This window comes from Salarias fasciatus, chromosome 8 (assembly GCF_902148845.1).
Source record: "Salarias fasciatus chromosome 8, fSalaFa1.1, whole genome shotgun sequence".
NCBI lineage: Eukaryota > Metazoa > Chordata > Actinopteri > Blenniiformes > Blenniidae > Salarias > Salarias fasciatus.
In genome coordinates this window covers 21,103,362-21,175,227 of record NC_043752.1, presented here as the reverse complement: position 1 = coordinate 21,175,227, position 71,866 = coordinate 21,103,362, and the positions used below count along the sequence as shown (strand labels likewise).

Below are 71,866 nucleotides of genomic sequence, written 5' to 3'. Positions count from 1 at the left end.
ACAATGTTCTATCATGATGTGACGCACGCCGTAAAGCAGTCCTCACATGTGGAGTGTTTCAGTGAGCAGGGTTCCTACCACCCTCCTCACAGCTGCTCAGTCCAAGTGAAGCAACGCTGACGCCCTCAGGCTGACAGAGGGTCATTCAGCTGCTGTAAGTCGATGTATCATCACAAAAGATATTAAAATGTTTTATTAAGGTTGAAAAGTTCCTTAGTGTCGGTTTAAAGAACGCTGAGTGTTCTGAGAGGGTTTGAGCACTTTTCAAACTGCAGACCCCAGCAGACGCCCCGGGCCAGCCCCGGCCGGCGGCGGTCTGGAGCTGCCACAGACCATCGAGCTGGACTCCGGCGGGTCGCACTCGGCTGCCTGCTCCTCTCTGGCTGGTCTGTGGTCTGATAGGATCGATTGGCCGTTTGGAGCCAGGGGACTCCAAAGAGACAGACATAATTACAAGAAGATAAGGCAATCTACTGCAATTAAGCACTTCTCCCCTGGCAGCAGCGGCCACGGACCATCTCTCATCCTAAGCAAGAAATAAATTACTTCAGCCCGCCCGCCGCCATCGCAGTCGCTGAAATATAGGAACAATTAAAGGGGAATTAATTGTAATTCATGCAACCAATATCAATAAGGGGGCATATTTTCACCGCGCTGAAAAGAACGATTCCACGAAATTAATTTTAAATCGCAGTCTCTCTGATCAACACAATAAATCAGTTTTTTTTTCACAAAGAACTGAAAACAGACGAGCTGAGAGGGTTTGCCAGAAATTCTCTAAGGTTCCAGAGTCTTTATAGGCTTTGTGCCGAGTGTTTCCACGACGATCAGTACGTTTCCAGGCAGTTTCAAACAGGAGGACAGGAAGCTGGAATATAAAGAATATAAAACACACAAGACGGGTCTGAGAGGGGTTTTCTGGGAAAGTGTAACGGTCAGTTCTGTTCTACAGCAGAGGTTGAATCATGTGGCTCCAGGTTGTAAACCGACCCGTTTTTCTTCTGGTCGGCACAAACACACCTGAGAACTGGAACTGATCAGTGATTTCATTATGGGGCTGCAGGGGAAGTTTGCTAACATTAGCATCGATATGTAACGTCCGTTTACATGTCTTCACATACAGTCAGACTTACCATCAGACTACAGCATGCTGAACACATGGCACAATCTGTATCTTTTCTGTTCTTTTTGTATTAAAAGAGAAGTTATCATCATTATTTACATTTCATCATGCTGTCAGGTTGCTGTTCAGCCCGGCTGAGGCCAGATGAGTGTGCATGTGGCCTGTGCACTAAAATCAGTTGACATAGAGACTGGGTCAGAATTAAAAGTGACAGCAATGAGGATCAGAAGCATCCCCACTGATTCATGGAGCAGAATGAGAAGCAGGCTGTGGAATTATCCATCAGCCAACTGCAGCATCATCACTTCTCACATTTGCCTTGTTTATTTCTGAATTTACAATTTCAGCCAATTTCACACCAGATTACCACGATGTCGAGCCTCCACTCTCCTCCCAGTGGACCATTCTGATCACTTCTCCCTGCTCTCTCACACGTTGAAGAGGCAAACTTTGAAGGCAGTTTGTTTCTCCACTCAGAGCTCCCTCGGTTGCTCACTTCTTTATGAGTGTTGAAAACAACGGAGGACTTTTCTGGGGGAATTCTTCAGGAAGCATACGGTCAGCCTGCAGGTAATTAGCTGAGGGATGAAGAGGAGCCGGCGGTCTGGAAGCTGCTGTTGTGCTGTTCAGTGTTGAAAGCGAGAGCCTTCAGGGAGAGAGGCGCTTCGTTCTGCTCCTTCATTTCTGCTCCCGCTCAGAAATCAGGGCTATTCCCCGGTCGCCCCGCTCACTTTTCAAATCCTCCTCCAGCATCAGCAGCATGCGGGTTCCTCTGCTGCTGTGACATTTCTTCAGCGTCACAAAGGAAACGGATACAAAACATGTGCATGTCTTTTCACTGTCTTCTGCAGGAGCTTTGCTCTGCAGCTTGCTGAGTATCAGAACAGAACAGATCGAACCGCAGAGTGACAGTTCCAATCGGATCCTGTGAGGCTCTGCTTTTTAAAGGAACTCATGTGGAGTTTGCATCTTCTTCTTGTTCTCCTCCAGATTTTATTGATTTAATTATTTTAGCATCACTTGACTGAATGTAAATATATTGATTAAAACCTTTTTCCTCTTCTATTCCACTTTTCGTACCATAAAACAGTTTCCTCACTTGTTGTGAAGTGAGTGAACGTCTCAGCGGTTTGACTCTGAAGAGTCCGGGAGTCGGCCCCGCCGGCCCACCACAGCACCGATCCCTGGATCACTTACTGCTGACAGGCCCAACCTGACACCCTGCGTCTGGCCCGGGGAGGCCCCGCGGCGCCCCTCCACCCCGGGGGAGCCAGCGAGGGGCTCTCAGCCGACTGAAGCCTCAAAGTCACTGATGGACCAGGTTCACTGAGCGGGGACAGAGAGGAGCGTCGACCAGTCTGCTGAAACGCCGGAATGACTGACAGACCGGCTCAGCGGCGACAGGCCGGCCTCCAGACCACAGGGCCTCATCGTCTGACTCAACGTCGGGCTGTCGTCTCCAGATCTGCAGGAAAATTGAAACTGTGATCCAGTGTTTCAGTTTCGCTTATGAAAACCTGTTTATCCATATGATCTGTGAACGCTCCCACACACTCACCTGTGGACAACCAGATGTTTGAACCTGGACAAGCTGGGGGGGGGGTCAACTCTGTACACACACACACACACACACACACACACACACACACACACACACACACACACACACACACACACACACAGTTCAGATCTGTTTAGTCTCTCTGTGTGTGAATTAGTGAAACAGAGAGTGGCGGACAGAAGCAGTGGAGAGGAGCAGGTACAGAGGGATGAAGAGAGTGAGCTGCCCAAGTGGAGGAACACACACACACACACACACACACACACACACACACACACACACACACACACACACACAGCAGGACAGTTTAGCCTGCAGCTGAAAGTATTTCTTGGAATAATTCATGAGTGTGTGGTTGGGGATAATGTGACAGAACGCTGGCTGTCTCAGTGTGTCACACTCTCTTATTCCACTGATCCACACTCAGATCTGATTAAGGTCCTCTCAGTAACATCATACTTCCCGGGATCCTGCAGCGAGGAGTGTGTGAGCCGCCGGAGGAGGAGACAGCTGCTGTACTCCACAGGTCGGCTGTGTGCGGGGTTAATGCGATGCTGGGCGGGTGTGATTGGGTTTGTGCGTCGACGGCAGCTGTTTGGAGAGGTTCCCTCTGACCTCTGACTGGATCTGTCTCAGCAGCTGATTAGGATCGATGGGTTATAACGGCTCATTGGGGATGTTGTGTCTGGATGCAGGATCTTCACCAGACCCGTTCAATTACACCACAGCATGTTCCTGTTTCAGAGCAAATCACTTAGGAAAAAGTTTCGGTAACACTTTACTTGAAGCACCCGTATAACACATTATAAGTAGTTATAAACACTCATAAATGATCACAATGCTTTATAACCCACTATACAGCATGGGATTAGGGTTAGGGTTAGGGTTAGGTCCTGATGTTATAAAGCATTGTGATCATTTATGAGTGTTTATAACTATAGTTATACAGTGCTATAATGTACTCATAATGTGTTATACAGAGGTGCTTCAGGTAAAGTGTTACCAAAGTTTCTATTCAATTTAGTTATTTTTACAAAACCTGAAAAAGTTGATATTTACTAAGAAAATCATTTTCAAAGTCCTCCACAATGATACTGATGTGCTCTTTTTACACTGTACAAAGTGTGAATATTCAGGTCACCTTTGACCCTCTGTCTGATATTAAGTCTGTCAGAAACACAGCATGAGGGGCGGAGTCCAGAGTCCAGACCCGAGTGGAGATTCAGAATGCAAGAAACTTTATTCATCCCCATTCAGGGAAACTCAGTTGAGAGCAGTGTGTGGCCGTGAACACAGCTCATGAACATAACTCCAGTGTTTTATTTTGTTTCTAAATGTGAAACTCCTCCTCTAAGATGACTTCTTCTACCAGTGGTTCTCACGGTGAAGATCTGCATCCAAGGAGGTCTTTTTGTTTTTATTCCATTTCTTTAAAGGGACTTAAGGCAAGATTTGTGAAAAACTACACATGCATTTCCAGTTTATTCAATGCTAATGGGCCGTGAAGCATTAAACACCTAAAATAACAGGCCGATCCGCGTATCTGTCTGTTGCCTTATCCAGGCTGTGTGCCAAATAATTTGTTGCTGTTCGGGTCCGAATTTCCCGCGCAATCGTGGGGATGTGACGTAAATTGACGCTGTATGCGCGTTGCCGACAGCTCTGGAACAGGAAGAACATGGCCGCCGTGGACACGGACTAAACACTGCAGGCAGGGTTTCCGCCAGACCTTTTCAGTCCGGGCGCCCCGCCCACACTAAAGTGTGAAGCGCCCGGACAACGGAGAGGAGAAACAAAAACAACTATCCTACGGTCGAACACTGGCAGCTGCGGTAGCTGCAGATGACCCCCCGCCCACCCCCGAGCCGACGGCTCATTACCCACGGCACCACACGACCCCCCCACCCCCCCCCCCCACCCCCCCACCCCAAAAAAAAAAACAAAAAAAAAACACGCTCCCCACATCCAAAACTTTTTCCTGCAGGGATACAAATGGATTCAGCAGCCATCAAACGACCTGCATCCACTCAAAGCCCACAGAAAAGTGCCGCCACCAAGAAAAAAAGACTTTATCAGCGTTATCTGGTGAGTCCATAAAAAAAGAAATGTCTGAAGCCGGTGCGCGCTCCCGTTCCGCCGTCGCTGGTGGCTGCAGTTAGCCACAGCGCCTATCACGGCAGCACTGAGGTACATTTTGTAAAGTTGCCTTAAGTCCCTTTAAACTTGAGCCCAAAATAGTCGATCTTCAAATCAGTGACTCGTAGATCTGCTACGGTCACTGTGCAAACCCACACTGCTGCTGCCATGTTCTGAATGTGGGTCCCTGGTGCTCCCTGTCCTGCCGGTGGTCTGGGTTTGCTCTCTTTGACCTGCACTGTAAAAAAAATTCCGCAGAATTTACGGTAAAATACTGGCAGCTGTGGTTGCCAGAAATTCCCCGTAAAAATTACGGTAACCAAGTAGATGACTAGTGACTGTAAATTTTGCAGTATAAAACTGTTATTTGTTTATGTGGCAAAGCGGGGAATTTAAATATTATATAGGTGTTGCCAGACAACGCCACCTGGGGAATTTCACCCCAGGAAATAAACTAAACTGTTAAAAAAAAAGAAGGCTACACAGGTTCGCCGGATGATAAAAAGGAGTACAGAGGTTCCAGGTGAAAATAATTTATTCTATTCCTCGTTAAGTTCAGTTACATTCGTTCAAGTTATTGTTTCAAACAAAAACCCTTAATTGACAGGAGCGCGCGCATCCTTCCGGTCCAAAGTCCCATGCGTGTTTGGGCTGGCCCACACCAACACGCCACCGTGCGGAGGACACGACACGGAATAACATTTAACATGGCAGCAGCTCCAGGATGGACAAACACAAGGACAAAGAACAAGGACAAAGACAGCCGTGGTGTGTCTGCGCTGGAAACAGGGCTCGAACAGGGCAGAACCGCTTCCGACTTCCGTTAGCGGGACAAATGCTCAGACCAGCACCGGACCATCGGGACCCATGCGCCCGATCTACAACTGCTGCGGCATGCGCTTGACGCGCTCCCCCCGGAGCCCTCGCGACACTGCTCTCACGAACCACCACTACCAGCCAGCACCAACCCGGAAGTGCAAGAACCAGAGGGCGACACAGACGTGGGAGGGGTTTTTATAGTGCCCCCAGCCAATAGGCTGAGACCAACCACAAACACACCCATCCTGCCACATTTACAATAATCTCCTGTCAAAATTACAGTCTATCTCAGTAATAAACACAACGCTTCAAAAATTAATTGAATTTGTTCATTTCCCAAGCCACTTTGTCCTTTTCAGGGTCATAGGGAGCTGGAGCTAATCCCAGCTACTTCAGGGCCACTGCACAGTTCACCAGTTTGTGGCAGGGCTGACACACATTCACTGGGGGCAATTAACCTGGCATGCATGGTTTTGGACTGCAGGAGGAAGCCAGAACACCCAGAGGGAGCCCACACACACAGGGAGAACATGCAAACTCCACAGAGGACCATAAGACCCTACCAGTATTTGAACCTGTAACCTTCTGGCTGTGAGGCAAGAGCATTAACCACTGCTCCACCGTGTTCTAGGATTTGCTCATGAATTGTATGTGCTCAACTTGTGCTCCAAACAGTCAATCGATAACATTAAATAACAACAGCTGATATTATGTCATTGTGAAATATTGTTTTTCTTTAAATCAGCAATATATGGACCACATGTTGAACATGTTTTTTTCTGTACATCAGTGGTCGTCAATGAGATTTGGCTTCGGGCCACTGTTTGGGCACTTGGAACGCAGGCCGGAGGTGGGGGTATGCGCACGGACTTGACTGGGTGCGTGTACGGTCGCAGGCCCTGTGTGCGTGCGTGCATGCTTGCTTGCGTGCACCCGTTGCAATCCAGTCGTGGGCCGGATTGGGCGGTTTGGCCCACGGGCCGCCATTTGACTATCACTGGTGCATAGCATGATGAATGATTAAGGGTTTTCTCCTGTAAGTTTAAACGTACACATCTGTGGAATCCATGATTTATCCTGAATAATACTGCAGATTATAGACTTATTATCCATTTTTGTCTTCATGATATTTCCTCATAAATTTTATAATTCTTTGAAAAGATCACAGTAAAATTGTCTGTCTTTTATATATGGGAAAATTACAGTTATGCACTGTATCTTGATTTACAGAAATTCAGTGTATTTACGACGGAGATACACAATTTTGGAATTGACGGTGCTTTGCTGTTGCTGTTTGACAGTTTTTTACTGTATTTTTTACAAACTTTTTTTACAGTGTGCTGTTGGCCTGGAGTGATGGAGGCAGAGCTCGGACCTCAGAGTACTGACCTGTGACAGGAAGTGACAATTCATCATTTTAATATAGTTTTTACATCCAGTGAATAATCCACACATTGAGTCCGGAGATCAGAAGAGACTCATGTCAGTTTATTTTCATTGTTTAATTCAGGATGAATGATGCTCTTTGTGTTCAGCTCCTCAGCTGGGTCCTGGACAGACCACCAAACCAGAGGAGGTGCTGGATCCTTTACAGTGAAGTTATCGGAACGTGTAACAGAAATGAAAGGAAGGGTGTGTTCTGTTAATCACGTATAAACTCTGTGGTTTCCGTTATTTGAGGAGACTCTGGAGGGACTATAAAGCTATCTGCTTGTACTCAGAGTAATGTGATTTCATTCTGTGGGAGGCTTGGCCCTGATGGAGGTGTACAGTAATATCCCTGCAGAGGAATGCAGGAGGAGGCTGCTGTTAGCAGCTGACTTCCCGTTTGTGTCATTTTTCCTATGTTTTCATGGTGCAGTGCAGCCTGGTGAGCCCTGTGGATAAAACCTCTGGACAGAAGAGTCCTGCCTCCATGTGAGCCCGTATCCTGTCATGTCGTCTATTTCAAATTCACAAAATATATAGGAGGTGCTACAGCTGGCTGCAACATAAGAGGAGAAAGAAAGAGATGTCTGCTGGAGGATGGAGAGAGAGACAGAGTGAGAGAAGGATCCTGGCCTTCAGCAGATTCTGCCTCTTATTGATCAGCGACACAGCATTGGATGAAACACAGGAGTAATGATGAATTCATATTTACCTGATCACTGCGTCCTCTGAGCTGCTGGACATTATGAACGACATCAGTCATGATGGTGGATGAAGCAGCAGGAAACGGTCCTGGCTCTCTGAAACATTTGTCATTGGTCCAACAGTAAATGTGAGTACATCGTCCCGTTTAAATACAACAAAGAACTTAAAGCTTAAAGCTACTGCTGTTCCTACAGTGTCCACTAGGGGCTGCATGGAGCAGCACACCAGCACTTCTTACAGATGTTTCACCAGTGCTTCTGGATGCGTTTCCTTTTCGCTGTTGAGAAAATTCCATCTGTGGAAGGAGAGATGGTCTAGAAGGGTTCAGGACACCAGCAGCTGCTTCTTGAACCTCTTCACGGTCTCAGAGTCTCAGAGTCTCAGGGTCTCACGGTCTCACGGTCTCAGAGTCTCACGGTCTCAGGGTCTCAGGGTCTCAGAGTCTCACGGTCTCACGGTCTCAGAGTCTCACGGTCTCAGAGTCTCAGGGTCTCAGAGTCTCACGGTCTCAGGGTCTCAGGGTCTCACGGTCTCAGGGTCTCAGGGTCTCAGAGTCTCAGGGTCTCAGGGTCTCAGGGTCTCAGAGTCTCAGGGTCTCAGGGTCTCAGGGTCTCAGAGTCTCAGGGTCTCAGGGTCTCAGAGTCTCAGGGTCTCAGGGTCTCAGAGTCTCAGGGTCTCAGGGTCTCAGAGTCTCAGGGTCTCAGGGTCTCAGAGTCTCAGGGTCTCAGGGTCTCAGGGTCTCAGGGTCTCAGGGTCTCAGGGTCTCAGAGTCTCAGGGTCTCAGGGTCTCAGGGTCTCAGGGTCTCAGGGTCTCAGGGTCTCAGGGTCTCAGAGTCTCAGAGTCTCAGGGTCTCAGGGTCTCAGGGTCTCAGAGTCTCAGGGTCTCAGGGTCTCAGGGTCTCAGAGTCTCAGGGTCTCAGGGTCTCAGGGTCTCAGAGTCTCAGGGTCTCAGGGTCTCAGGGTCTCAGGGTCTCAGGGTCTCAGGGTCTCAGGGTCTCAGAGTCTCAGGGTCTCAGGGTCTCAGGGTCTCAGGGTCTCAGGGTCTCAGGGTCTCAGAGTCTCAGGGTCTCAGGGTCTCAGGGTCTCAGGGTCTCAGAGTCTCAGGGTCTCAGGGTCTCAGAGTCTCAGGGTCTCAGAGTCTCAGGGTCTCAGAGTCTCAGGGTCTCAGGGTCTCACGGTCTCAGAGTCTCAGGGTCTCAGGGTCTCAGGGTCTCAGGGTCTCAGGGTCTCAGGGTCTCAGGGTCTCAGGGTCTCAGAGTCTCAGGGTCTCAGGGTCTCAGGGTCTCACGGTCTCAGAGTCTCAGGGTCTCAGGGTCTCAGGGTCTCAGGGTCTCAGGGTCTCAGGGTCTCAGGGTCTCAGGGTCTCAGGGTCTCAGGGTCTCAGAGTCTCAGGGTCTCAGGGTCTCAGGGTCTCAGGGTCTCAGGGTCTCAGGGTCTCAGAGTCTCAGGGTCTCAGGGTCTCAGGGTCTCAGGGTCTCAGAGTCTCAGGGTCTCAGGGTCTCAGAGTCTCAGGGTCTCAGAGTCTCAGGGTCTCAGAGTCTCAGGGTCTCAGGGTGGGGCCTCTGCAGAAGACAAGGAAGACCCGTTTCTTTATGGACTCACTGAACTGAACTGTGGCTACTGTGGGCCGTAACCATGGCAACACTACAAAAACAGGAACAATACAACAGACGTCAAATCAACAGAACTGCTCCTTCATTCATTCATTCATTCATCGACTGCACATTCAGGCCTCATGTTCTTGTCCCAGCTTTCCCTTGGTGGGCGTGGTGAAATGGGGGTAGGATAAAGCAGCAGTGCTGACAGCATTCGACAGACTGATCGCTCTGCACACATGCTCTGATCATCTGACGGACCCCCCACTGACATTTTCTTCTTGTTCCACCCCGTTATGTCTCAGCTAAGATTCATGTTCAGGTCGTCACCGCCTCGTTATCATGAACGTCACAGAGTCATTTCATTTCATCACTGTTGACAAAAGCCACCCCTCTGGGGTCACGGGTTCAACAAGGACACACTGACGCTCGCAGGGCTTCATGGGCCAAGGCTCAGGAAGACACCATTACTGAGGAAAAGACAGCTGAAGGAATGCCTGATCGAGGCCTGGTGGAAACACAGCTCATCTGTGGCCAGATGACACAAAAGTAGAGCTTCTTAGCACATCCCAGCAGTGTTTTCAGAGACAGTGCAACGCAGCCTTCAAGGAAAAGAACACCCTACCAGCAGCTAAGTATGGAGGAGGAAGCATCATGCTGGAGGACTGCTTTGTGAGGCTGGTGCTGGAGGCCTCGACCATATCACAGGACTCATGAAATCAGATATTTTGGAGTGAGAAGTCTTACCCAATGTAAGGAAACCTGGTCTGAGTCAAAGATCATGGCTCTTCCAGGAAAACAAAGACCCAAAGCACATGATTTAAAATGACCCGCAAAGAATCCTTTTCTCAATCCCACTGAATGTTTTCATCTGGTCCAAAGGGTGTGTCGAATAACTTTTGACCTCCAGTTAAAAGATTGTGATGATAAATTTGGTACATTTCCACTTATTTCTGAAGAAGTTGTACATGATGGTGTGCAGGGCTGTAGAGTAAAGCTCATGGTGTGAGCTGCTGTGATATTCTCAGATGGAACGGGCTGCTGGAGGCTGCTGGAGGCTGATGGAGGCTGCTGGAGGCTGCTGGAGGCTGGTGGAGGCTGCTGGAGGCTGCTGGAGGCTGCTGGAGGCTGATGGAGGCTGCTGGAGGCTGCTGGAGGCTGCTGGAGGCTGCTGGAGGCTGGTGGAGGCTGCTGGAGGCTGGTGGAGGCTGCTGGAGACTGATGGAGGCTGCTGGAGGCTGATGGAGGCTGCTGGAGGCTGCTGGAGGCTGATGGAGGCTGCTGGAGGCTGCTGGAGGCTGCTGGAGGCTGCTGGAGGCTGATGGAGGCTGCTGGAGGCTGATGGAGGCTGATGGAGGCTGCTGGAGGCTGCTGGAGGCTGATGGAGGCTGGTGGAGGCTGCTGGAGGCTGATGGAGGCTGCTGGAGGCTGATGGAGGCTGATGGAGGCTGATGGATGCTGCTGGAGGCTGATGGAGGCTGATGGAGGCTGATGGAGGCTGCTGGAGGCTGCTGGAGGCTGCTGGAGGCTGATGGAGGCTGATGGAGGCTGCTGGAGGCTGCTGGAGGCTGATGGAGGCTGCTGGAGGCTGATGGAGGCTGCTGGAGGCTGATGGAGGCTGATGGAGGCTGATGGAGGCTGATGGAGGCTGATGGAGGCTGCAGGAGACTGATGAATCTCCACTGTAGAACTACTCATCAACTTGTTGATTCCAACATGGTGACCTACTAAATGGATTTTTCCATGAAGTTTCGAGCATGATGAGAACGTGACGAGGCCTCGGTGAGTCTTTCCATCCGTTTCATCAGGCTCTGTGGTGTTTTTCAGCTCTGATTGTCCTTGGGTCATGTCTCTCAGCCTCACAGGGAGATTAGAGCTTTTCTGTCAACACGCTTGTTCGACCTGAATTCCATGCTGACAGCGTTGCAGAGAAGACACTGGTTGTGGGCAGAGCAGCTCTTTGCACAGAGGATCTGAATAATGTGCTTCATCGTCTTCAGGTCGACACTCCTGGAGTCTGACGGTTCACTCAGAGGTCGCGGATCATCACTCCACCTCTCAGCTCATTTCCACCCACCTTCTGAGTCTGGGGGCTCATAGCTCTTCAACACTTCTCAGTGTTTCCCTGGTGTGTTTTTGCACGGTGTATGATGAATATGATCAAAGGAATTGTAAGGCTGTTCTTGAACATAAAACGGTGTAGATGGTGACATTCCTCTTGTTTTTCATTGCTCAGGAAGCTAAACTGTTATCACCCATCAAGAACAAGTTATTTTGCACATTACAAAGCACTCAGAGACAGACAGGAGGCTGAACAGACAGCGCTGCAGCTTGTTTTCATATAAAAATGTCCCAGTTACTGCTCCTATATCTTCCATCACACAGCCAAATGATCCCCTGACTTTAAGCAGCACAGCCACCGAGCGGCGGCATTCCTTCCTCGCAGCTGTTTAATGGACTCGCTGACTGCGCATCGCCACATGTGAGGCCGCTCACAGAACGCTCTGCTCGCTTTATTGGATGAGCAGGCTGTTTGGCATGCAGGATCTGGCAGTCCAAGCTGTTGCTGATCCAGAGCGGCCGTGAGGAGGTGCTGGACGCGCCGGTGTGGACGTTTGACCTTGTTCATGAGGTACATGTCAGTACAAACCAGCTCCATCTGGACCAGCTTCAGAGCTGATGGCCTGCATTCTGTTCCTGGTTTGGTCCTGATCCACACGAAGGGACGGGAAAGTCATCAATCATGTGCTTAATCAATCAGTCCATTTACACGTAAATGACATCAGGAAGTGTGTGTACAAGAAACTGGCAGCTTCGCAGAAGACAACTGACTTCACTCATTGGCGAAGACTTCACCTCTGAGCCCAACTCAGACTCGTCCTGCTCCACACGCTCAGCTCTCTCCTGGAGGTGTCTCTGTGGCAGAGATCCTCATGCACAGCAGGCCATGCTGTGAAAACCCCAAAGAGGACAATCTACCCTTCCTCTTGGAGACACTGCAAAAACACCCAGAGACACTCAAACATGTCCCAGTAGCTTTTTAAGTAAAGGAAATATTCCTCCTCTGACTGACGTGAAAGTTTTCTTTGATGAAGACATAAAAAAATATATCATAACAGGCCTCAGTTAAAAGAAAAGGAGAGGTGGCTCAGTGCTCCAAAATATGTGTCTCAAAAACAGAAATCGTGTCTAAAAATCTTGATGAACAAAAAAGAAAGAAAGAAAGAAAAAAGGTATTCTTCTGGGTTTTTAGTTCTTGGTAAAAAAAAAGAAAAAGTTCAGTTGCACTTTCTTTTTTATTTGGGGTTTATGTAAAAATAAAAATAGAAAGAAAACGAGAGGCAGCATGTTTGTCGGTCTCTTCCTGCAGTCTTTTTCATGATGTATATTTTAAGATCATTAACACCATGAAAAGAAGAGGATTTATCTGCAGTTCATCTGTAAAAGTTAATTTATGTTTCTACATTTTCTGACTGACGCTCAGAGCGGGACGGAGGACAGGATGATGGGAAAGTGCTCTCTGGGACTTCATCTGTAAATTAAACTGGAAAAAAATATGGGGAAAACAAGATTGGTCGTTTGTGTCCGGGGCGGGATGCTATTGGAGGCGGAGCAGCGCACGCGCCTGGGGGAAGTAGTGACGTCACACGCCGATCTGAGGAACTCACCTGTCGGAGGAGCGACACGTGGAGCCGGGGGGATCTGCCCCAGAGGGATTATAACTGTGTTGCGCTACTGGGATCCACTGGATTACTCAGTTACTTCTCCACGGATCTGCCGGGCTGGACAGGGGACGCAGCGGGGACCAGAGGACTGAGGACTGAGGACCAGAGGACTGAGGACCAGAGGACTGAGGACTGAGGACCAGAGGACTGAGGACCAGAGGACTGAGGACTGAGGGTCGATCTCCGGCTGTGAGTAATTAACGCCGCCGGCCACTCAGTCGGTCTCCTGCGGAGACGCGGCTCGAACTTTGGGGAACTTTGGGGGAAGTTTGGTCATTGAGAAGCAGTTTGTGTTTATTCCGGCGGTTTTGGTTGGGGTCGTTGGGAGGAGCGCTCGAGCGTCGAGTGGCTTGTCTCCTGTTGGGGGTTGTGATTAGAATAAGTGCCGTTCTTTGACACAGTGCTGCGGTTCTAGTCAGTCCATTAATCGCCCCTGCTGATTGGTGCTTATCCGTAAAGCGCAGGGGCAGTATCTCTTTGGAAGAGACAGGCTTGGTACAGAGTGGTGGCCCGTGCGGGGAACCGCGCACCTACCGGGCTGGTGCGGGGCTTAAACGGTGCTCGGGGCGCATCTTATGTGCCTGATCCCAGAGCGCTGCTGTATACAGCGCTTTGTGTTTAGGGTTTTTTGTTTTTCCTTTTTACGCACGCGCATCACAAGCGCACATTAGCGAGCAGGAGCAGGTACAGCTCACTCCCTTTTCTCTTCCAAGTAAACAACATAATACACGGGCTGGTGCCTGACACACACTCTCCAGGGGCGTTCCTAAAGCACGGAGGCCGCACAGCGGAGGGCTGCAGCAGGCAGGGGTCGGTCCGGAGTCCCGGTCCGGAGTCCCGGTCCGGAGTCCCGGCCCGGAGTCCCGGCCCGGGAGAGTGTGGAGACGCTGCAGGGAGGGAACAGGTGGTAGGAGAGACGAGCAATGGCGGGAAGAGCTGAAACGGTGTGAAGCCAGAAGCCGTCTGTCCGGGAAGCCCACCAGGTCCTCCACACCTGCCGCTCCCACGACCTCCGGACACCTGCTGATACTGCAGCCACAGTTCCACCTGTGGTTCCCTCCAGCCCACCCCACCCCACCCCACCCCACCCAGCTGTAAGCAGATTCCCCAGGTGGAGTCGAGGAGTTCTGCTGTCGATCTGAACCTTCATGTGGCTGAGTCCAGTCGCAGGGCTCCCCAGTCAGTCAGTCCCCTCCTGGGCGCTCAGCAGTACCTTCTTCATGGTATTACAGTCATCTCAGCGCTGCAGGCGACCCGCCCACGAGAGCGTCCTGTTTTTGGGTTAAAGACAATGTGGCATCTCAATAATGCCTCCCCAAAAGAATGCCATACTGAAAGAGTTGGGACACAAATCATGTGGACAGAAATGAACCAAAAACTAAACTAATTCATTGACATTCATTTAAAGTTAAATACTCATCACAAATCCCAAAAACCTGTCAAATAGAAATGTAACATTGATTAAAAGCAATTAACACTTATTAAGCTGCTTTCACAAAGCAGGTTAAAGGTCAACGACATTGCCTAACCCAGTGAACCCAGCGGTTCTGGGAGGTTGAACACCTCCCTCATCAGAAAGGGTCTGAGCTGTGTGTTTCAGCATTTACAGTATGAGCAGAGGGACATCCTCCCCTTTTACAGTCCCCACATAAAGACACCCCGTCTCCATGGAGACGGAGTCGGACACTGGCCAAACATTCCACCTTGGGAGCCGTTCTAAAAAAGTTGTGTTTTCAGAGCCTCTGAGCACTGCAAAGTACTTACAAGTGTGTGTGTGAGAAAATTTAGCATTTTAGTTTCAGATTTTTATGGCGATGAACCAAATTTTGGTGGCACACACACAAACGCACGCGCGCACACGCACGCACGCACACACACACACACACGCACACACACACAGCTGTGTACTGGCTGCCACAGAGCGGGTCGATGGGACAAAGACGTGTTGTTGGGAGTGTGACGAGGAGCTGGATGCTGGACCATCTGCGGCGGGCCGGGCTCAGCAGGAGGACGGGGAAATGAGGTCAGCCCGGCGTTTGAAGCTGGCAGGCTGCAGGCAGACGAGGCACCATGCCGGGACTGGAAGCTCACATGAAAGGCAATCAACCAAAATAGCCAAATATTGTTATGAGGGTGTGGATGTGTGCTGCTCAGTCTGGGGGCCGGGAAACGGAGCCAGAATGAGTCACTTTGTCTCTGCTGTGGAGGAAACCTGTCGGTGTGATTCCCAGTGTTGGAGTCTGTGAAGGAACAGCAGCTTCACCTCAGCTGACTGCTCACATGACAGCCCGTCGTTTTTATGTTTTCCTTACAGAAAAGTTTCAGCTTACATGGCAACATTCTGAAAACAGCATCTGGTTACACGTCAGTGACAGAAACACTGAGAAGCATGTAGCTTTCATGTTGGTCCTCCAGTGGGTGCTGGTTTTTTTTTTCTGGAATGAATACATTCACTATGCGGAGAACAACACACTCTAAACATTAGCAATGGGAGAACATGGAGAGCAATACACTCCAACGGTCCAGAAGGGGCGGCGACCCTTACAGCCTATTGGTTATTTCACTTGTGAACAATTCACATTAAAGATCTGATCTGGATCTCAGCTGTAAAACAGTCTCACACGTTGAACCATCAAAACATGAAATTAAAATTATAGATCAACTAAGTCTCAGTTCACTTCGTTAACGTTCAGATATTGAACAAAACAAAGTAAATCCAACATCAGACGCTGTGCAGTGACAGCGATCAGTTGGCAGCGAAGCGGAGAGGATTACAAGAGGCTATGCTCGTGCTACTTCAGCACCACGGACAGCGCCATGGATTCATCATTTACCAGCACCTGCTGATGAGCCACCACCACGACGACCAATCGGCCAGTTCAGCACCATGGACAGCGCCAAAGCCTTCTCCAGTAACCTGCTCAGAGCTGGGTCAGATAAACCAGCAGGGTGGAAACGGAGGACAGAAGGTCCATGAATTCAGCGGTGATGGATGACATGCAGTCTTAATAGCCTGAATAATCGAGTCACACATGATTAACGGAGACGGGACAACAAGCAGCATGTGTGACCTGTTGTTAATGTGGTAACCAAGCAGACACGGCGGTCCACATCAGACCGCTATGAAAACCCAAGGGACAGAGAGCCAGCGTGTTCCCTGTGTTGATAATGGAACGAGTTACTGAAGTTGTATTCGTTCACCGGTGGGGAGTTTCACTCCAGTCCAGAAAAAGTGCCAATAAAACTGTATCCAAACCAGCAAAATATCCACTGCAGCCAACACAAAACGTCCACAGTCCATAAAAAACAGTTTGAACATGCTGATCTCCAACGTATTTCTGGACTGTGTACAGTACCGTGGCCTCATGTCTCAGAGCATCAGCTTCCTCTACTGCACCCCCACAGTCCTGCCAGCAGATTCAGGGTTCAGGACCAGAAGTAAGACTGAGCAGAATTTCTGCTGTCTACATGGAGACAGGAACAGAGACTTTCCAGAAACGGTAAATGGACTAAACTTATCTCGCACTGTTCCTCTGAATTAACAGACACCAAAGCACTTTACACTGCACGATCACATTCACCCATTCACACTCACATTCACACACCAGTGGAGGCGGCCGCCATGCAAGGCGCTCAGTCCGTCCACTGGGGACAATTTAGGGTTCAGTGTCTTGCCCAAGGACACTTTGTCATGCAGGCAGGGGGAGACAGGAATCAAACTAACAACCTCCCGATTATAAGACGGCCGCTCTCCCCACTGAACCACAGCCACTTACACTGTTGTTTAGGTTATTTCAGTAAGTTCCACTTTTCTGAACAGTTGGAACAGTGTCATCCAGTCCTGGAGAAAACAGCCCTGTGTTTGAGTATCGGTTTGCTCGTGGTCACCGGTCACTTTGTCAGCAGCGGTTCTGACTGTCTTTGGGAACGAGGAGGGCACTGCATCGTGTCCGGCAGCGTGGCTCCCTGGTCCACCCTCAGAAGGCAGCAGGCGGGGGGAGAGCTGCCGTGGGAATCCACTGAAATGTTCCCAAAACTAACCGGGTGTACGATCACAGCCAGCGCTCATTCACATGCACACAAACCAAAACTGCCAGGGACTTCCACAGCGTAGTAAAACATCTGCAGTCTGCAATTACAATCTGTGTGTGTGTGTGTGTGTGTGTGTGTGTGTGTGTGTGTGTGTGTCTTGCCCTCCGTCTCTTGCTTCCCTCCGGTGTACATGACAGCAACAACGAGGACAAGCTGTTTCCCCCCTGATAAATATTCCCACACAGCAGCTCTGACAGGCTGGCTGCAGCCGCAAGACGGACAAGGTGTGTGTGTGTGTGTGTGTGTGTGTGTGTGTGTGTGAGAAAGACATGAACAGGCTGGCGTCATTTCACTTGGAACAAACTCTTCTTTCCAACCTCTCTCTCTCTCTCTCTCTCTCTCTCTCTCTCTCTCTCTCTCTCTCTCTCTCTCTCTCTCTCTCTCTCTCTCTCTCTCCCCCTCTCTTCGTCATCCTCCTCCTCCTCTGGTGTGCATCCAAACAGAGAACACGCTGAGATATTTTTAGGGTATCAGATGAGGGAGAAGGAGCTTCTCTTTCACCGGACACAGGGGATTATGTTATATTTATTTATTTTTATCACCTTTCATCCCTCTCTTTTTATTCTTCTGCTTTTCTCATAACAGTTCTATTTTTAGTCATCCCTATTATGCATTTCCACAGAGTTACCTGTTCTCGTCCTCCCTAATTGGTGGCATTACTCTTCAACTCGCTAATTCTCCTTCGGGAGTAGATTCCTTCTCTCCAAATGAATCGGTCTCGTTTTTGGGAACTGATGGGGTTCAAGGCTCATGGTGACACATCAGCTGTGGGATTCAAACCTGCTAACTCCTGGTCCGCGTTCTGGTCCCCGTTCTGCCAGAGCGGCTGAATGCAGCAGTGTGAAACAGGAAGGAGCAGAGCTGTCATCAATATGCTGTTTGTCTCTTCATCAGATCAATTATTAAGGACGCTCACCATGAACGTCAGACGCTAGGAAACAGAGGGCTGATTTGAGGACTTTTACAGGAAAAGAATTAAATAGAATTAAACTGAAGGAGGAATGGGACATGACTTAAAATAAAACTCAAATTATTTACAAGTAACTCAGAAAATATTGAGATCAGTAATAATTCTCATTTTCAGAATCCTGCTCAAAGTGAAGACAATGAATCAAACGGGGAGAAAAAAAACTATGAAGCAGTGAGTTATTAATGTAGGACTGTGTTCACATGAGAGTCCAGAGGAAACTCAGCTCTCCAGAAATAATGTTCTTTTTTACAGAAACGGCAGAAATGCTGAAAACAATTAGCAGGCCAGGTTGTCTGTAATGAAACATACACACACACACACACACACACACACACACACACACGCTGCAGAGAACAACACACTCTAAACATTAACACTATAGAACTCAGACATCCATCTGGACAGAACACCAGGTTGGATTGTGGTTACGGTGACTGTCGGCTCCAGGATCTGGACTGGAAGCAGGACTGGGCGTCACCACACTCTGGAGGAACATTGTCCTGCTTGTCCGTCCACAGCTGTGCAGTGTGTGTGCTGCAGCAGTGTTTTGAGCCAGAGTGTTTTCAGTGGCTCTGACCACGGCTGTCTTTATTCTCCTCTTGAAACCGTTCATCAGCGGGGCCTAATGCATGCATTCCTTCACATTCACTCAGCTGTTATTTCAATGTTGTAATTCCATGAAGGTTTCATCTGTGGATGGAGAGCAGTCCTCCAGCGGGTCCTCTTGTCTCTCATGTCTCGCATTATGAAGCAGTCTCTACACATCTCATCGGCTCTGCCCACCTGGGCATCCCAGTCTCAAATAAAGGCAGCAGCAGGAGGAGATTCAATCTCTTCCTGCTGCTAAGATTAAAATCTGTTCGGACAGTAAAAGGCTTCAATCATACCATATTGCACGCCCCAGCTGCCGAACAGGACAAGGGGAAAAGAAAAGAAAAAAAGTTTAACTGTTTAACTCCCGTTTTGACCACTGTCTTAACTCATCCATAAAACTTCCTAAAAACAACGATTTATCATCCATTCAGCTTCTCTCCTCTTAGCTACCTTTGTCAGGGTTCTGTACTCCTGAAAGGATTGGTTCCAGTATCTTTTGACGCCTCCTTGGAGCTTTCTTTTGACAGCGTTCGACTCTTTTTCATCCCGTTTCGCGGCGGCCGTGGTGGGGCTCTGCTGCCCCTGCAGCAGGTGTAGCGATTCGCTCCCACTGCAGGTAACGAGTGGATTTCCTCCACACGCCGCTTCCAATATGCAAGGGAGTGGAGGAAGATTCTAAAAACTGACATTTACAGCTGAAATCCTCATGGTTAACACGCAGCCTGCTATCCACAGCCGTCCTTCACTTCTTCTTCTGAGCAGGACAACCATACAGACTCAGACGGTTAACCAGTCATTAATTCATCAAACTCACACAGAAAATCAGAAAACAGAAAAGCTGCCGTTATTGTGAACATCACCTACATTACCCACAATGCCTTGTGTCCATTTGCACTGCTGCAGCTTTAGTTGTTTAAAGAAAAAAACATTTTTTAATTTAATGTCGTTTTGAATATTTTCCCTTTAAAGAAAGTGATCAAGGTTTAGGTTGCTACTGCTGCAATAGTACGGATTATTCAGTGGGAATACATGCTGTGGCTCTGGAAGAGCAATTGCTGACTGCACAAAAATAAAATAGAATGAACTGTTGAGCTTGGTTTGTGCAGCCAGTGCAGATCGTTGCAGTCCAGGTCCTGATGCGGGCCTCAGACGGGTCCCTCAGCTCCTCACACGGTCAGGACCAGGAGCTGCACTGCTGGTTAAAGGTGAGAATAGCCTGGACTTGTTTGGGCCGCTGTCGGGCCATCTTGCCACAAAAGTGTGTTTTTCATTGAAACTCTGGGTGTTGAGGGGTTAATTAGAAGCAGGAGGAGCAGAGCCAGCGCTCCGGGCAGCCATCGCCCCCGCCGGCGTCACATGACTCCTCTGCTGCTTCTGAAACATGGAGACATGCTTCAGCATTACAGTCCAAAGTGTGGTCTTCTGATTGGCTGACTGCAGACCAACCAGAAGACACGCTTCCACCGCCTTACAGCAGATAAAACTCTTCTGGGGCCAGAAGCCTGAAGACGACAGCTTATTTCAGCTGCTCCTTATATTAGGGTCCATTTATGAAGCTCCAGAACAGAATTTAAAGTCTTCGGCTCTTCATTCTTGCTCTCGTTTTAGCAACTTTGTCTTTATTTATTTAACTGAACTATGTTTAGTGGCTGCAGATTGTTTTTTTTTTTTTTTTGCTTTAGGTTTTTTTTATTTTTAGTCATTTTTATCAGTTTTCAATTATATACTGTACTTTACTGATGTGTGTGTGTGTGTGTGTGTGTGTGTGTGTGTGTGTGTGTGTGTGTGTGTGTGTGTGTGTGTGTGTGTGTGTCAGAAGCCTCACTGTTGTTTTCCCTCTGGACCAGATGCTGACGGTGTGACAGAGCCTCACAGACAGACGGATCCCATCAGCCACAGTAAGACTCTGTTCCTGTTCTGTACTGGAGGTACTAGGGGTACTGGAGGTACTGAAGTTACTGGAGTTACTGGAGGTACTGGAGGTACTGAAGTTACTGGAGGTACTAGGGGTACTGGAGGTACTGAAGTTACTGGAGTTACTGGAGGTACTGGAGGTACTGAAGTTACTGGAGGTACTAGGGGTACTGGAGGTACTGAAGTTACTGGAGTTACTGGAGGTACTGGAGTTACTGGAGGTACTAGGGGTACTGGAGGTACTGAAGTTACTGGAGGTACTAGGGGTACTGGAGGTACTGAAGTTACTGGAGTTACTGGAGGTACTGGAGTTACTGGAGGTACTAGGGGTACTGGAGGTACTGGATTGGTTTTATTTCTGTTAAAGAGGAAATGAAGAGCTGCTAGTTGTTCCTGTGCTCACACGGAGCAGGTCGGTGTTGGATCAGGGTGTTTTGGTCTGCCGGACTGAGATCCGGGTCTGTGGAGCTCTGAGGACTCCAGAACTCATTGTCATGAGAAACCAGTTTGATCTGGTTTGATCTCGATAAGCTGCTGTGTTTCCTGCTGGAAGCCTCCAGGGACGGGCATCCTCAGGTAGACTGTGGAGCTTCACTCTGCTCAGTTGATACTAAGACCAGACCGGAACAGACCTGGGGTGGTCTGCTGCTGGTTCAGACCACCATCATCATGTTGAACGCTGCTGCCTGGGATGATGGGCTCTGAAGTTCTCCCAGTCTGATTTCATAATTTTTCCAAGCCGACCTTCCAGTGGCAGCTTCCTTTTCCCTGGTGAACATTTAGCGTGTCCTCCGCCACGGTTTGCTTTAAAATTGCGATAGAGAAAAGATTACATGTGGGGGAGAATGTAGCTGATACCAGCTGATAGCCTGATGCCTTTAAGAAGGAGCTCACCCAGAACCAGCGGTTCAGGCGTTTATTGATCCATTCTCAGGTCAAACTGCTGTGATTTTGTTAGTGAAGGTCTGTTCTGCTGTACTGAAACCCTGAACGGCTGGAAGGTTTAGAGAAGGCCTCTTTAAGTTCACCTGGAGAGGTTTGATGCAGTTTAAGTTCATCTTAAGATTTCACCTGAAAGTGCCTTGTTGTTGTGAGGAGTCCGTCATACTGCCCGTCTAGAAATATTTCCCAATACAGTCTCAACATAAAGTCCTGTGGAGCCGGCTGGGGACTGACAGCTGATTTACTGCTGCTTCACAAACAACACAGTTCAGCTCAGCTCAGCTTTATTTCTGAAGTCTCAATTACAACACAGTCTTTTCACTTTTACATAGAAAACCCAGCAGATCCACATGAGCAGCATGAAAAACAGGAAAGACTCCCGTTGAACAGGAAGAACCCTGCAGAACCAGGCTCCGAGGAGAACCCTGCAGAACCAGGCTCAGAGGAGAACCCTGCAGAACCAGGCTCAGAGGAGGAGAACCCTGCAGAACCAGGCTCCGAGGAGAACCCTGCAGAACCAGGCTCAGAGGAGAACCCTGCAGAACCAGGCTCAGAGGAGGAGAACCCTGCAGAACCAGACTGAGAGGAGAACCCTGCAGAACCAGGCTGAGAGGAGGAGAACCCTGCAGAACCAGACTCAGAGGAGGAGAACCCTGCAGAACCAGGCTGAGAGGAGGAGAACCCTGCAGAACCAGACTGAGAGGAGGAGAACCCTGCAGAACCAGGCTCAGAGGAGGAGAACCCTGCAGAACCAGGCTGAGAGGAGGAGAACCCTGCAGAACCAGAGTCAGAGGTTGAGAACCCTGCAGAACCAGGCTCAGAGGAGGAGAACCCTGCAGAACCAGGCTCAGAGGAGGAGAACCCTGCAGAACCAGGCTCAGAGGAGGAGAACCCTGCAGAACCAGGCTCAGAGGTTGAGAACCCTGCAGAACCAGGCTCAGAGGAGGAGAACCCTGCAGAACCAGGCTCAGAGGAGGAGAACCCTGCAGAACCAGAGTCAGAGGTTGAGAACCCTGCAGAACCAGGCTGAGAGGAGGAGGCTTTCTGCTATCCTGGTTGGGGTGAGGGGACACAGAGAGGAGGAGACAGGACAGACATACATTTCTTGTCTCGACATACAACTCAGGACTCGCTGTGAGTTCGCCTGTTGGTGGACACTCCTCCCAGTGACGTCCTCCTTGGATCCGTTTTTTAATGTTGATCTTCAGGGACTTTTGGTTGGTGAACAGGTTTCATACATGTGTTCACGATATCACAGAGGTGTAATTCCTTCATGGATCAGGACCAGATGGGAGAGCCGAGGCCAAACCGGCAGTGTTCGAGCTAAATGTCCACTGCTGGAGCGGAGACCGGTGAAGACCCCGGCCGGGTTCGTGGGTCACGCAGCGATGCATGCTGGGCTGATAGTGAGGTTTCTGTTGGGTCACCATGTCTGCCTCCGTCAGCTGTCTTCTCCTCGACCAGCTGAGACAGCTCCATGAATAGAGATGGCCTCACCTCGTCCCGTCGGCTCCGTCCAGCAGGCCGACGGCTGCTTGGCTGTAATTGCTGAAAGTGAGACTGACAACACGGGATGGAGAGAAAGAGGAAGCAGAACCAGCAACAGCTTCTGAATGACTGGAGGGAAAAGTTGTGAAAACTCCGAGAGGAAGTGACTTCATGTGTACTAGCTTGGTGGGACGGAGACAGTGGACAGCAGGAAACGGTGCGGTACTTCCTGTCTGGAGACGGTGGAGACCAGTGTTGGGCAAATTACTTCAAAAAAGGAATTAGTTATAGTTCCTAGTTACTTCTTCAAAAAAGAGACTGAGTAAAAATATCTGAGCGGGTGCTGCCAGTTCGGTTCATGACTTTGTTGTGGACTGCATCTGGAAGCGCTCTGTGCTGCTGATGTGCTGTCAGCAGAATTCTTCCAGCATGGCCGTTCTTCAGTGGAAACATCTTGAGGAATCGTGTTGAAGGACGTGACGAGTGTTGACCAGCGCCTCAACCTCTGTGGTCACACACAGGCTTTCACGTCTCTCTGCTTTTGTTTCATGACACAAGACTCAAGAAAGAAAAGAGAAATATTTTCCACCGGCAAACATTTTCAGTTTTGTCTTAATGTGTTGAAATCATGAAGTATTCAACTCCTGTGTTTTATGAAAAAACATCAAAGTCACACTGTTGTGACTTTTTTTTGACTTATGTTATTTTGCTCTATTTTTGTCTGAGAAAATCAGCAGTGGTGTGAAAGGTTGACATTCCTAGATATTTCATGATTTGTAGCTAAAAACATAAAGCATCAGCTGAATCAATTCCTGCTGTATTTCCTGTTCAGGTCTGTCGTTACTGTTTTATTTGTGGAACAGTGGCGCTCCGCTGGACGTGTGAATTGTCCTTATCAGCACAAAGCAGTTTTTCAACATTTTGCCACATTTTATCACAAGAAGGAGAATCTCGACAAATCAAACAGGCATCAGAGGAGCTGACCACCGCAGAAGCTCCGCGACTCAGCAGCAGTTTCAGAAACTCATAAAAGTCTGTTTAATCCTGTATTCAGAGAAACGTGAAGCAGCCAGATGAAGGGTTAATGCAGCTTACACCTGAGAAAACGGCCATCGGTCAGCGTTCAGCAAATTCTGGGAGAGAATGATTGTGACTCCACAAAAATGAATCATATTCATTCCTGATCCAGTCATTCGGGAGTGGTGCTTCCAACTCGTCCTAAATTCCTGTTATCTCTCATGTTATTGTATCTCAGGCTCTCAGGGACTTTTCTAAACAGCCTCGGCTCCAAACCTCATTAACAGAAACTGCACCCACAACATTTGGTGCTTGTGCAATAACTTGTAAACACATTAAAAATTAAATTTCACCTACAGGCTTTGAAGCCGGATGTGCATTTTAATTCACAGGCCTCCCATTTTCTATTGGCTGTCCCTGGAAAAAAGGCCCTGAAACCCAGATCTGAATATGTTCAATAAAAGCCGGAGTGGAAATGAGTGTGCTGCTGGAACTCAGTGAAGGGAGGACTTCCAGGGCTTTAAGTCTGGCTGGCTGAGGAGTTTCTCAGGATTTCCAGACGACACTGATGTGTTGTGCTGAGACACAGACAGCAGGTTAAACAGGCTGATGACAGAATGATGTGACAGCAGGACAGGAACAAGGCCTGTGGAAAACAGAACCAGTGAAAAACTGATAGGTGGAAATAGATGCCCATTCATGTATTTTTCCTGGAGGTGAGCAACTAATATAAGTGGCCTCAAATAATTCTGACAGTAACGTTTCTTTGTTTTTTAACAATCCATCATGAAGCCTGTTCAGATGGACTCAGAACACCGAGGGTTCAGATGCAGGCGCAACGACCGGCAGCAGCCACTGGGAGGAGCAAGTGACACCATCACATCAGTCACGTCACAGCAGGAGGGAGGAGACAAAGACCTGCAGACCCCCATGAGGCCCAGAGTCTCTGTAGACCTGCAGACCCCCATGAGGCCCAGAGTCTCTGTAGACCTGCAGACCCCCATGAGGCCCAGAGTCTCTGTAGACCTGCAGACCCCCATGAGGCCCAGAGTCTCTGTAGACCTCCAGACTGCCATGAGGCCCAGGGTCTCTGTAGACCTCTAGACCGCCATGAGGCCCAGATTCTCTGTAGACCTCCAGACCACCATGGGGCCCAGATTCTCTGTAGACCTCCAGACCACCATGAGGCCCAGGGTCTCTGTAGGGTTTTGAGATGCTGCAGAGGCAACTGAATGCCTCCTTCCACAGGGGACATCCACGCCTGTCACATGTGGCACGAATGAATGAATGAATGGAGGGATGAATGAATGGAGGGATGGAGGGATGAATGAATGGAGGGATGAATGAATGGAGGGATGGAGGGATGAATGAATGTGCTGTGAGAACAAGCGTGATTCATTTCTTGTCTCGGTACTGTATCTAAATGCTGAAATGAGACCGTTTCAGGTGGAAATGCAGAGTGGCTGGTAGATTTCAGAACTCAGACACCACCCTGGTCCACACTTGTGTTTCTGCATCACAGTAACTCTGAAGATGGTTTCTGTGTGCCAGACAGGACGGTCTCTTCTCTGTTCCTGATCTAGTTTGAACCTTCTGGATGGAGAGAGGTGGAAACAAAGACCGGCCCATCCAGAGGATAAATCTCTGCTCAGACTGCAGGGTTTTCACTGAACTCTTGAAGTGAGTCTTTGGTTTGCTGTTTTCAGGTCCATTCAGGTCCTTTAGCTCCTCTTAGTCCTCTTCTGGTCTGCAGACCACATGTTTGACCCCGTTTGCTTCACCTGAAGCCGAGTCCTCATGTTCTTCCCCGCGTCCTCGTCTGGATGTCTTCACTGCGGTCGGCTCTGAGGGGTTTAATACGTCCTCGGTGTGCTCAGGGTAAAGTGCTGAGTCGCCGGCTCATCTTCCTGTTTGTCATTTACTCTGAGATTTCTGTTTGCCTCCAACGTTTGAACAGCAAACTCCATCTCCCTTCAAAGCGGAGCTCCCCTCGCTCATCTGCATGTTTGAGCTTCCTCCCTGCTGAGCGCCGGACCGGCAGCTCCATCGTCGCCTCGCTCTCCCTCCTTGGTCTTTGTAAATTGTGCAGTTAAAGCGATATCAGCGTTTTAATGTTGACACAGTGGGACGGAGCCGGCGGTGGCGGCTCGTGTCCTTCCACAGCAACGCTCGCTTCTGAAAGACAACATCACACTTCTATTCCTCGCTCGTCGCACCGTGCAGCGGCAGGCAGAGGAACCCAGTGGCGGCTCCGAGGGGGGCCATCTGGCTCTGACCGGGAGCAGTGACGCCACTCCATGATGAACTTCATCCACTCATCAGGGCCGCTCCCCACGCTCCCCTCTTCCTTTAGCCTCAGGAACACCAGGGAAGCTGGTTTCTGGCTGCGTTTCGCGGCTCTCAGCCAGTTCTGACTGTTGGTAAGACTGTAGCTCAGAGTGGCTGTGATGCCGGTGCTGCCTCCACGTTCAGTACCACTCAAACGCTCGTCTGGCTCTCCAGGTTCAGACCTGTTCACTGTGGTCTGAACCGGATCCTCTGGGAGACCCGTTTTGGTCCACAGGCCATATGTCTTACACCCCAAAACCTGTAATGTTTATTAATATAATATTTATTGAGAATTTGACTTTATTTATAGGTTGACAACGGAAGCGGACAGATTGAGAAAGTCCTCCATAACCCAACATGTGTGCGCTGCACATCAGACCATTCAGGAGTGGATTAGAGGAGGATGCTCCGCCCCGAGGGGTCCTGGAGGAGACGGCGTCCATCACCATTAGCCTGAGGTCAACGCTGACCTTTCCCCAGACGTTCACCTCCCTAGACCCAGACCGGTCCTCCAGTCAGACCAGGCCAGCTCACAGCCGGTTTACAGCCAGTCAGGCAGGCAATACGATGCTACACAATAACAAAACATGTCAAATGTGGAAATGTACAAAGGTGGAAGCACAGAGAAGAGTCTGCTGTCATGTCGGGGTTAAAGGTGTGCGGCGGCTGCTCACCAGCAGGGGGCATCTGTCAGCCCGCTCCCCTCCGCCCGGGCCACAAAGGCCAGTCACAGAAACTCTCTCCTCACCGAGCAGCTTGAAGATCAGAGAAACGGAGCCCGTCAGGGTTATGGTGCCTTCACCCTCAGATTCTGAAGCTTCAGGAGAACCAACACATCAGAGCAGAACAGCAGGCCTGCTTCTACCAGGACTCTTCATCGTCCTCCGACTCTTAAGGCCTGTTTTTCAGCCTCCTGCTCGACCTGAGCAGAACATCTGGATGAGTAGTGTTGGTCACAGCAGGAAGCTCATTCCTGTGAGGTTTTCACAGAAGGGAATCAGGATCAGTGTTACCAGGGACGGCTGGTCTAAATGAGCTAGCAGGGCTGAGCCCTCCCAGCACAAAAACACAGCTAACACAAAAATGATGAGAAAATTATTTTTTAAATAACTTTCAACAGATTGTTTTAAGTTTAGATAAAACCAAAGGCAGCAGCACCAATCAGTCCAAAGGAAAACAGAATCTCTCTAAATGGGCTGGTTTTTTACAGCCCAGCAGATACATTCATTTCCTTCTTGTCAGTGATTGACAGGTGTCATGTCCCGCCCCCCGTGGTTTACTGAGCGTTTTGAGCGCTGCCACTGACTCTTGACCAACAGCAGCGAGTTAACGCAGCGGGGCTGCTACTGGTGCCAGATTTGGGAAGGAGACAGAAAAAGTCCAGCTATGGCGGCGTCAGCAGGAACCAGGTGGATGATTTGGACCGATTGATGCTCTTGCCTCGCTGTCTATCGAGACGGACTTCATCCAAAAATGACCAGACTTCAGCGACATGGTGATTAACCTGTTTGCATCCCAGAAAGGCGTCGATGTGAGCTTCTTTTCAGATAAGGTCGGCCCACGTCGACCTGTTGAAGGACGTGACGCCTGGTTTTAGCTGAGGTCAGCTGCTGGACTGAAGACGTGTCTGGCTACATGTCACCAAGCAGCTGCAGCAGGCTGTCTGTGGGCTGTCTGAAGCTGGCTGGAGCACGTCTGTAGCGCATAAGTGGGTGTGTGTGTGTGTGTGTGTGTGTACAGAGCGAGAGAGTGTTGATGTAGAGCACTGAAACAGTACAGTGTACCTGTAACTGATGTAACTGTATCACAGGTGATGTTGCTTCAGCAGCTCTGCTAACTATTTAATCAGTATTATGCTAGCACTTGTAGCCCCCCAACAAATTTCACCACCAGCCGCCACTGAGTGTTACTGTTTACTGTAAATTCAACAGTAACAAAGTTTTTATTTCTGCCTACAAAAAAAAAAAAAAAAAAAAAACAGTTTAGAGTGAAACTCCTTCTGAATTATGGGACACACACCCCATTGAAAGAGGAATGAGTCAACTGAAGTAACATCTGATGTGAAAGAAGACGGTGAAACAGTGAACCTGAACATCCTCGGAGATGTTTCAGTTCAGGGATCCAGCTGGAACCAGCAGTTACCCTCTGAGCAAACAGCGGTCCAACGCACGTCTGCAAGTCCAGAACAAATCCTGTTTACACAGTGGAGCCGCCAGCCTTACTCTGAAGAGATCCCCGAGACTTCCATCAGGACCGGGATCACAGCGTACGGCTCGGAGCGGCATCCTTCCCTCTGCCGGCGTCACAGACCTGCCTGAGCAACACAACAGCTGAACAACAACAATACAGACCAGCAGGCACAGCTGCAACAACAGACCACACAGGAGCAGTTTGACATGATGACAATAGAGAAAAGGTTCAGGGAGGATCCTTTAAAGTCCTGCCTGGGCTCCATGTTGCTCTGAACCGGTTCCTCTCTGTCTGCAGTTCCGTGTTTCCAGAACAGTCCCTGATTGTGTTGTGGTCGGAAACCGTCCGGCGGTTGTGACCCAGTACCAGCTGCTGGGGGTGAGGCTACTCCGAGCCAGGCTGTCGGCTGGAGGCGGTCTGCCGGACTGGGTGTGTTTGGAGCAGTTTGCTTTTCTCTCTTGCTGAGGCCTCCCTCCACCTGCTCCGCCCTCCATGAGGACACGATCAGAAGCAGGCTCTCATGAAGGAAGTCACTGGCGTACAGAGGGGAGGAGGTGCACACAGCACACACATCAAACACATACACACTAACACACACACCTGATGGGGAAGCAGAGCTGACAGGTTGATATTCACACCTCAGGAATTGAGGAAAACCTTCCATCATTCACACCAGGTGTGACGGTGCAGAACTGTCCCTCTTCCACTGACGTAGAGCCGACCGGGCGGCGGCGGCGGCGGCGGGAGAACACACTGCTGGCTGGAGCAGTTCTGCCTGCGAGGTAGTGTGTAGCATCGACCTGCACACTGCACTGTGTTCACGCACACACCAGCAAGACATGGAGCCGTGAAGCTCTTTAGCATGTAGCATGTAGCATGTAGCGTGACTCGGAGTTGCATGCTGAGCAGTTAAACTCCTGATCGTTGTCACTCCAAATGTCTCTTCTGGTTAAGCTGCTGGTTAACTTTCTAGTGTTGTCCAGCCGTCCTCCTCCTCTTGATATTTTGACAGAAGATAATTTACAGTCTTGCTTTTGCCCTTCTCATCAATATTAAAAAATCTACAAACCGCAGTCATTCCTCATATGTGATATATATAGCTTATCAATATATATATGTAACTTGTCAATATGTTGTAAAAACTTATCTGGAAGTTTTAGAAGCTTCAGGGAGTTCATGGTAGCTGAGTCTGAACACTCGGTGTAGGGAAATGCTCAACGCCAGATGCTAAATGCTAAATGCTAACCGCCAGAGAACTGCAGGACCAGAGAGCTTCCCATTTCAGCAGACTTCAGAATGTGACAGAGTGGCTGAAGACTGAGATTAAAGGCATCAATAGATCTCAGTGCTCAGGACATATTTCAGGGACACACTTTAAAATAGTTTGTGCTGAACTTTTCTTTTGTTTCACCACTTTGTGATTAAGTCAAATGTGTATTTCCTCCAAAATGAAATGCCACAATACAGATGATATAAACCTCTAAACGCTCGTTATACAGCTCATCTGGCAGATGAATGAGTTTCCACTGAGCAGGGAGATGACCTGGACAGAACACCACGAGCTGACGCTGGTTCCTCAGGAGGAGCTTCATGTCACAGACAGGGAGGAACAGCATTTTGCAGGTTGATAAAATTTCGGCTTGTTTTCTCAATATGTGGCTTGCTTTAAAGGAGCACAGCGCAGTTTGCTAGTTTTATGCGAAACAGCGCCCCCTGCAGGCCTTAGGCATAACTGTAGCTTAGTGAAAAGCTTGTGTCTGTGGCTTGTGCCCATGTACGTGCACACAAGAGGGGAACTCCTTCCTCGCTCTTTTAGCAGCGCTCTGTGCTGGAGCTGTGGCAGTGCTAGAAGCCGGTCTTTTCTTACTTTCTGGAAGCTCCATCCTCAGTGCTGCTCAGTTGTTGCTGCTAAGCGTCTGGCGGAGTAATGGCGGACAAAACGAAACTTAAGGATTACCAGGCCAGCGGGAGGCGCGTTACGTCAGGCTCAGAGCGATTCGTACCCGAATCACTCATATCGCTGTGCCTTCAGTGCCCTGCACAGGACAATAGGAGCGACTGCGATCTTGCAAAAATAGCTCTTGCTGCCCATCAGGCAAAGGTGAAAACATGTGTGGGTGTGAATAGTTGATAATTTAATATTTAAAACTGTGCTGTGCCCCTTTAAGAAGCTATTGACACCCATTTCCAAACCCCCGATGCGCCACTCAGCAAGATAAATGAGCCATGTTGTCCATATAACACCGTGAGCCGCCCTGCTCTGTTCGGATTGGCTGGAATTCACCACATTCACTGATTTGATTGGTCAGTTTCTGTGTGGTGTGCGTGGGCGTGCCTGTGGGTCAGCCAGAGAGAACAGTTTTTAATCAACAGTGTAACTGCAGTACGTTGGATTGAGGTGTTTGGTTGCTCATGTTTCATGTTAGTATTGGAGCCAGTTTCACTGCCGGCCCTCTTTCTTTATTCGCTGCAGCTCTGTGCTCATGATGTGTTCTTTATTACGCAAATAAGAATATTACGGTTTTAACATCAGTTTCTACAGCGTTTGAGGATTGAGCTGCTTTCTACTGAGTTGGGCGGGTTTCACGTCATGTCTGGGCTGGAAACAGCGAGGCTGATCTGGCAGCCCTGGCTGATGTCCGGACTCCAGCAGCCCCGGCTAGCTGTCCCGCCTTACAAACACTGAAACCACAGAGAGCACTGGGCGGGAGGGATGGCTTCCAGACACAGCGCGAATAAAGTGCAGGTCGCGGCGTTGGCAGATCTCTGGTGACGCGCCGGACCGAGCGGTGGTCGCTCAGGTGTCACGCCGGTGATGAATCTGCCTGTAAATGTCACTTCACGGCGGCGGAGGCCGTAAACAGAGCTGACCTGAGCGCCGCCGAGAGGACAGCGATCCCGACTGCCGACTGCTGCCGGAGTGTTGTGACAGTGCTGTCGCCACATGGCATTTATTGGCGGGGTGTTTTGTCTCCCTGAGTGAACTTTAAGTCTCAGACATAAATCATGTGTTGTTGGCGGTGATGGGCGGCGTCGGCGCGGCTCTGAGCGCGTCACGCCACATCAGCTTTCCTTCCTCTGACATCGCTTAATGCCAGCCGGTCCGGACATTATTCATATTCCTCCATCAGCAGAGACCTGCAGGTGGAAACGGCATGAAGCTTTCACACTGGAGGACGTTATTCACCTCATGTTCACATTTCAGTCCATTTCCAAAAGAAAATGACAATTGCATTTAAACATCAACCTAAAAACTCTTATTTTGTAATATTGTGCCTGAAAGTTTTTTCTTTCAATATGTCTCACTTTTATTTGAACTAGTTTTTTTAATATTTTTCCGAACTTGCAGGTTAACTTAACTCTCACATTTTGAGCAAATGTTTTAATTAGAATATCCCCACTTTTCTCTTTTAGTGTAGTTTTACATAAAATATGTTCATGAATCTGATCAAGTTGTTGAATCAGTGTGACTTTATTAACTTTTGGATCTGAAGACAGATTCAGCATGAAAGCAGCTCAAACCCCCGACATCAGACCCTCTCAGGTTTCAGGGAAAAGAAAACCATCAACAACTGTAAATCCTACTCCTGTTCCTCGCTTTGTCTCCCTGGTGCTTCATTCATGTGAATCGTACTGTTTCCATGCGTAGCTGAGAGAAGTGTGCTTGTGACGGTAAGGTTTGATGGAAACGTTGTTTTCCCACCCGTCGTGCACGTGGCCCTGGATTTAAAGTGTGAAGCATCCTGCAGTGTGTGGCTGCTCTGAGGACACACACTCAGCTTTACAGACAACACGTGGACACACCGGGAGGTTGGAGACATTCCCCGGAGGACACATCCCTCTGATTCCACACGCCTCTCTGCCCTGCTGGATCAATGTGGCTCCATTAGCTTCCATCCAGTCAGACCTGCTCACAGGTTTGAATGCTAAACGCTGAGAGTACCCTTCTCAAACCACGATTAGAGCGCCTGTCAGAGGTCCTCCACCAGACAGAGGTGTCCTGCGGGAGGGTTGAAGGGATAAACCTGGAGTGAGGACGACGTGACGGTGACCAGCAGCTTTAAAGAGTATTTCTGTTTTTCCAGGCTGTCAGATGAAGGGCCGATGGGTCGATCTGTCAGAGCCAGAGCAGGAGGGAAATGTCCGTGCTGAAATATTCATAAAGGCATTGATACCCAGAACATGTCGATGCGTCTAGTTGCTGAATGGCTGTCAGTGATCAGTAAACACAAAGAAAACGCTTCAGCTTGGTGAAACCACATCTGTCCGGTAAACATGCGGCAGGTGTCCTGAGATCACCCGTTTCCTGAAACCAGTGGGAGAGAGGCTCCGTGGCCGATCAGGATCAGGTCTGGTCACTGGTCAGACTCTTGGAGGTTTTCTAGGTAGCGGTCATTGGGTTGGTGGGTTCAGGTGAAGTCGGGCGGTATTTGGACTTGAAGACGGCTCCGGACTGGAAATGAGTGTTCTTGTCATTGGTAAGTGGAGCCGGCTCTAACAGGATGCCATCAGCAGCCCGAGATCCAGAGATCAGATCCACACCAGGACTAATGGAACCTGATGTCCATGACAGGCAGAGGTCCTCCTTCAAAGACAGACTACTGAGGAGCTCCTGTTAATGTGTGTGTGGCTCCAGGTGCTCCCTCACTCATTCATCAGTCCAGGAGTCATCCTGTGAAGGTGACTGCTGGAAGCCCGGAGGCAGAGACTCTCTTTAATGCTGATATTCTTCTATAAAGGGAGAAAAGATGTCCTTTAAATTACCGGTCAATAAGTCAGGAGGAAGGCAGCTTCTCATTCCAGCTCCCGACCAAACACTGCGCTGCCATTAATGTCATTTTCAACCGATAATTACTCCTTTTACTACGTTAACACCACTTTATGACATGTAAGAGGACTGCTGAGCAGATGGGAGCTGACACACACACACACACACACACACACACACACACACACACACACACACAGAGTTTAGGAGCTCACCTGCTGCTGTGTTTCTGCTTCGTTCACCAGTTTTACAGTTTTGTGGTCATGTGATAGCTGACGAGCAGAGTGTCTCATCCTGGTTCAATCCTGGCGTCCGTCGTCTCCTGAGGGTTTTAGCTGCATGGTCTGGGCGGTCCTCGGGGGGGGGGGCGCTGCTGCTCAGCTGGTAGTCATCTTCAGGGATGGATTGATGGAGGAGACAGCAGATCTGAGCTGTGCTGCAGACGTCTTCAGCTGTGATTCACCTGCAGCTGAGAGGCCCGGGGGGTCTGCTTCCCTGCAGCCCGAAGTCCAGAGAGAGTCTCTCAGTCTCTGCAGGTCCAGTAGACCAGACTGTGCAGGTTCAGCCCAAAGGCAGCCCAGCAATCAGAGCAGGGGTTCCAAACATACGGCCTGTGAGTCCAAACCGGCCCAGACCGGCCCTCCAGAGACCAGGGCCCAGACCGGCCCTCCAGAGACCAGGGCCCAGACCGGCCCTCCAGAGACCAGGGCCCAGACCGGCCCTCCAGAGACCAGGGCCCAGACCGGCCCTCCAGAGACCAGGGCCCAGACCAGCCCTCCAGAGACCCACCAGAGGGCCCAGACCGGCCCTCCAGAGACCAGGGCCCAGACCGGCCCTCCAGAGACCAGGGCCCAGACCGGCCCTCCAGAGACCCACCAGAGGGCCCAGACCGGCCCTCCAGAGACCAGGGCCCAGACCGGCCCTCCAGAGACCAGGGCCCAGACCGGCCCTCCAGAGACCAGGGCCCAGACCGGCCCTCCAGAGACCCGCCATTGAGCAAAAAAGCAGTCCAGACATAATCTTCAATATAATGTGCTTTGCTTTTGTTTCATATTCACTGGACTTGAAATTCTGTCAGGAGGGAAATGGAAAACATGTCTTCGACTGGTGTTTTCTTCACTGCTGTCACTTTCTTTTTAATAAAATTATTCAGTGATAAATAACTAAACCTTTTCTAGGAGATGGTTTCATTTTATGAATGCTGCGGCCCTAGGACCACACACACACACACACACACACACACACACACACACACACACCCTCCAGACCTATCAAGTTCTAATTAATGGTGGGGGCAATTGTGTTTTATGATAAGACGTAATGGGGCCCTAATTAGTGTGAAATGGGGCCCAGTGGTGTGATTTACAGGCAGTTAGAATGAAGGCTGAGCGATGATTTAGGAGCTGGTGTGTTACCGAGCGTTCACACTGCGGAACATGTGGAATTCTCAACCTTCATTACAACTGAACACGGCCAGCTGACAGCAGGAGGTCACAGGACGCCTGGTGTTTCCTCAAAAACTGGCCTGCTGAAGACTCACATGTAGGGCTGAACGATATGGGCAAAATTTCATATCTGGATATCCATCCTGTGTGTGTGTGTGTGAGCTGTGAGCGTGTGCAAATCAGCTGTTTTCCACTGCTTCGTACTTTTTAAAGTGACTCCAAGTTTGACAGTTAAAGAATCTTTGTTCAGTGTTTGATGAAGTATCCTGATATAATCACCTGAACAGCTCCTCAGAAGTGAAGCTGAATCCCAGACAGAAGCAAAGGTCACTGGTCTGTGTGAAGACAGGGCAGATGAAGCTGCTTGAACACAGTCCGTCCTCCTGTCTGCAGTGGACTCTGCAGGTTTAACGCCAACGTCCACGTCGAAGAGGAAACCATTTGAACAGAGCAGGATTTGTTGGTTGTGGGGGCCACTGCAAAGAGACGCAGCAGCTGTCAGAGATGCAGACACGTATTTTCAAGTAAACAGACCAAAAGTCAGTAATTTCCATCAGCTGTGAGAGAGAGAGAGAGAGAGAGAGAGAGAGAGAGAGTCTGACATCTGACATGTGGATCTGCTGTTTCACCACGTTTGAAGTGTACAGGCGGAGTGTGAGCAGAGTGTGTGAGATGATGAGAAGGATGTTTGGAAGGGCTGGCTTGAGCTGGAGGAAAGGTTTTCACATGAAAAAAGTTCAGACGACGAGAACATCACCAAGAAAAAGACTGAGAGAGCTGGTACTGTAATTGGACTTTACTCCTTTCTTCTGTGTGTGTGTGTGTGTGTGTGTGTGTGTGTGTGTGTGTGTGTGTGTTCTCTTCCCTCCGGCATCTCCCTGACTTTTAAACTACCTTGAATGGAATTATGTCTCCAGCTTGAGAGCTCATAAAGCAGCAGATTGTGGAGCAGCTCTGTAGACCCTATTTACCAAACCTCCTCTGACATGAGCTGAATTAAAAACACACACACACACACACACACACACACACACACACACACACACACACACACACACACACACACACACACAAACACACACTCTAAAGCAAATCAAAGAAAGAGGAATGGGACTGTGGAAGCCTTTCCACCCATGTTTTACTTTTTTCTGTTTTTAATAAAATATGATTTTACTTTTGATGGATGACTTTTGCTGCTTTTTAATGTCTTCCCATTTCGATCTGGACGGATTATTCTTATCTGGAAAAAAAATGTATATATGTAATGTATTCTCTCTGTGAGGAACTTGGCTTTCTTTATTGTGGCGATATTGGGTCAACATGTGAGAACCTGTGGCGGTATTCTGGACTGATCAATCAATCAATCAATGCATTTTTGTATAGCCCAGTATCACAACAACAGCTGCCTCAGAGGCTTCAAGATGTTACATTGGTTGGTAAAAATAAAAACAGTGAATAAGCATAATGTTAATATGTCAAATTCACAGTAACGAGACAAAACGAAGCAACCGCCGCCTTAGACCCTCACATCCGGCAAGAAAAAACTCCAGAAACCCAGTGGGGAAAGAAGAAATCTTGGGGAGAACCACAGGGCGCACCACCGGCCCGTCTCGCCCGCCCCGTCGGGGAGGTGGCGCCTGAGCGCGTGCGATAGGACCCGAAAGATGGTGAACTATGCCGGGGCAGGGCGAATCCAGAGGAAGCTCTGGTGGAGGCCCGCAGCGGTCCTGACGTGCAAATCGGTCGTCTGACCTGGGTATAGGGGCGAAAGACTAATCGAAACATCAGGCTGACGTGGAGCTGTGCTGGACTCTGTCGTTTCCTCGGGCCTTAACTGATCTGACCAGTGACCACATGTTCAACATGTCCTCATCTGTCCGCTGGTTGTCTTGATGCTTCCTCTCATCCGTCACCCTCCAACAACACAACATTTCTTGATGCTGTAGAGACCAGTTGTGCCTCTTCATTTAAGACGAAGAAGGAAGAACGTCTGAGTTTAAATGAATCGACACTCAGGACACATTATTGATCATCAGAAACCCGTCAGGCCGTGGAGTCTCGCCCGTTTACGTCTCTAATCTTCTGATTACTCCAGAAGAAAAATTAAGAGGAATCCTTTGAAAGTTTCTAACTTAAATTAATATAATGACTACTGTACCTATGTGTGATATGAAAACTGCAGAAAGCCTCCAAAACAAGATTTATTTGAGTTGTAGTTTTATTTATAAATGTTAAAAATGTTGGCTGGATTTGTTTTGGTGCAGTGATTTAAAAGATAACTTACAAAATGTTATGGTGATAATAGATCAAATATCCTCTTACACTGTTGTCAGGTTATTATATGATGGTCTTCACTTGATGTTATCAACAGGTATTATGTTATCAGTCCGTATTACACCATTTAAAAAATGAACGTTCAATGTTTCACTGCACCAGTATTTACTTTTTGATCATTAGAAATGTATGTACATTTTAGAAATATCCATGTTTGCATGTAATTTTTTTCTCCCTCTTTTGTGAAGCTCTTTGGTTGCATTGTATTGTCTTAAAAAACAAAACTCATAATGAGGAATTTATTCATCAGGCTTTTTTATTCCTCAGCCCTGTAGTAAAGAATGAACTCAGTTCTTCTCTATTGGACGATGGTTCTGGAGCTGTCTAACACGTGTCCTCCTCCCTCCAGAGAGGTGACCGAGTGGGCAGGAGGAGTATCTCCGGGGCGAGGGGGGACGCAGCATCTGACAAAATCAGAAGAAAGTGTTGAGTTGTTAAAGGTTTGGTGGTTTCAGCCTGTAAGCCCGGAGCAGCAGGGCACTCTGTGATTTAATATGAGGAGCAAAATGATCTTTAATTAGCGGATGTGGGACGGAGCGAAGCCTTCTGCTGACAGCGCGGGGCAGCGCTGAGCGCCTCCTAATTGGGGATTACTGCATGTGCTGTCTGCGATCGGTGGCGTGCTGATAATGTGCTGTAATTGGAAGGAAATCTGTCGCAGAAGAGCGAGGCCACAATCCTCCGTGGCTCACACTTTGGAGATAGATTCATTAAGACCAGCTCCGATCGTCTAATTGTGAGTTTCCAGTCAGCCGTTGAGCGGAGCGGCTAATCGGCGCTGCAGCGTGGCTCCCTCCCTGGACCGGGGCTCGGGTTGTGTTTCCAGAGGACGGCTTACATTGGAAAGAGAACGTGATGAATGAACCTAAGAGTGTTGGTTTTTCCAGACCTGTGTGCTCTCGGACTGATCTGGTCGGACTGGTGGCGCTGTAAACACGCCACAGTCTGACCTGCAGGACACAGAACGGTTATAAGCATGACGACTGTTTCACAATGACCTCCTGGTGTCATCTCTGCTTTCCAGACGGTCTTCTCTGCTGTATTCATGTATTCTTCCTCATCAGTCAGTAGCTATGTGGCAGCAGTAAAGGTTCTCTGACGGTGTGAAATCACTTCCTCCAGGTCCATGTCCATTGTTCAGTCCAGGTACCGTCCTCCTCAACATCCCAGGTAGAAATGATGCTTCACCTGCTTTTACACTGTTTGTAACCAAGCGTACGCGGCCATGTGGGGCAATCCGCATGGAATTTAATCTAAAACACCTTTTTGATTGGATCAATCCACCCACAGTCCAGGACGGGACACGTAAACAAGATCAGACCGGATCAGGAAAACAGAACGTCTCTGCGTAATCATCCCTCCACCAACTCTGAACAACTCTCTGGCATTTATCTGTGATTTCACACACCTTGTACGAGTACTGTCCTCCAGCACGGCGAGAACTCTGCCAGCATCCGCGAGCAATGAAGCATCCTTTCAATGATAAATGGCTCATCATATAACCCGGCACCATGAAGCATGGCGGTCCAATGCTGCGGTGGTCTGCAGACCTTGGTGCAGCGAGTTCTTCAGTGTGAAAGGGGTATCAGGACCAGAACCAGGACCAGAACCAGGAGCAGAGATTCTGCCATCGATGCAACGATGGAGCATTTTCAAAAACGCTGGTTCCTCTGAGCTCGGTTGTCGTCTAAACAGGAACCAAAAACACACAAAGTTTTTGCGTTTTCTCTTGAAAACGTGGCGGTGTCGTCGTGGCCTGGAGCTCAGGGTCCTGTGGAGAACACCTGGCAGCCATCCTGGGTCTGTTGGAAGCCCTCGGGTTCAGGCTCTCTCAGACCAGCTGACATCCAGTATGATGGTTCAACCCTGTGAACCGAGGTCTGGTCTGAGCCTTCACTTACAGAGTTACATTCAAACCACAGCTGCTTTCTCACACTGCGGACCGCTCGTCTACCGTGTCTCAGCTGTTAATTGACTTCTGGATCATTATTTAGTTAATTATACCTCCAGACACATTGCTAATAAACACTGACATGAATTATTCAGACCATATGGGCTGAGTGGCACAAGATGAAGCTTTACAATTAGAAAACAGAGACGGAGGAGGACGGAGGAAGAATTAAAAACCTTGGATTTATGTCTCCCCCTGCCAGCCGAAGTTTCTGCTTGAAAAGAGGAAAGTGAGTCCAACAGAGGCTGTAATGTTTGATGGGAAGCAGAGCCAGGCAGCAGACAAGACATGGAGAATTCAACCCAGATTCACTCATTACTGAGTTAAAAGACATTTTCTCCAGGTGGTCATCGTTGTTCAGACGGACAGTTAGTCGTCATCGAAGTCTTCATTGGAGGCTTTTTTTACTGGCGTTCCTTACAACAGAAACAAAAAACATTCTGTGTTATGATGCCGCTCACAGGCTCAGGTGAGAGCAAGAGGAAGAAGGTTGGTTACATCCAGAGTTCAGAATGGAGAGCGAGTCCTGAGAGCTGGGAGTGATCTCCAGAGGCAGGGAGCCAGGCCTGAGTGGAAACGGCTAACACAGAAAACCCTAACCCTTAGCGAGGTACAAATGGCTGCGAACCAACGTGAAGCTGACTGTTGATATGCAGCACCGCACTGAACACTGGACCCCAGGTGAATCCAGTTCGGTGCTGACCTGGACCCACACTCCCACAAACAGCTCCGCCCACCGGAGAAAAACAACAGAAAGACACTACAGCGCCCCGAACGGGACGCATCTGTGTAGCACGGCACATTCTGAGGCGGAAATAGAGGCCTGTCAAAAGCTTCCAGATCTTAAATTATACCTACAAATAGGTTAAAAGTCTCACTGGGTGTTTTCAAAACTCTCCAACAATCCTGCCGTCTCGTGGTTCGGACATCCTCTCACACAATGTGCTTGATGAGCGAATGAATGAAGAAAGGAACAAACGCAGTTTTTACTTTGAACATGTGAAAACTAAGCAAACATATTGAGCCAGTCTATCCAAGTCATTTCTGATGCACCTTTTTAAATCAGCAGAAGAATCTGGACATGGTCAAACATGGCAGTAAAAAAACCTTCATGATCTGCTGTTTAGAAATCTGTTCAACTTCTTTGTAAAAAGCCAGAGGACGGAGTGTGCCAGAAGTGTGTTCAAGTTTCATTTAGAGTGACTGACCATCATCAGCAGTTTGTTAACGCAGTGAAAAGCACATCTTAAATCTCCCAGGCCTCATTTATCATCGGTCTAGCTCTCAGAACATTTCCTCCAAAGTCTGGACTTCACCAACTCGTCCTTCTGCTCGGGATAAATGTAGAAGCAGAGCAGGACTCTGATCATCCAGTGGTGGAATAGTGAAACTCCCAGTGGAAAACATGAGGCGTGTGAACGGCCCAGCTGGTTCTGTTGGGAGTGTGTCTCCAGATATTCATACAGTATATGCATGGGGGAAGGTTGAGTGTTAATTTGTCCTCCTCCAGTGGCAGTAACATTTCATTCATGCTGTCTTCACTAAAAGCTGTTTTTAAATCTCTCCTCTGAGCCAACAGAATGAACTGCCATTGCCTTATTCCAGGCAGCATTTCTTTTTTTGTCTGTTTTCTCAACATTCAATGTACTTTCTGGTTTTCAACCATGGTGACGAGCACCTGCAGCCAGTTTGAGGAAAGTTTTTCACTCTTTGACATGATGAAGAAAGACTAAAAACAAACAGAAGAAATATGGGAGATGATCTGAGCTTGAAGAACAAGAGAACTCTTCCAGCATTACAAACAGGTTAGAGTCAGAAACAGTGATGAAGAGCTCATACATACAGATGTATAAACCCCACCCAACACTTTAGTCTAATCAGTTCAGTCAAACTCCTTCATGCCCAAAATGTCCTTTTGACAGAGGCTACTGAATGAATGGTGTATTGCGTTTCATGTGTGTGAACCTGAATGGACGGTGTGTGTGTCCTGTCAGCAGATCAGCTCCAGATGGTGTTTAAACACCAAGCTCCAGTGGTTCAGGAAGAGTCAGCAGGGATCAGAGCCAGAATCCACCGGCGCTCAGAGGGAGCGGAGGTGGAGCGCTGTTTTGTCAGCCGGAGGTTGGAGGTGGGGGCGGGGGCGGGGGCGGGGGCGGGGGCTGGCTGCTGAATGATTGGAGCGATTATAGGAGAGGGCTGTGTGGACGGACTGCGTTTTGAAGAATGACCATCCAGCTCCGCTATCGAGGTGTCACAGTGATTGATTGGCTATGAGATCCAGCCCTAATGGCTTCATCAGCCCTGGGCCACACACACACACACACACACACACACACACACACACACACACACACACACACACTCTGAAAGAGTAAAAGTTGGTGGTTTTGAGATGAAGAGTTGATTTAAAGTTTTTCGGTGTATCTTGAAGTTCTATGAACTTCTCATACTGATACTGATCTTATTGAACTATACAGTTCAGAATACATACAAACTGCAGTGGATCCATCATCCATCCATCCATCCATCCATCCATCCACCATCCATCCATCAAACTGTATTTACAAAGCGGTTTTCTTATTAAAATCATGGCAGTTTTGTTGACAAAGCAGTAAATAAACAGTTTATTTTACAGGTTTTTTTCTTTACAAGCAGCCCAGTAATTAGCTCTCATTGCAATCAGGTGTTTTCCAACTGAGACAGAGGTAAACATGTAGGACACTGGGCCTCGAGGACCAGGGTTAAGAAACCCTGGTCTAGAGGACCTTGTGGGTACATTTCAGACAAAAACAAACAGAGAACTTAGTGCAGTGATGACCTGAAACTGCAGCTGACAATGTAAAATCTTAGGATCAGAGTCGATGATCCCATGAGAAGAAGATGAGGATGAAAAACACGACCAGAGCGGTTCAGGAAACAATCGATCAGTGTTTGAGTCGCAGTCGTTTCCCGGCTGGGTGTTTGGATCAGATGATGGAGACACTGACCAGGATGATCAGCAGACCATCAGAACAAATGAACTGGAGCTGAGTGATGAGAGCAGAGTGGCTTACAGCCTGTTTCCAGCTCAGAAGATGATCAGAAGTGTGGGGATGGAAACACACACACGCACACACACACATAAAATCACATGCTTTGACAGCATACATGTATAGCTATGTAAAGATATGACATTTCTGTCATGTATATCTGTAAATAATTGATTCTTTTGCTGTCAAACTCATTTTCCCAGTGTTTTTTATCAGAATCATTTTATTGTCATTGCACAGTGCACAACGACATTTCAAGCAGCATCCGTGTAAAAAAAACCTAACAATAGTGCAAAATTAGAAGAAGAATATAAATAGAAAAATCATTATATAAAAAAAGTTATTGCGTATTTCCATGAGTCCGGTGAGCAATGTGTGTGTCAGTGACCCTTTAGGTTCAGTGCAGTGATGGCTTGTAGAAAGAAGCTGTTTCTAAATCTGTTTGTCTTTGTTTTGATAGACCTGTAGCGCCTGCCAGAGGGGAACAGTTCGACCAGGCGGTCGGCTGGGTGGGTATTGTCTGTTTTGATTGCCTCGGCTCTGCTGAGGTAGCAGGGTGTGTACATGTCTCTGATGGAGGGAAGGGGGCGTCCGATGATCTTCTCAGCTGTCCTCACCACTCTCTGTAGTCTCTGCCTGTCTGCCTCGGTGCAGTGGGAGAACCACACGGTGATGCAGTAGGTCAGGATGCTCTCGACGGTGGAGCGGTAGAAGGTCACCAGCAGCTTCTCACAGATGTTACTTTTCCTGAGTACTCTCAGGAAGTGCAGACGCTGCGGTGCCTTTTTGAAGACAGCTGAGGTGTTTGCAGACCAGGAGAGGTTGTCGGTGATCACGGTGCCGAGGAAGGTGGAGGTGTGGACCCTCTCCACTGGATCCACATGTATGAAGAGGGGAGAGGGATCAGACCTAAAATCCAGGATGACTTCTTTGGTCTTTGTGGAGTTCAGAGACAGGTTGTTTGCAGAGCACCACTCAGCCAGTTTCAGGACTTCATCCCTGTAGGCAGACCCGTCCCCCCCGGTGATCAGTCCCACCACCGCTGTATCATCCGCAGACTTAACGATAGTGTTGCTGGAGTGGGCGGGGCTGCAGTCCGTGGTGTAGAGGGTGTAGAGCAGTGGACTCAGCACACACCCTTGTGGAGAGCCTGTGCTCAGTGACCAGGTGGAGGACTGGTAGGGCCCCAGTGTAACCATCTTGGGTCGGTTTGTCAGGAAGTCTTTGATCCAGGTGAGTGGGGGGAGTCCCAGATCGATCAGTTTCCTGACCAGGATGTCGGGGATGATGGTGTTAAAGGCTGAGCTGAAGTCGACGAAGAGCATCCTGACGGAGCTCTCCCGGTGTTCTAAGTGGCTCAGTGCAGTGTGCAGTGTGATGGCTATAGCGCCCTCTGTTGACCTGTTTGCTCTGTGAGCGAACTGGTAGGGGTCGAAAGAGGAAGGGAGGCAGGTCATGATGTGGTTGAGAACCAGCCGTTCCAGGCACTTGGTGATGATGGGTGTAAGTGCCACTGGGCGGTGGTCCTTGTGGCTGACGGTGGCAGATTTCTCTGGCATCATGGTGGCAGACTTCAGGCAAGCAGGGATGGTGGACTGTGTCAGGGAGAGGTTGAAGATTTTGGTGAAGCCCTGCGAGAGTTGTGCGGCGCAGGCCTTGAGCACCTTCCCCGGTACACCGTCGGGTCCAGAAGCTTTCCTGGGGTTCACCTTTTTCAGCATCCTTTCCACCTCATGTGCCTGCACAGTCAGTGCTTGGGAGCTGGAAGTTGGATGTGGCTGAGGGGGTGTGACTGCAGACTTTTGGGTGGGGGTCTCAAAGCGTGCAAAGAAGGTGTTTAACTCCTCTGCTCGTGCGGTGCTCGGGACTACTCCTGAGTTTGTATGACGCCTAAAGTTTGTGATCTGCTGAATTCCCTGCCACACCAACCGAGAGTTGTTGTCAGAGAGGTGGCTTTCAATCCTCTGTCTGTGCTCTGCTTTCGCTTTCCTGATTCCTCTCTTCAGGTCAGCCCTGGCAGCACTGTACAGTTCCTTGTTTCCAGACCTGAAGGCGGTGTTGCGGTCTTTGAGGAGTGTTTTGACCTGGCTATTCATCCAGGGCTTCTGATTAGGGAACACTCGGATGCATTTATCCACTGTTACATTCCTTGTACAGAACTTGATGTAAGATAGTACAGCCTCTGTGTGTAGGGTCAGGTCCTGATGTTCAAAGACACTCCATTCAGTGTGCTGGAAACAGTGCTGCAGTTGAAAAAGCGCATCTTCGGACCAGGTTGTGATGGTCTTGGTCACTGGAGTTGTGCTTCTTCTGATGGTGCGTTCACACTGGACGCGAGTAGCGTGGCGCGATTCGCCCCTGGTCGGCCGCGTGTGCATTTTGTGATCCAACAGCGGCTGCCGCTGAATTCGCGTCTCTGTCGCCGGCGGTCTGCTTAATTGCTTGATAAAGCCCGACAACGTCGTCGTCGCGAGTCCAGACGACGTGTCTGGATTCATAATATTTTGCAGAGGCGTTCAGAGCATGGTGAGTTTCACCATTTACTCCAGGAGCTGCGCCGGGATGAAGGACGCTTTCAGCGGGACTTCTGTCTCTCCCAGATCAGTTTGACGAGCTGCTGTCCCGCATCGGCGCTCTGTTCCACCGGGGACCCGACCTCTCGGTGAACTCACGGTTTAACTAACAGTAAACACTGTTTCACCACAATCTCTTTACTCAGTTTACCGGGACCCGACCTCCTCACTGATCTTCCTCCAAGCTCCTTTTTATTCCTGTCCCGATAAAAATACGACGATGGGCTCAGGGCGAGGCAGACCGCTGTGATCAGTTTCTCCTCCATTTCTGGTGTTTCCTGGGGGCTCCGGTACGTCATAAATGACGTCATATAGAGCGGCTCTGTGATTGGTTCACTGCTCGCGAATTCGCTCGAAAGTTCAACATTCCCAACTTTCAGCGGCGCGAGTAGAGCGGTTCACGCGGCCGCCGCGCGGAAGAGCGGCCTCCTCAGTGGAAAATGCGAATCAGATGCTGCTGGTCAGAGGAGAGTGGGCGTGTGTCTGGGCGGGGGTGGGGTGGAAGAAGAGTGGTGGGAGGAGTTCAACTTTGTGACGTACTTAGGTTTGAAGAGTTTCAAACGAGCTGTTTTCTACCTGAAGGGAGGGGCTGCTGTAGAGAGCAGCAGACTGAAAGAGATTACTCAGACATGCGTGGATGAAGGCAAATAACATTTTGGGGGTGGTTTTTAAGGGAAATCAACTTTGTGGCATGCTTAAAACCTTAAAAAAGTGGATTTTGCATGATATAGGTCCTTTTAGTGTGGCAGTTGTATGGCTCTGTATGCATGTTTAATGTTTGTGTAGACGTGCTCTAAAGTGTTTTCCCCTCTGGAAGCACAGCTTACATGTTGATAAAATTTAGGCAGGACAGACTTCAGGTTTGCCTGGTTGAAGTCTGCAACAATGTGTACACCGTCAGGGTGAGTCTGCTGTATTGTATTTAATACGTCTGCTAATAGTGCGAGAGCTATGCTAGTGTTAGCATCAGGTGGTGTGTAAACAGCCGTGATTAGCACAGCCTTTAGCTCCCTAGGCAGAAAAAATGGACGAGCTTTAACAGAAATGAACTCTATGTCCGGTGAGCAATGTGTGTGCATCATATTGTTATTTGTAGACCAGTCATTGTGTACGTAAATACACAGGCCACCTCTTACCGGAATCACTGTTGCGGTCCCAACGGTACATGGAGAGGCCTGCTAGCTGCACTGCGGCGTCGGGGATCAGCGGGTGAAGCCAGGTTTCTGATATGATTGACACACAGCAGTCTCTCACGTATCGATTTCCTTCGAGTAGTTCTAGCTCGTCCATTTTGTGGATCAAGGATCGTACGCTGGTCAGAAACATAGGCTTGTTTGGGCTTCTCCTCAGTCTGGCTAGCAGGCCAGACCGGCAGCCTCGCTTCTGCTTCCTCTCTCTTCTCCGCCTTCGCCGCCTGCCGGGCCGACAACGATCCACGGAGCACCGGGCGGTCTCCCTATGTCTATTTTTTATTCTTGTTTTGTAGAAGGAAACAACTGTTCAGATGTTAGATGAAGCTAAAGCTGGACAGTATTGCAATCAAAGTCTTGGTTTTATTTAAAAAGTGCTTTTCAGAACAAACTTGTTCTGCCCGTCTATTTGCTCAGAGTCTCAGTGAAACCGTCCCATGGTCTACTGGCAATAACCGAACAACGGAAAAGTGACAAACTGTTTTCTGATGAAAGAAGAGAGTCTACTCTTTCATCTGGTAGTTTCGGCATTTCCATAGTTTTAGGAATTAATATTCTGAGGGTCTTGAAAGATGAGTCCAAACCCTCCTCACTGCTGGAGCTGATGAGCTAGAAAGACGATGCCTGGCATGAAGTCTGTGATCAGGATGGATGATTGAACTTTTGTATTTTTTTGGTCTGTTGGCCAACATTTCCCCAAGAATTTTGGTCTCAATAGGAAACGAGTTGAGACGTTAAGACCTGGTCCGGGTCTCGACCTGGTTTAGGAATCAGTGAGGCTTTGGCTCTGTATAAAGTGGGAGCTAATCTGGATCTGACACTGGAGAGATTTAAAAACAGGAAGAAGCAGAGATGATATTTTGGGGCTGAATACTCTTGAACACTTGACAGTGTAAACCAGACTCTGTCTCTGGTAAACATTTGCATAGAAATCTACAAAGCAGCCATTGATTATGTTCTGTGAGTAAGTGCTCTCTTTTAACGTACGGTGGATGGCTCTGGAAGCCTGCCATTGTTGAAGCTGGTGGGCTAGTAACTTATCAGGCTGATCACCAATCTCAAAGTACCTGCGATCACCTTGTACCACCAGTTCAGAGACATTTCTGTTCATGTTGCAAAGCTGCAGTCTTTGGAGAAATTCTGGAGTCTATTTTTTAAGGGGAGTCCAGCTTGGTCAGCAGGTCATGTATTTCATTCAGAACCATTGTGGATGTTGCCTTTGCTGCTGCTCATAGAGCATTGTACTTCCCTCTCTTCACGTTAAGGTTGACCACAGTTTGTTTATTATTTAGTTTATCTGTAGAATGGAGAATGGACATCAGGTCCAGTCTTTGACCCCAACAGGTTCTATCAGTGAACACAGCTGAACCGTTGTCCATGTCTGAGGACACACTGGACAGTCTGGACCTGGCTGATGAAGGACTCTTGGCCCAAGTTAAACCAACAACCTGCCTTCGAGATCCCATTCTCACCACTTTTAAATCTTTTAATGGATTCTTTGAGGAACAGGTTTTAAACATTATGAACTGCGCTCTTCAGACGGGTGTCTTCCTCACTGCCTGTAAAACGGCAGAGCTATCTAGAAGGAGAGCTATCTACAACCCAATGTTCTTAATAAGTACCGACCTGAATCCAAATGACTTCTTTGAAGTAAAGTTTTAGAAAGACTGGTTTTTAACCAAGTCAGTGACTTTTTAATCACAAATAACATTTTAGAAAGACATCACTCTGGTTTTGGAGTGAACCACAGTACCGAGAATATTTTAAATAACATCAGGTGAAAATTAGTTAATAAAAAACTCACTGTTGGTTCTACTGGAGCTGAAGGCCACCTATGATACAGTAGACCACCACATTTTAATAAATAGACTGAGACACCTGGCGGGCCTCTCTGGTACTGTTCTTAGCTGGTTCAGTTCTGATCTCCCAGACCGATGTTTTTATGTAAGTATGGATGCATGTTCCCCAGGAACCCATGAAGATAGGTGTGGGCTGTACATCAGTTTCCATAGTTACTCTGATGATACTCAGCTGTTCATCAGTTTCCATTTTAAACCAGAACAATCGGTTCAAAACCTGGGCGTGATTTTTGACTCTGAACTGAATTTTATTCCACATAAGTAAAAATAAAACTGAGTGTTTTTCATCATCTTCATAATAAAGCCATAGGCTGTGTTCGAAACCGCATACTGCCTACTACATACTTCCATACCCTTACTGTCCATACTGCATACTCAGTCCATCAGACAGTATGCAAAGCATTTACACTACAGCATACTACATAATAACCCACAATGCATTGCACTCCTCCCCGAGCCGAAATCGACCTGCTAAAGCTGATTTCACTTTAGCTCTAAACTCTTCAAACGTAGAACTTTATCCAGATTTTTTTTTTAAATTAGGTGACAAAGTGGTGGTTTAGAGCCGAGTGTGTCGTTTATTTGTCCGAATACCAGCCATTTATGATTTTGTTCGGACAAATTCGGCGAAATTTAAGCCAGTCGCAGTGAGCAACGCACTTCCGGTTATTTTCACAAAAACAAACCACCCCTTTCCCTTTTTCATGCAAAAAAACTGCAGTGATAAATCTGTGCTTTTACTTTGAAAACAAGAGCCAAACTTTCAGCACTATATCTCGCTTAACATCGCCATTTGGACCGGTGTCCCGTTAACGGACCAGTTACGATGCCTTACCGACGGAGAGTTTTTTCGGCTCTACAGCGAAGGTCGGCTCGCCGTCTTCGGTCCATCATGGTCGCTTTCAGCATGGACTAGTTGTCAGACGTAAGTGTTTTTTTGTTTTTTGTTTTTTTTTTGTACTATTTTTAATGAATGTAAATCCAATCAGAAATCTCTAACATAACATACCAAGTAGCACAAACATTGGAGGGAAAATTATATCTGTAACCATCCGTCACGTCCGTCGCGTTGCATCTTGGGTAATTTCAGTATGAGTAGTGAACTCACGATGTATACTCAACATTTCTGGCGAATGCAGTATGCATCCGGGAACTTCTCGCATACTCACAAATCGCATACTGCCAGTGTGAACACACTGCAGACTCAATCAGTTAGTATGGTAGTAGGTAAGTATGCGGTTTCGGACACAGCCATATTCGCCAGTTTCTCTCTCAGTTACTACAGAGGTGCTAAAGCAGCTTTCGTTTCCTGTCGGTCCGATCACTGTAATGCCTTGCTCTATGGTCTTCCCAAAAAGAGTATTAAAAATCTTGAGGTAGGGGGCGGGGCCACATTACAGCAGTTTAAAGTGGCTGCATTGGCTCCCTGTCTGCTTCAGGATGGATTTTAAGGTTCTCTTATTAGTTTTTAAATGTCTTAATGTTCTTGCTGCTTCTTATTTAGCTGATCTGTTTTTACCCATCTGGACCCTCGGGGCCCTGAGGTGCTCTGGCAGCGGCCTACTGTGCTTCTCAAAAGCCAGAACCAAGACCCCAGTGAGGCGGCTTTTAGCCACGACAGCCTGCTGCAGGACGACAGGGACTGTAGATATTTTTAAAGGGAGGTTAATAAAAAACACATTGTTAGTCAAGCTTTTAACTGACCGTTTATACTTTTCTTATTTTCATCATTATTATGTAATTTTATTTTGTACTTTTACTTCTTAATCCCATCTCACTTATTGTACATCAACTTTGTATCACATCTTATATTCTTAAAGCTCGTGTCCGGAGTTTTGAAAGAGAGAGTTTTTCTTAATCCAACGTCTGGAGGTTCCTCCCTCCCTCTGCTTTCATGAGCGACCAAGCCACGCCCCTTTAATTGTGCACGCTATTATCCGTCGGGTGAAAATGAGAGCCTCTGAGTCCTGCAGCATCCTCCATGTTGAGCTGTTTACGGTGGATGTTCAGCAGACAGTGGATATATCTGCTGCAGAGCTAACTCTCCTCTGCTGGGCGAGCGACGTGCTCTCTGGCTGCTCCACACTTTGACTGACAGCATGACAAGGCGGAAGCTCGAAATCTATTGGCTGAAGCTGACCGGCGATTTTTCGGATAACATGGGGGTCTATGAGACGAAGGCGGGGCTCATAAATAAAATTTTATATTGCTTTATGCTAATATTATATTGTAGTATGGAACCAGACTGACACATTGAAGCTCTGTTGAAAAATGATTCATACACTGGAAACAAACGGAAACTCCAGACACCAGCTTTAAGTTTTTATTCATTTAGTTCCAGTTTTTCCCGAGCGGGGGTCCTTCCCACTGGCAGACCACTCTCCGCCTCGGTGTGGTCTGGTAGGGTGGGGGGTCCGGTGCCCCAACAGTCCAGACCTATGACTTCTCCTGGTGTGAACGGCCCCAATGGTGGTATTTCCCATGATGCTCAGTGCCATGCCATGTCTCCTTTTCATAAGCAACAAAAATGGGAGTGTGTGTGTGTGTGTGTGCGTGCGTGCGTGTGTGCGATGCTGATGAAGGTGTTGCTTTGTTTTTATACTGATTTTTGTCTTAGTATTCAGCACTTTGTTTTTTTTTATATATGAAAAGTGTTGTAGAAATAACTTAGATTTGATTGGATTTGAGTTGATTGATTGAAGCCGAGGGTTGCTCTTCAAGTTGTGTCTCTGACACTGAAGGACGTTCTTCCACTCAGAATCTGACAGAAAATAGTCAAACCTAGAGTAACACTTGTGCACTGCAGAAAAACAGGGAAAATCCGTCTTGGTAGGATAAAGAAGCCTCTAGATGTCCACACAGATGCATTTTTGCTTCGCCACTTTAAAGGTGCCTTAAGGAGTTTGCACGTTTTATGTGAAACAGCGCCCCCTGCAGGCCTTGGGCGTAACGCAGCTTAGTGAAAAACTCGTCCCTGTGGCTCGCGTGCACGGAAGAGGGGAACTCCGTCTTCGCTCGTTTAGAAGCGCTCAAGTAAGATGTCAGTGTCTTCTCCCTGGTGGAGTCTGTGTGGAGCTGCAGTGCTAGAAGCCAGTCTGTTCTGACTTTCTGGAAGATCCTGCTCAGTTGTTGCTCAGTAAGCATCTGGCGGAGTAATGGCGGACAAAATGAAACCTAACCAGCTGGAGCGCGCATTACATCATTCCTTTCAAATTCTCCCCAAAAAAACTCTGGTGCCGGACCGGCACTGTGACTTTCAAGTGACAATTTAGCGCTGTTAGAGGAACTGGTAATGAATATGTCAGGGCACATTGTACACATCATTAAAAATGTGTAACATATTTATGGTGGAAAATAAGTGTTTTTAAGGTTGTAAAACTCCTTAATGCACCTTTAAGTGAGCTGGATTTGGGAGGCGCTGTAAAACATCGCTGAAGGTTAATATTCAGTGCGGCTGAATAATCATGCTGGAATCTGGAAGTTTTGGTCGTATGTTGAGAAGAATCTAAATTTAGACCAGGGGTCACTAACTGGCGGACCGCGGTCCGGATCGGGACCCAGACGTCGTCCAATACGGACCCGGACTTGTAAAAACTAACAGGGTTTAAATTCGACGAGTCGCTCCTAGTTTACCGGCGCAGCTTTTCCAGTGTTTACGGTATCAGTTTGTCAGCCGGCTTCTATTTTGCCGGCGCATCTTTTCTAGTTGTTACGGTATCAGTTTGTCAGCTCAGAAAACACACAGACCATTTACGTACGAGTTCAGCCGTCCCACGTGACGCCGCTCAGCCAATGAAGTGTCTGTATTACAGGCGCTAATCATCGCCGTTCTGTGCTTTCCCGGCAACAGTTGAGAGGTGTGGGAGAGACGAGAGGGGGACAAGCAGTAAAGAAAAAAAAATCAATAAATAAAGCGATAACGAGAAGAAGACGAAGGGACGTGTGAGCCAGATAGAGATATCATAAAATCCAGAGAAACTGCGAGCCTTAAGCAACATCTGAAAAATTACAAATGGCGCTGTCCAAAAAAAAGAAAAGTGGACGGCGAAAACAGAGCCTTCAGCCCGGAGTGGACAGACTCGTTTGTGTTCATCCTGCCTGTGGGAGCACAGAACCTCTGGGTCTGATGTGTTCAGACTGTGGCACTCATTAACAGTGGCAATGTGAAACGCCGCTATGAAACAAAACACAAAGATTTTGACCAATCATCCCCCATCAAGTCTGAACTGAGGCACAGAAAATAAGCAGTCTCAGAGCCAGTATGATCAGTCCACCAGGGTCCTGACAGTCATTCACTGCCCAGCAACGTGCAAACGAATGTTCCCTCAGAGTTGCTTGGATTCTGGGGCAACACAAAAAAACATTTAGTGATGGGAGGTTGTCAAGGAGTGCATGAATTCATTTGATTTGATAGTCAGCTGTTGATGACATGCAGACGCTCATAGAACTGCGAGGTTACATCAGCATATATCACACTAATTCAGTTAGACATTACGATGCTCCGGACCTTTGCTCTAAAGGTGCCTTAAGGAGTTTGCACGTTTTATGCAAAACAGCGCCCCCTGCAGGCCTTGGCGTAATGCAGCTTAGTGAAAAACTCCTGCCTGTGTTGTGGTCTACCGTCCTCCTGGCTCTGCTGCTGCCTTCTTAAAGGATTTTAGTGACTTTTTATCCTCTATTATAAAGCTGGAACCTGTTTTAATCCTTGGAGACTTTAACCTTGATGTTGACAGCACCTCCTCACCCTATGCAATGGAATTTTTGTCACTGACTGAAGCTTTTAACCTTGTTCAACATGTTTCATTGCCAACCCACCGAAAGGGCCACATTTTAGACTTAGTTTTTGCACTCGGCCTGGACATTTCGAATGTGTCTGTGATTGATGTCCACATGAGTGATCACTGTCTTGTGTCATGTGATTTGCATTTCAGTCTCGAGCCCAAACCTTTAAAAGTAAGGTCTCAGAGGCGGATCATCACTGCTAATACTGCAGAAAGGTTCTCTGTTTTGTTTGATCCCCCTCCTTCTACAAATGGCTCCAGTGTAGACGACCTAATCCAGTGCTTTGATGACCACTGTGTAATGGTTTTGGATCAAGTGGCTCCTGTTAAAGTCAATCTGTCTACGCAGAAAAAAGCATGTCCTTGGATAAACGAGCATATTTTAAGCTTTAAGAGATTGTGTCGAAAGACTGAACGCCTGTGGAAATCCACTAACCTTGAGGTTCACAGGCTCCATCTCAGGGATCTTATTTCCTCATACAACAAAATGGTTGAAAATGCCAGGTCCAACTATATCCGCCAACTGGTGGCAGCAAATAAGAAAAACCCTAAAGTACTGTTTGATACAATTAATTCTTTCATTTGCCCTGCTGCTCCTGTCACCCCCGTTTTCATCGAAGCTGACAGCCATGCTTTCCTGAATTTTTTCGCTGATAAAATCAAGAAGCTCAAGGACAACATGCCACCCCCTCAGTGTGGTGCCTCGGCTGCTGCTGAGCCTATCTCCAGCTTGTGGTTCACCTTCGAGCCTGTAACTCTTGCTGATGTTCTGGCTCTGGTAAACAAGACGAAACTCTCATCCTGTCCCTCTGACGTCATTCCCTGTAGACTGTTCCCAGAGGTTCTGGAGGCAGTTGGTCCCTCGGTCACTGAAATGATCAACCTCTCTCTGTCATCAGGTGTGTTCCCGAATGCCTTCAAGCTCGCCATTGTGGAGCCTCTTCTAAAAAAAAGGAGGTTTAGACCCGGTAGACCGAAATAGTTATAGGCCCATCTCTAAGCTGCCATTTCTGTCAAAGATTCTTGAGAAGGTGGTCTGCAATCAGCTGTCTTCCTACCTCGACCAATACAACCTCTTCGACAAATTCCAATCTGGCTTCCGTAAGCACCACTCCACAGAAACAGCCCTACTAAAAGTGTCCAGTGACATAATGATGTCTGCCGATTCGGGCAGTTGCACCGTCCTAGTTCTCCTGAATCTGTCCTCAGCGTTTGACACTGTTGACCACCAGGTCCTGCTATGTAGACTGAGGGACCATGTGGGACTGTCGGGGTCGGTTCTCCAGTGGTTCACTTCATATCTGTCTGGACGCAGCTTTTGTGTGTCTATAAACCAGGTTAAATCAGAGTCCATGAATCTGGCAAGTGGGGTGCCTCAGGGCTCCGTCCTGGGCCCTATTTTATTTCTATTGTATCTGCTCCCCCTGGGTAACATAATCCAAAGGTTTAAGGATGTCTCTTACCACTTGTACGCTGATGACATCCAGCTCTACTGCTCTTTCAAGCCAGATGGGATACAGAAGCTGGATTCCTTTTTCCACTGCTTGGCAGAAATCAAACAATGGCTCAGCGAAAATTGTCTCCAACTTAACGCAGACAAAACTGAAACACTCATCTTCGCCCCGGATGTCTCAATTCCAGGGATCAAACAGTACCTTGGTGACCTCGGGCAGTCTGCCAAATCCAGTCTTAGAAACCTGGGTGTTTTCTTTGATAAAGACATGTCTCTGGCGGAGCACTGCAAGCAGCTGACGAGAAACTGTTTCTTTCAATTGAGAAAAATCTCTAAACTTAGGAAAATGGTCTCATTCAATGATTTAGAGCTCATCATTCATGCTTTTGTCTCTTCGCGCTTAGACTACTGCAACAGCTTGTTCTCATGCCTGAATAAGAAGGAGCTTTCGAGGTTGCAACTTGTGCAAAACTCTGCAGCAAGAATCTTGACCCGCACAAACAGATGGACCTGCATGTCTCCCATTCTGAAGGAGCTTCATTGGCTGCCAGTCTCTTATAGAGTTAACTTTAAGATTTTGGTTTTAACCTTTCGGGCCTTGCACGACCAAGCTCCCTCTTATATTCGCGATCTGCTCCAGCCTTACTCCCCTGTGAGGGCTTTAAGGTCTGCGGACCAGAATCTCTTAAAGGTGCCGCGTACCCGCTTTAAGACCAGAGGAGCCCGATCATTCCAGGCCGTTGCTCCCAGGCTCTGGAACGATCTCCCGCTCTCTCTTCGATCAGTTGTGACTGTTGACACTTTTAAGTCACAACTTAAAACTTTTTTATTCTCTCAAGCATTTGCTTAGTTTTTCGGGCCTGTTTTTGATCACATTTTTAGTGCTGCTTATTTATGTATGTGTATTTAATTGTTGTCTTATTTATGTATGCTGTGAAGCACCTTGTGACTTTGTGTCTGTGAAAGGTGCTATATAAATAAACTTTACTTACTTACTTACTGTGGCTCACGTGCACGGAAGAGGGGAACTCCGTCTTCGCTCGTTTAGTAGCGCTCAAGTAAGATGTAAGTTTCTTCTCCCTGGTGGAGTCTGTGTGGAGCTGTGGCAGTGCTAGAAGCCAGTCTGTTCTGACTTTCTGGAAGATCCTGCTCAGTTGTTGCTCACTAAGCATCTGGCGGAGTAATGGCGGACAAAACGAAACTTAACTCAATCAGGCCAGCCGGAGCGCGCAGTACGTCATTCCTTTCAAATTCTCCCCAAAGAAACTCTGGTGCCGGACCGGCACTGTGACTTTCAAGTGACAGTTTAGCGCTGTTAGAGGTTCTGGTAATGAATATGTCAGGGCACATTGGACACATCATTAAAAATGTGGAACATATTTATGGTAGAAAACAAGTATTTTTAAAGTTGAAAAACTCCTTAATGCACCTTTAACAAATTATCCCTGACCGGACCTCTGTGAATTTTAGTTGCATACCCCTGATTTAGATGGATGGTCAAAGTCAGATCTGTAGCCACACGCTGACCAGAGTCACGGCTCTAGAATCCAGCTTCCTGTGAACCGTCACATATCTTCCCTCCTGATCTGAGACTGGGTGTGAATAAACGGTTTGTTCTCTCTTCCTGCACCCCCTCGTGGTTTAGTGCTAATATCTGACTGATCCACTCCAGAAGCCAACAACCTCTGCAGCTCGTGTCTTAAAGCAGAACTATGCAACTTTTTTACCTCAATAAATGTGTTTCAGAATCCCTGTGGGGGTAAACAAAGACTTGTCACAGTGATTCTCCGGTCCCTCCACTCCCCCCGGGGTCTGGGTCCTGAAAACAGCGCTTGCAATTTCAGAGGAGCGACCCGACGACATCTGAGAGAACAAACCTGCTTTACGGCGCTCATACGGGAGGACAAGGATAAAAGCTGTTGGAGTGCGATATCTGTCATTGTGTTGCAATAGACAATCTTTGCATGATGTGTTGATTGGTTCTAATTTCCGTTTGGTAAAAATCAAGAGGAGTGGCACCTCCTACTGTAGAAGTGAGCGGAGTGAGTTCGCTGCACTGAGCTGAAAGCAGCAGGTCTGAGTGTTTGTTTTCCAATAAGTCTGAGTGTGTGAGGCAGGCATGTCTACGACAGAGGGAGCGACCGGAGGAAGTTCCCGGGCAGCGCGAGGAACTGCTGCTGCAGAAGATTTAGCAAAAGCTCGTAAAACAAACATGAAACCCTCGCTAGCGTTAGCAACGCCACCCTGAGCTGCTCACGGATGGCAGAACCAAAAAGACAGAAAAAACTTTGTCTGACGAGCGGAAAAAAGGAAACGAGAGTGGGATGCTCTCTGCACGGGGGAAGGGGGGGTGGGGGGGGGGGGTGGTGGTGGTGATGCGGAGGACGTTTACGACAGTGAGCTTTCACAGGAGACCAGTAGGGGGAGCGCTAAAGCAAATCTTGCATAGTTCTCCTTTAAGGTGGATTTCCTGGAGGAAAAAAAAAACTAATATCAATCAACACAGATGTGTATATATTTGACCTCTTTTCAGAAGACTGTTTACTGAGATGTTGCATTTGTGAAGGAGTCATTTGAACAGATCTTAAAAATGATCGACAAGAAGGAGTTCACCGCTGTCTGCCAGCCGTCCAGATGTTCAAACTGTCCACGCTTCCTCCACTTCTGCTGTGAGGCGGATGAGTCTGAGCTGTCAGCGCTGCCTCCGCCCGAACGATGGACCACTTTCAGTTTTCCACAGCAGGCTGCAGGGGAGGAGTTTCTGGAGTCTGGAGCGGAGCCGGGGGTTTGGACTAACTGGTTTCCTTGTTGCTGGTGACTTACTTTCTGTCTCATGCCTTTTTGCTGCTAGATGTTGAAAAAGCCCTGCTCTTTATCACACATACATTCCAGCTGACTTAATTTTCCAGTTCCTCAGTTCACCTCTGTGCTTCGGCTAGGGGCTCATCTGAAGATACGCGGTACTGAACTTCGGTTAATGCCGTGCTGAATCTGGAAACGACCCCACCGTCTTCGTCTTCATTGGTGGCTCGCCCCGACGTGCTGGCCCCTGCAGGATCCGCTCACTCCGTCAGCTCGTTAAGACCGTCGTCTTCCTCTCTCTTTGTTCATCTTACGTTTCGTCATCTTGTTCCCAGATTTAGAACTCACTGCAAACACGTCGAGTGGGGTTTGAGTAGTCGTTTAGGGTGAGTCAAAGCTCCGAAAACACAACGGCTCCATACCGAGACTGAAGCCATCCCCCTAACGTAGGCGGTTTTAGCATCGGACCAGGCTAACCTGCAGTGAACGTGTGAATGTGTTTTGGAAACAGCTGTCAGACTGAGGGTAGGAACGGCTTTAACTCCAGCTGCTGTGGCAGTGAAACAAACTGAACACAGAGGTCTGGATGTGGAATGAGGGGCCAGCAGAGGGAGGGACCAGGGAGAGGGCCGACCCTCCTCCACAAGTGTTTCACTGTCAGAATAAAGTCCAGGATTTACTCTGAAACCAGTGATGAACCAGAGAAAGACCTGCACAGGACAGGTGTGTGTGTGTGTGTGTGTGTGTGTGTGTGTGTGTGTGTGTGTGTGTGTGTGTGTGCGTCCCTGTCTGTAGCATCATTGTGTAAATGGCCCTGTAATTCCTCTCCTGCTCTCTGAGAAACGGTGAGGATGTTGCACTCAGTTGCATCATGGAAACAACGCAACTCCATTTCTCTCCCACACACTCCTGTTTCTCTCTGTCTGTGAGACACAAAACTGGTTTTGGCGACACAACACACCCTGAATGGAAGATAGAATTATGGTCTGTGTGTGTGTGTGTGTGTGTGTGTGTGTGTGTGTGTGTGTAGGTGACTTTAGTCTCCTCATTAGCAGTACTTGTCTTGGTTCAGTGTGATGGAGACACACTGTGAGAGTGGGAGGCAGAGAAGAGAAGCTGACTTAAAGAGGTGCGTGTGTGTGTGTGTGTGTGTGTGTGTGTGTGTGTGTGTGTGTGTGTGTGTGTGTGTGTGTGTCACTTTACATTTAAGTGGTGGGTTCACACCACAGTGGGCTAACGGACAAACAATCCATCCTTATTTACTGTGCTGAGGGCCGATCCCGCCGGATTGGAGGGAATTGGATTCCCACACTGAGGAGTGAATTCTTTTCAATTTGAAGGAGACCATTAAAAGTCTTTTTCTGTCTTCAGATGTTTGACTCTGGAAGTTTTCCAGTGGAGGTTGAGGTACATACAGTCGGTCAGTCTGGTGTTTCTTCAGCTCGTTTTCAGAGTGTTTATACTGATCTGTCCGCCTGTCCTCTGGACGTACAGCCTGGCTGTCTGGATAAATGAATGAATGAATACATTTATTTCGAGGCACAAGAAAAACAGCACACAATAAATATACTGTACAATACTTAACACACAATTCCCCACACTGGGCAGAAAAAAACACAGAAGTAGTATATAAAAAAACAACAAAAGAAAAGAATAAGAAAAAAATTGATAATATAAAAATAATTTAAAAAGAAACAAACAACAAACAAACAAACAAAACCCCAACAACAATATTTACAATTAAAGGAATACTCTGAAGATTTTGGACCCACACCCTATCCCTGTCATTTTTATAGTGAGACAAGATCATACATACCTTTATTGTCCAGCGGCTGGATCCCAGCTGTTAGCATCGTAGTTAGCTTAGCTCAGCTGCTGGAGGTGAAGAGGAGACAGAGCCGGACTGACGAAAGTGGACAAAATCCTCCTTCCAGTGGTCCAGGGGACGGCGTATTAGCACGTGAAGTAAATCTGAATGGTTATAAAACATTTTAAAAGACGTGTTTTCTTTTTAACCCGTTTAAATAACGTTTTGATCCACATAGACCTGCACAAGCATAGTGCTCCGCGGAAGGATATACCGGCGCACAGCGGCCGAGTCCATGGCTTCTAATGCTGTGCTCCGGTATATCCTTCCGCGGAGCACTGCGCATGCCGTGGTCTGTGGATCAAAACGTTATTTTAATGGATTGAAAAGCAAATCTGCACTGCAACTTTCAAGTGACAATTTAGCGCTGTTAGCGGTACTTGTAATGAATATGTCAGGGCACATTGTACACATCATTAAAAATGTGTAACATATTTATGGTGGAAAATAAGTATTTTTAAAGTTGAAAAGCTCCTTAATGCACCTTTAAGATTTGTTGAGTGTAATATTTATTATGTATTTGTTTAAGATTATCACTGACTGTATTGATTTTTGTTTGTAAAGTAAATATAACATTTTATACATTGATAATAGATATAATAACACAATGTCAAGGTATTGTGCACGATTAAGATATAATAGTAGTTGTAGTAATAGTATCCTCTGAGAAGAAGAAGAATGGATCAGGTGACAGACGTACAGCGCCCGTTAAAGAAGCCTATTTTTTCGTTTAGAAAGCAGCTTCTAACCTGGCAAAAGTCATATTGACATGAGCAGCAACGAACTGCTTCACATGTCAATCTGGGATTTCACTCAGTGAATCGGTTTGGGGAAGGAGGGACTTGCTGCAGAACTCTTTGCGTTCATTGGACAGAAGGACACAGTGCACCGTCTAACCATGTTTGGTTTCAGCCAATCACTGCAAAGAAAAAACCTCTTGCTGATCGTTTTTCAAAGACGCAATAGAGGATTCATCCAAAACAGATTTAATCACTGTCGGGACGTCCACTGTTTTCGCTAGCCATGCTAATATTATTAGCAGTCCGTCGCTTCCTGCCTCCGTCAAAGCTTGATGTCCCGCCCTAAACGACGCGTGATTGGTCTGACCGAAAAAAGTCTGATCCCGAGCACATAGGCCCGAGCGGTACAAGATGGATTCTCGTGGTGTGTGAGAACAAATACTGCGAGAATTCAGCTTGCCGGCAAAGTTATGCAGCTTCTGCTCTTTGGATTTTTATTTTTTGAATGTGACTTCATAGGTTGGTTTTGGACTATAACATTTTGGAAAGTCATCTTTTCAAGCTGCTGTAGGCAGGATTTTGCTAGTCAGAGCTAATTTTTCTGTGTTTTCTTTGGATTAAATGTTAGAGTATCCATTGATAATCCTTTAGGAGTGTAGCATAACTGCTCTACCACGAGGGCGCAGTGTTTCCATCTGTCTCTGTTCTGAGCTGAAAAGGAATCTCCACAGCTCCAGGTATCTTTGACCAATCAGAAGAGCCCCTGAGGCTCTAACCGTGATTGGTCGAGGGGCGTTCATCGCACGTTCTTGTGGGAGGGGCTTAACTTGCGTAAGAGCGTGATGTCAGAGAAAACAGGACAGGATTTGCTGTGCTGGGTTTCAAATCGCCATATTAGATGGGTCAAATCGCCATCTTGCTTAGGTAAACCTAAGCAAGATGGCGGAGATGCTGAATCCTGCCTACAGCACCTTTAAGTTATTGTTTTTCTATGTGTTGATGCCTTTTTTCTGGTCTTTTTATGTTAAGTTTCATTTACGTTATGTTGGACCAACAGTGAGAAGGGTCGGTGTGAGAGTGAGGTGGCCTCTGTGCCGGCATTGTTTGGTGTGAGCGACATGCGACCAGTCTACATTAGCTGTAACAACAATAAAAGCTTTGGTTGAGCTAAGGGGCAGCAGTCCTTGTTGATCGTTGGCTCCGTCGTGAAGAGGTCACCGCCGCCATCACAACATGTATTACATTTAAACATTCAAAGTAACATTCAAACAATTAAAAAAACATTATGCTTTCAAGGATGTCAAAAAAGAGCAGGCTTTATCAATATCTGTCTTGTACGATGCTCGCACACTTTGCGTACAAACTAAAACATTTTATTGCACACAAACTTTATTGATCACAAACTCCGCGCGCGAGGCGCTTCAGCATCCAGTGCGTTCGCTCCCAACAGGAGCTCCTCCAATGGGGTGGGAGCTGGGCGGAGCCTTGGGGAGATGCTACATTCGTGCTACATGCTAGTTTTCCGAGATCGCCGACCCTGGCTTTAAAGATGACTTGTATGAAGATGTATTCCAATCTTTTCTATCCGCGTTGCTTCACTGAGCGTGCAGAGCGTGCAGAGCCGGTGGTCAGAGGCTGCTTCCGGTGCAGATCGTCCTGCAGCGCCTCCAAGTTCACAAAGGAGGCTTGTTGATGAACCATTGTTACTGTGCAAAGCAGCAGCTCCATAACAGACACGCAAACCCATCCTCACACATTTTGCATCAAACAGAAAGCAAAGACAATGTTCATTCCTAATATGAATTTCTAATTGTGACACCGTCACAGAAGAGGCCGACAAATATCAACAGTATGTTATCATGGTTTGCATTGAGTTTAATGACTGAGAGTTTGTGTTGAGGTTATTTGGAGTGAAGTATGCCAGCAGCAGCAGACATCACTGACTCTCTCCAGCTGTCAGCAGCAGACTAAGCAGTGTGGGATGCTTTATTTTCATATATTCACAGATTATTTTCACATATCTTACTGAACTTGTTACGCCACAGTTTGATAATCACTGATTCAGACAAATAGAACTGAGTTGACAAAGTCAGATAGTCTCAACTTTTTACTTTTCAGTAGTAAATTTAGGAAATTGCTTCCAGTTTTCAAAAGCCGTCTGTTCAACACTACTGAAAACAGCGACTCTGTTGGCCGATGGTCTGAGCGACGGAGATGAAGGAGCTGAGCTGAGTCGAAAGTAGAACACTGATAGATGAGCAGAGAGAGAGAGAGAGTGGAGAAGATGGGCATCAGAGGAAGATGTGATGAGATACACACACACACACACACACACACACACACACACACACACAGTCGCTGGTAACAATGACCAGCAGAGACAGTATGAATATCCATCAGAGCTGTCAGGCTGCTCTGCTGCGTTGCCTCAGTGTTTGATATTCACAGACAGGGAACCGGACTGTTTGTTAATTAGACTGAGGTAATATTTCAATAAATCATGTTGTGACATCCTGTGGTGAGTGGATGTGTACAGGCTGGTCCCACAATGCACCGCAGCACGGCGGTGTTTCCTGATGAGCGCCAGCGTTTGACTGCTGGAGCATCAGGACGTTGCTTCTGCTGTGGCCAGTCTGTAGAAACCATCACATCCTGCCTGCTCACGGTTGAGTGTGTGACGGCAGGCTCACCTGGACAGACACACACTCTCGCTGTGCAGACCACCATGCTGACTGACTCCCTGATTCTCAGTACACAGCGTCGTCTGAGTGAATGATTACCGCCTAAACACACATAAACGCTGCTCTTATGTTGGAAAGAAGATGCAGAATGATGCACAGTCCTACCTGCAGCTTCTGAAGACTCTGAGTCCTTTTTAATTGGTCATGTGGGAGCAGTCGTTCTGCATGCTGTCAGCGAGGCAAAGAGGAGGAGAGTGTGAATTATGTTTTCATTTAGCAAACTCATGAAGCCAAGTGAGAGGCAGAATGTTTGCATGTTGCTGCTGGCCGCTGTTCTGAATGCGATGAAGGCCGGGCTCCCTCAGATACCCTCTCCCCGGTTTAGCTGTGTACACCTGAATATGTGGGTCAACATGCATATTGTTCATCAGGAACATAATAACAATAACAGAAATGACTCTGAATATGTTGTTGTCATCTCTGTGTCTCTTTGTGTGCTGCTGGGAAGATGAACTGCTGCTGGTTTCCCCAGTTCACCCTGAGACTGCTCCTGGTGACAGGGAAATGTTCCAGACTGGGATTTTCTCAGTTCTGAAGGTACCTGGTTCCTCAACAAGCAGTACAGGAAACGGTTCCAGCCTCTCTGGCCGTAGCCTGAAGCCAGCCTTTACTGGGAGACCTCTCTTCACTCTGATGGAGTCTTTCTTCCGTGTTGCTTACTACAGAGAAAAGTCTTTCAGCAGCATCACGACATAGCTTCAAAACTTCTGCTCGTAAAACATTGAGGTGTCGCCCGGGTCAGCAAGTTGTGGAGCAGGTGGATATAAACGCAGCAATTAAGGCAGCATGGGAAGAAGTTCACTTCCTGACAGAACTGAACACAGGCGTGAAGTCCAGGAAACACAGCAAGCTGTCCACAGCCGGGGCTCTGGAGACTGCTGAGCATAGACCCAGCCCTATGGCTGCCCACCTGAAGACATACAAGAGAAGCGGAAGCCAGGAGAATAAACAACAACATTCTCCAAAGGCCCAGCAAAGGCTCTCAGTGTAGGGCAGTAGGGGCAGGAACCCCCCAGCTGGAGGCATGGCTCCAGGAAAGACCAGGAACAACGTCTGAGATCTCTGTCCAGAAGAGCACAGTGCTAGAACAGCTGAGATCCTGCAGAACCCTCCAGCTCCCAGGCCTCTGGTAGATCCTGCAGAACCCTCCAGCTCCCAGGCCTCTGGTAGACCCTGCAGAACCCTCCAGCTCCAGGACTCTGGTAGATCCTGCAGAACCCTCCAGCTCCCAGGACTCTGGTAGATCCTGCAGAACCCTCCAGCTCCCAGGACTCTGGTAGATCCTGCAGAACCCTCCAGCTCCCAGGACTCTGGTAGATCCTGCAGAACCCTCCAGCTCCCAGGACTCTGGTAGATCCTGCAGAACCCTCCAGCTCCCAGGACTCTGGTAGAGGACCCGGGCTTGAAGGAGATACCACCCAGGAAGGGCGAGAACACTTTTTTTTTTTCAATAGGGGCTGTTTGATCCCCTCACATGAGGGCTTTGTAGTTTTGTTCTGCCGTTGGGAGAACACCTCGGTTGGTTCCTGATCCTTCTTCTGGCTTTAATGTCTGTGGTGTTTGTGTTCAGCTGGAGCCTAGCCTGGACCTGGGATCTGGTCCAGTTTGGTCCAGCCTCTGTGGTCCTCATGCTCAGTGCCTGTTCTTGTGCTAAGAATGATTGTATTTGGTTTCTGATGTTTTCATCCTGCAGCAGTTTCTTTGTTTGACCCTGGTTTGTATTTGTTGGTGTGAATTTTGTCTGTTTTTTTCTCCACTTGCTCGTCATTCATCAAAGGTCCAATTCAAAATAATGATTTCAGGAGTTTCCACAAACCTCCTGAAACATAAACAGCATCTTGATGTCGTCACACATCGTGGGCACAGCGCACAAAACAGTCTGTCACTGGTTTGACTTGATGTTTTCAATCAGTCTTTGTGTTCCTCTACAGATTATCTCCCAGCTGAAGACCAGCCAGAAGAGTCGTTCTCCCCGCTGATATCTGACGGTAAGGAAACACACTCCCTTTTCAAAGCTTTCTTCATGTGGGCTGTCATCAAACACACCGTGCTGCTGTTTGGGTGTGGAAGCGTTGGACCGTTTCTCCAGAGGATGATCTTCCTCCAGTGGCCTCTGCATCTTTTCCCCAACTCCTATGAAAGCAGATGATTTTTCTCCACCGTTCAGCTCTTTGGGTTGTTTTTTCTTCAATATGAAAGGTGCTGAATAAATAAAGTTTGATTTGAAGTGATTTTGATTAGATTTGACGTGAAGCGCACTGATCCTCCTCTGAACGGAAGCTTTCTGTCACACAGACCAGGGGCCTCATTTATAAAACATGGTGCAGAATACCTACTAAATATCAATGCACGCTCAAAAGCCAAAAATGGTGTTCGCTAGAAAAAAGTCAGATTTATAAAACCAGCTACGCTCACCTGCATCCCTTTTCCCTCTATGAATCACAACTGGTTTGGAAAGCGGTGCAGTGGATTCTCCTCATGCCCCGCCCTGGACACGCCCGCTTTCTACCATATATGGTCGATGCAAAGTTCCTCCTGAATATTCTGCCTGCTGATCAGTGGACTTCTACGATCGGTCGTGGCAGAGAAGACATGGAACATTTAACGGAGAGTGAAGCAGACGTGCTTCTGTGGTGGAAGGAGGCAGGAGAAGGATATCTGGTGGAGACAGAGGAAGCTTGTGGTGTTGTGTCCTCAGAAGACGAGGGGTGTCCTCTACAGGTAGCTGCGGCGCTACAGGTCACGCTTTAGATGTCAGCTCGGATTATTGACAGAACTGAATGTGGATTGATGAGATCAGGATTTGATTGGTAACAATATCCTGAACATGTGACAGTTCCACCTGTCCTCAGGTTCTACCCCGGTTTGTTCTGCACACATCAGGCGTACTTACTCAAACCAAAGGACAATATGCTTACTGATATATTTCTTTAGGTGTATTGAAATGTTGCAAAATATACAAATAATCGCCGATTTCAGTACATTGCAATATACTGGAAAATATGGGAATATATTACCTAATATATTGCATATTTTCCATTTTATCAAAATAAAGAGAAGGAAAAGACATTGTCATACAGCTCTATTAATGTGCAACACGTCATGTAGAACAGAACAGAAGCTTTTATTTTGGTAGAAAGCTGATATGTAAACACAGCAGGAAACACTTCTGTAACACGACAGCTGCAGATTGTTTCCTGTCACCAAGGCTCTCTGGAGAACATGGAGGACCTGAGGTGTGTGGATCCTCACTGCAGACTGGAACAGATCAGTCAAGTCATGACGAGTTGTGTGTGACGTCTGTTTCGAAATGCAGTTTAATTAAAGATGCTCATAAAAAAGTCGACATGCTGCTCTTTATTATACTGTCTTGCGCTAATTCTCACTTCAAGTTAATTTATGTAAATCCCGACGTTGGCGTACGAGGTGGAGAACGCCGCTTTCAGACCGTCGGCAGTGCTTTGACTCTGGAACAGACCGGGCTGGATTCATGTCATCTTGCAGAAAATGGTTGTTTTCTATCTTCATACTCTGCTGAAAGTGGAAGCTTCACTCTGATGACAGTAATGTTGTATTTCTGGTCCTTAAGGAAACCTTCAGCTTCTCTGCACCATTGAAAAACTCTCCAGATTTAGTGTTTCTCAGCTCCCAGCAGAGAAAGCTGGTTGTGTCTGAGGATAACACTCTGAGGATAACACCGTCTGAATTTGGGGTGTGTGATGCAGCTGAGGTGTGTGAGGTGTGTGAGGTGCAGTGTTTCAGGCAGTCCCCTGTGCGCCCGCAAATTGCACGGGCAAAAACAAAGTTGCATGGGTTGCCCAACCCGTGTGAAATATCTATACTGAGGGTGTGGAAAACAATCGATGTTAGTAGATGCATCGCTGCGCGATGCGAGGGCATCGGCTCATTCAGCGGGTGTCAACGCAATAAATCTAGATTCATCTCGATGCGTTGTAACTCAAAACTTCTTGTAATAAACTCCGTGTTGAACATAAATGAAATGATGAACCACACCTGGCAAGTTATTACTTGTCCTCTTTGATTTTTAGTCCTTTCTCAGTCCAAAATTATACATTTCAGAATTCCTCAGCAAAACAAAACAACCTTTAAGTTTGTCCTTTTAAATGTCTGAGGAAAGAAAAGACAATCTGCTGGCCAGCAAATAAAAATAAAGCGCTTAAAGAGCTCTTAATGTTATTTGCACGTGCACGAGGCAAAGGAACACAGCTGTATATGTGCATATTGCCTGTGATTGCCTGGATTGAGCAACCAGGGATGGCGGGATGTAAGCTGGCTCCTCCTCCCCTCTCCTCTCCTCCACGGCCGGCAGGAAAGATGCCGACAGATTCCTCCTTCAGCAGCAGGAACGACAGCGCAGCAACCAGCAAAACCTCTCCACCGTCAGCGACAAACACGCACAGCAGTCCTCACCAGCCACTATTGAGGAAACATCAGACTGGCTGTATGAAGCGACAGGCTGCAGACCATGAGCGCCACGTGGCGTCTGCTGCTCAACCACCTGGTCATGTAGTGTAGATGTGCCGCAATCAGTGGACTGCCGTAAAACCGTCATCTTAACCCTTAAAGGGCGTTGCACTCCAAACCAACAAAATAAAATACCCAGATAACATAATATACCACGGTGTGAATAGATTACAACAACTTTAAATACAAATTACAGCTGGGTTTAAATGAAACAAAACAAATTACAGTTTGGTTTTAATGAAATAAAGTAAAATAAATGACAGCTGGGTTACATTTGCACTGCAGCAGCAGCTGAGTCTCACATGCCAAACTGTTTACATTTTCTTTGCACAAAACCCAGTTGTGAACGAGTATCAGCTGTTTTACACTCCCTGCTCCTCACTGCTGGATCCGCCTAAAAGAAGCAAATTAAATGGCAATTTTGCAACGGGAGTTTGAAGTGTACTTGTTAGCATCTACTAGCATTTTTATGTTAGCATAGTGTGTCGTTAGCATTTCTGAACTGTCATTTTCCAACCAAACACACTCGATGTTAACAGAACAACACTGCCGGGTCGGGAGCGCTGCTATTGGTCCATTCATTTGTAAAGAGACTTCTGGTAGGTCAGAAATCTGTTCCAGAAATTTGATCGTTTCTAGTCTAAGTTGGCAATATTTTTATCACTTATCATTTTATCAGCGCCCCTAAGAGGAGCCTGAAGTGCGGGGCGTGAAACCGTCATCACGTCATGAATGCACCATTTATACTCCATTTTCCAACACAATGTGGTGTGTGAGGTTTGTGAGGTGTGTGAGAAAAGTAACGGTATGATCTCCGTATACTGGATGCAGCAGAGTGGACATCATGATCAAATTGATTATTACTTTCTGGTTTCTTCTCACTATCAGCCACATATGTATATAAGTAGATGTTCACATGTAGAATCAGACTTATACCAGTAGACGTACCGCTGGCTTCTGATGTAGGAGTGTGGCCGCCATCTTGGATGAGGACTCTCTTGTTCAGTTTATTCACTTCTCTTGATGAGGTGTTTCCTTTTTCAAAATAATCAGAACTCATAAAATGTTCTAATACATTTTCACCTGCTTTGGTTTGTTAACAGCATGAACCTTTGACCCAGAGGACTTTGTACACTGGAGATCTTTGCTTTCATACTGAATATACTGTATATTGACCAGAAAATTATATTGGCTATTGCTGTCTGTGGAACTGAAACAAAATAAGAAAATAAAATGAAGGTACCATTTCCAGAAGATGATTCTCATGTCATTAGGTTTTTAGTCTCCTTTAGTCGAGTAACTTCTCTCCAAAAATAAGCACATTGTGCCGGAGGAAAAGCTCTTCTGAGTGAATCAGATGTTGATACAGCGAACAGACAGTGGCAGTAAGAGGGACTGGGGTCGTTTCAGAATAACATTTCACGTTTCTGATCATTTGTTTGAGTTCAGTTCTGTTGATCTGATCTGATCCTGTGAACACTGCATACTGCCCTGTTTTCAGCAGCGCTGACCGCTGTAGCTGTCCGTGGTGCTGAAATCTCATGCTGCGGTTTTTCACAACTCTTCAGCAAATAAGATGTTTCTGGAGCCTCAAACCAGAAGCCATCCAACGTTCACAAAGCACATCAAACACTCTTCTAATGTATATATGTGGTTTAGTCATCTCTGCCTGAACTGCAGTTTGTAATTTAGGAAGACTAAACCTGAGCGTTAAGAAGCACTCACATTTTTAAAAATGGAATCATTTATTTTTGAGGTGTCTTTCTTATTTTTTAACCGTATCATCTGTTTTAGCCAGTTTTAATTGACTCAAGACAAGATGACCTTTTGTTATTCTCTCATCCCTCTCCATGGGCTGGAGGGGATGCAGCCGCCATCGGCCACCGCCTGGCTCTGCCCCTGCAGAAGAGCTGGAGTGTCGCATGTGGCTGCAGAGCTCCAGGCTTCAGCCCCTCTGAGCGTGAGAGACCTGAACTCAGCTTCCAGGGTCTGCATGAGGGCCAGTGGTGTTCCGGTTGGCTGAGACCGTCACACCCAGACCAGACTGCCTCTCGAGCTCATGTCGCTGAAGATGAAGCTTCTGAAGTTCCGTGAGAAATACACTGAGGACTAACTTTCACTGTGCTGGCTGGGGTCCTTCAGAGACTGGAGCTAAAATTAAACATTTAGTTCACCTTCACATTCAGCGACAATGTCACTCCATGAATTTATAGTTTTAAATTCTGATGACGTTTGTTTTCTCTAAATGTCGACACAAGTCAAGCAATCTGCTCTTTACAGTGAGTCACATTTAATTAGTCCAGTGGGACCGCATCCAGTTTCACACACACACACACACACACACACACACACACACACACACACACACACACACACACACACACACACACACACACACACAGGAAGAAGCTTTGTATGTATGGCAGAAATGTAAAAAGCTGTTAAATGAGTCATATGAAGTGATCTGATTGTTTTTGTAATAATAAGGGTTCGTTCCTCCTGGGAGGATCACATTATCAGAAAGTCAGAAGAAAGGCAGGGTGCACTTACCTCAGCACAGTTATAGTTTATACATACAGATGAAATACTCTCTACTAATCAGTGCACGGCTACTTTTTGTGTTTCTGTGTCACACTCTCACGTTCTGCTGAATGTCTGCCCGAGGCAAGGTCAGCGGCTGTTCCCCGTTATCAGAGGCGATGAGAAGCCTTATCAGCCCTCCGACAGGGCAGCAAGCACACCCATCTCAACACGCGCACGTGCACACAAACGCACACACATGCTCAAACAGTCACAGCTCTCCTGCCATTTTCACGTGTGTGTGTGTGTGTCAATCACAAACACTGGATAATAAATTGAGTTAAATTCTTTCTATCTCCTCTTCCCTGCTCTTTCTTCTGAACTCTGCTCAGGTGTGTGTGTGCGTGCGTGCGTGCGTGCGTGCGTGTGTGTGTTTTTGCTTGTTTCTGTGTGATTCTTTGCACTCCTCCAGTTTTCCCTGACCAGGACAGTTTTGCAGAGAATGTAGTTGGAGACGCGGCGGCTTCCTGTGGGATTCAACAGGGACAGGGACAGGGACAGGGATGGGGACAGGGGCAGGGATGGGGACAGGGGCAGGGATGGGGACAGGGGCAGGGATGGGGACAGGGACAGGGACAGGGACAGGGATGGGGACAGGGATGGGGACAGAGACAGGGACAGGGACAGGGACAGGGATGGGGACAGGGACAGGGACTCTGGCTTGTCTTCCTCCATACAGAGGTGTAGAGAGGAGGCAGCTGCACCGTTTTGTGCTTCCCGTCTGTAAACGGGATGTCTGGGAATGCTCTGGGATTCCAGCGTCTCCAGCAGACCGAAGCACGGAGCTCTGGGGAGAATGAGGCGAGGCGGAGTCTTCTGCAGCGGTAATGAAAGTTGGTGCATCAACGTCTCAGTGTTGTCCAAATCAGGCAGCCCTCACCTGGAGACTTCATTTCTGAACTGTAAGCCGTTGTTCTCGCCGCGGGAATTAGCTTCTTGTTCTGGTGGGCGTCTGCATCCCACCTCGGTCCTGTGGAGCAGAGGAGCTGCAACATCTGGCCGGCCAGATAACAGAAGCAGAGAAAACACGTCCAGGCTCCCTGCTCACCCTGCTTGGGGATTTAAACACAGTAAGAATTCTCTTCGTCTGGTCTGGCTTCTTTCACACTGCAGCTGTGAGCTCAGACCACAGTGCTGGACAGTGTTATGCAGTTACGACAGCTGCTCGCTTGGGGGCGCTGTCACCTGAAATGGACTCTGACCGGAGAGGACGGCAGTGATACTTGGTATGTCGAACATGAAGGGTGTGAAGTTAACCGCCTCGTCCTCAGGGCTCCCTGTGGTCAGGGCGCTCTCTGCTCGCCGGCCGGTTTCCGTCTGAAGCTGTAAACTGAGCAGTCTCACTTCCACAGAGACACCAAACCTGTTGAGCCTCGTCACCATCAGCACATCTCTGTGTTAGGGCTGCTCCATTTGGCCTAAAAATAAAATCCCGATTATTTTCTCTCAAATCCGATTTTTCGATTTTGACTTTTTGTAAAATTAAAATTTTCTTTGTTTGGATTCAACAAATCCCCAGTCCAAAACTTACAGTCACGTTACTGATTGAATAGTGCAAAAATGTCAATTATAACATCCAAAGTGAACAATCAATCTCAAATATGCGTCCTTATTGCCAGTGAACTTAATTCTGTTGCAAATAAACACAAGAATCCCCTGAGATTAAGAGCAGCTTATCTTAACACACTCCAGGTCCCTGTTCTTACTTAAAACAAAAAATAAAATGAATGAAGTCACTTTTTGTAAAAGAAAAATACCTTACAGTGTAAAATAAATCTCAGTCAGTCGGTCGGTCGGTCGGTCGGTCAGTCAGGTGAGGTAGGAAGGCCGCTCAGGTAATATGCTGCAGTCACAGTCTCCCTCTGGTCTTACTTCAACAAAAATCAATGAACAGTGGAAACTCTGTGTCACACCGAAGGTATTTGGCTCGACCTGACTGAGGTAGCGGCCCGCGGTCCAGCCGGGAGCCACAGTGTGAACACCTTTTTCACGTTGGGTCGACCTACTTTTGGGTGGAGCCGGGGCCGCTTCGAGGAGGAGGTCAGAGGTCGATCTGGATGCCCAAGTCGGTATGAACGCAGCCTAAAACTTCACTTCCCTGGGCGAATGTCACTTCTCCGGCAGCAGCCATGCTTGTTGTTGTTAGTTACCAGACGCTGAGCGAAGAAAGGCACGCACTTCCGTCATGACGTCATGAGACGGGCCGGAGAAACTACGGTGGCTTAGAGGCACCAAAAAGGACCTGCTCATGTGAAAAGCCGAAATCGCTCACGTACGGTTTCAGCGTTTTTAACATCTTCTTAACCCAAAAAGTCGGTTAAGATTCAAAATCGATTAATCGTGCAGTCTTCCTCTGTGAAACATTCAGTTGAGTCTGGCTAAATGGCTCCATAGCGCCCCCTACGATCATCAGGCATTTGTCAGCCCTGCTCCGGTCATCATGGTTCACCATCCAGGATCATTCAGAAGCAGTGCAGCCTGTGGGAGGCAGTGAGAGCCGGAGCGTCAGACCAGCAGAAATACAAATGTGTTTAATTGACACATATGCTGACGATTTAGTATCATCTTAATCAAATCACAACACCAGATTGTGTCAGTTCGTGGCTGATTCTGCAGCCTGGTTGTGGAGTGGAGGTATTTT

The 71,866-nt window shown here is 47.8% G+C and overlaps 2 long non-coding RNA genes across 12 annotated transcripts; one reads left to right on the top strand and one right to left on the bottom strand.

The window, feature by feature from the left end:
- Nucleotides 1–13,596: 13,596 nt before the first annotated feature.
- LOC115393248 (uncharacterized) lies at nt 13,597–36,543 on the top strand. Of its 10 annotated transcripts, none has more exons than XR_003931930.1 (4): nt 20,088–20,099; nt 32,954–32,958; nt 33,017–33,018; nt 36,432–36,543. It is a non-coding gene; the product is annotated as an uncharacterized LOC115393248 (long non-coding RNA). The 10 variants fall into 10 exon arrangements; XR_003931932.1 differs by lacking the exons at nt 32,954–32,958; nt 33,017–33,018 and adding exons at nt 30,599–30,602; nt 31,726–31,728 and having other exon boundaries at nt 20,089–20,099; XR_003931929.1 differs by lacking the exons at nt 20,088–20,099; nt 32,954–32,958; nt 33,017–33,018 and adding exons at nt 13,597–13,633; nt 13,915–13,919.
- On the bottom strand, nt 36,544–55,820 carry LOC115393249 (uncharacterized). Of its 2 annotated transcripts, XR_003931937.1 has the most exons (5): nt 55,811–55,820; nt 46,349–46,359; nt 38,835–38,842; nt 36,991–36,992; nt 36,544–36,629 (listed from the first exon to the last, which is right to left on the bottom strand). It is a non-coding gene; the product is annotated as an uncharacterized LOC115393249 (long non-coding RNA). The 2 variants fall into 2 exon arrangements; XR_003931938.1 differs by lacking the exons at nt 46,349–46,359; nt 55,811–55,820 and adding an exon at nt 44,026–44,037 and having other exon boundaries at nt 38,835–38,844.
- Nucleotides 55,821–71,866: the final 16,046 nt, after the last annotated feature.